The sequence below is a fragment of the Hordeum vulgare genome, chromosome 1H, assembly GCF_904849725.1.
Source record: "Hordeum vulgare subsp. vulgare chromosome 1H, MorexV3_pseudomolecules_assembly, whole genome shotgun sequence".
In the NCBI taxonomy this organism is placed as follows: Eukaryota; Viridiplantae; Streptophyta; class Magnoliopsida; order Poales; family Poaceae; genus Hordeum; species Hordeum vulgare.
Window position 1 is genome coordinate 8,268,563 of NC_058518.1, and position 72,089 is coordinate 8,340,651.

The 72,089-nt window shown below is 45.0% G+C and overlaps 1 protein-coding gene and 1 pseudogene across 1 annotated transcript; one reads left to right on the plus strand and one right to left on the minus strand.

Annotated features, from left to right (window-relative positions):
• Nucleotides 1-32,849: 32,849 nt before the first annotated feature.
• Nucleotides 32,850-37,478, minus strand: LOC123395134 (annotated as a pseudogene).
• Nucleotides 37,479-46,888: 9,410 nt separating this feature from the next.
• LOC123438363 (transcription initiation factor IIA subunit 2) lies at nt 46,889-51,601 on the plus strand. Its single transcript, XM_045115775.1, has 4 exons — nt 46,889-47,109; nt 47,757-47,895; nt 48,040-48,090; nt 51,160-51,601. Exons 2-4 carry the CDS (start codon nt 47,767-47,769, stop codon nt 51,298-51,300), a joined length of 321 nt encoding a protein of 106 aa, XP_044971710.1. The 5' UTR covers nt 46,889-47,109; nt 47,757-47,766; the 3' UTR covers nt 51,301-51,601.
• The last annotated feature ends 20,488 nt before the right edge of the window (nt 51,602-72,089 follow it).

Here is a 72,089-nt window from a genome sequence, read left to right on the forward strand (position 1 = left end):
TATGTCAAGGTGGTTATGAATTTCACTGGATTTGACGGCGAGGGGAGAGGAGAGGAGAGGATGCTTTCCATGGTTGGTCGTCGCCAGTCAGTGCTCCTCGTTGTCAATTTCTCCGTTGGCGGCGTCTTCAGTGGCCAAGACGCTCACCGCCGTGTCCGTCAAATCGACCCTCATCCGAGACTTGGAAGGTTGGTCGTTTCTTCCTCTTGACGAGGGCAAGTGCGACGGCCGCACTTTCACTATAAGTATTTGGTTTGGAAGAGATTTTCAAGGACATTGTAGGGAAGAAGTTGCAGTTTTACTCAGGATCGTTTCCAAAACTGCGGATCCTAGGGATCGGTGGCTGCCAGCTGCATGAATCGATGTATGCAGCCCTTTTATTAACTAAGAAAGTAGCCATGGTCTTAAGTTCTCCAATACAAAGCAAAAAAATATAAACCGCTCACAAGCGATGAAAAACTACAACATCCGGCGAAATTAAACAAACAGATTACAATGCCTATACACCTAGTTTATTAGTAACTCGCCATCAAAACCGGCTGAAGATAGCCCATGCGACCGTCTCTCATCGGTTGCACCAAATAGCCATAAGCTCCCTGGAATCCACATGGCTGAGTAATGACCACGTACGGATCCAAGTTGTAGCTCTGTAGATAACCTGTAAAAAAATTTTTGGATATTCTTACCATTAAAAATATGATCGTTTCGCGTATTTCAAATAGCCCAATATAACACGCTTATTCCAATCCTTATGTTATTTGCTATGGTTCCGTCTACTCCATTGAGCCGCGTCCTAAATAGTGTGTTAATGCTGATTGATTGAGTTATATTGAAAGCTATATGAACAATGCACCATAATAATCTGGCTAGTGGATAATCAAGAAAGAGGTGTTTGACTGTTTCATCGTGATCGCAAAAGCAACATTTAGAACTGCCTATCCATCATCGTCTTATCAAATTAACACAACTCCCTTGTGTATAAACCACATGTAAATCTTAATTCTAAGTGGCACCTTGACCTTCCACAATAGTAAAGATCTCGAGAGTGGTTCAGAATTTATTACGTCGATGTACATTGACTTTACCGTAAATCTGCCAGTAGTGGTTAATTTCCACTGAATAGAGTCTTCCTGGTCCGACAGTTGAATCTCCATGAAACGTCTGACCAAGTGTATCCAGGCATTCCATCTTTCTCCCACCAAAGCTCGCCTTAATTGGATATTTAGAGGTATTGATTGTAACACTGTCGCTACGTAAACTTCCTTACGTTGAGCGATATTATAAAGAATAGGATATTGCAAACCTAGCGGCTCATTCCCTAGCCACGTGTCTTCCCAGAATCTGATAAATAATTTGCGCCAGAGAAACTGGCCGGGGAATCCTAGTTGTTCTTTCTGCTCGGATGTGGAGTCTGCTAGACATTTATTCTTTGGTTGTCCTCTTGCTCGGTCGGTCTGGGGGGCTTTGGGTCTGGTTGATGGTGCTTCTAGTTGTCCACAGTCTCTATGGCAATGTTGGGCTTGGTTATATAGATTGTTCCCTAATAGTAAAAGATATTCCGTGATGATCATTGCGGCTGTTTGCTGGGGTTTTGGTGCACTAGAAACAAAGTCACCTTTGAGAGACATGTTGTCCACTCCCCTGTGGAGGTTATCTTCACTACTTGTTCTTTCATGTCATCAACTAACTTTGGTCCTATTTCCTGATCATAACTCACAGCCTGGACTGCGGTGTGTAACTTGGGTTGGCCTGCCCAAAATAGTGGTCCTATCCACTTAGAGCATCTCCAGCCGCCCCGAGGCGTGAAATAACGTCGCCTGGGGGTGCGTCGGCAAAAAAATCGTCCTTGGAGGTTCGGGTTCCTAGTCCCCCCCCCCTCCAAAGTCGTTCGAATTGTTTTTTTTAATAAACTCGGTCCAAATTTGGCTAAAACCGAGTCAAATTCAAAGGAAATTCATGGTTTGCATTAAATTTGTAAAAAAGTGAAATAAAAACATAATTAAACATAAAACTAAACTATACTAGACTACATCGCCGCCACCCGCCGCTGCTCCCGACGCCGCCACCTTCTACATGCCGAGGAGCTTGTAGAAAGTGATGTAGTCGCCGCCGCCGCCGTCCTTGCTGCACCCCTACCCTGGGTCGCCATGGCGAACGGGGTTCGAAGGCCCCGTTGCCTCCTCATCGCTCTCGTCGAGGATGATGAGGCCGCCCTCCTCGCGACCGCGGTGACAGGCGGCAATCTCCTCCAGGGCGCATCGCTGGCGCTCCATCTCCTCCCAGACGTAGTCGTCCCGCGTCCATTTCAAGGCGGCCTCATCAGCGGCGGCCATGGCCAGGTGCTCCGGCTTGACGGGGAGGAGTCCCGGCTCCGTCTTCGACTTGATGAGGCAGGAGGAAGCGTCGAGCTCGTTGATGATGATGTGGTGCTACGCGTGCGCCGCCCTAGCAGCGTCTCCTGCGGCTTCGGCTTGGCGGGGAGGAACGTCGGCTATCCGGAGGAGCGCGAGCGGCATCCGGACAACAAGGACGACGCCATCTTCATCCGCCTCGGCGTCCAGGAGCTGTCGCGGCGGCAGGAGAAGGCAGGTGGCGGTGGATACTCATACCTCGGTGAGTTTCCACCCTGGATGTGCTCGAGGACGGCCTCCAAGGTGTGGCCGCGGACGCCCCACCATTGGTGGCTCCCCTCGGAGTTGTGGCGGCCGCGGGGTTCAACCCCGCTGGTGGCGGCGAGCTGGTCGGCATGACGGTGCTCGAAGTACGCTGTCCATAGTATCGCAGCAGGTTGCACGAGATCTCCGGTGGCCCCGACAGGATGCGCGTGATCTTCGCCCGCCGGTCAGCTCCAGTGGGTGATGGTGGCACCGGCACTCTGCCGACGCTCAGCCTCCAGGACCCTGGCACCCGCATGTCCGACAGCTCCGGATAGTCTGCCTCGTAAAGAATGCGGACCTCGTCCTCGCAGAGGTGATGGCGGTCGAAGCCATTGGCGGCCGCTACATCATCGGGGTAGCGTTCGACCATCTTTTTGTGGAGAAAGAGGGGGAGAAGGCGCCAGTGACGAAAAAGGAGAGGAGAGAGCGTCGGCGGGAGAGGTGTGTGGCCACTGGCTGGGAGAAGGCGCCTTATATAGCCGCAGGCGGGGCGGACACGTGGAGCGACGCCGTGTGAACACGTGGGAGGAACTATCGGGACGTGCGTCGCCAGGACGCGCGTCGTCGCGACTTCACTGCGCCGCCGGTGAATCAATGGAAGGTTGACCGGCGGTGCAGCCTTCGCATCGATTACCGCGGGAAACGAGTCGATGAGAATGACGACCGCGCGCCCAGTCACTGGCTCGGAGGGCCCAGCGTTTTTTGCGCCAAAAATGTTTCCGCTGGCGCCCCAAGTGCGCTGGGTTCGGCCTGGCACCACCGGGACCAATTTCGATCCGAGCCGACGAAAAACACGCTCCTGGGGGCACGACTGGGCCGTTTTTTCCCGCTGGCGGAAAAAAATGGCCGGGGGGTGGGGGGACTGTTGGGGACTCAGCTCGACATGCTCTTAAACTTGAGTCTGGTTTGGGGTCAGCTTGCGTGTACGTGTGTAGTATACCGGGAGTGTGTACGTGTGTAGTATACCGGGAGTCAGTTAGCAGAGTTTAGGGTGTTAAGGACCCGTTCGGTAATCCACCGGCTCTTAGGATCTACGAAACGGCTGTTTGTTCGCTTCAAAAAATTTGAACTACACGCTGTGTTCACTTCCGGAGCGGAATGACACTAAACGGGCCTAATAGTCCATCGCTCCCTTACTAGCCCACAAAGTTTAGAGTCAGCTTGAATAATCTGTTTTTATTTTTGACTTTTCTGTTGAGATTTTTGGGCTTTGATTTTTTATGTGATGTTTAATCTTCATCTGTTGTGAGCTTTGGTTTCGTTCACAAGAGACTTACACCCAGAGTAAAATGCATAAAACCACCATTTTAGTGTCATAACTCTTGGAAAACCATCATTTTATAAAATGTGACACTTTGCACCCCATCGTAAAATTGACACTGACAAAAATACTGAACAAAAAAAGAGCATGCACTAGTAGAAAACGGGCCTTTGGCCTGGACCATTTAGTCCCAGCCTGCCTCTCGGCCGGGACTAAAGGCCCGGCCACGTCGCCCCAATTCTCAATGCCTCCCTCGAGGCTTTAGTCCCGGCCCGTAAGGAGCCTGTAGTCCCGGTTCGTGTCACAAACCGGGACTAAAGGGCTACGCGGTGGGCAGTGGTGGTGGCAACCGTTCGTATCCCCCTTTAGTCCCGGTTGGTGGCTCAACCCGGGACTAAAGGACTAACACGTGGCATGTCGTAGTGGGGCGACCGTTGGTATACCTCTTTAGTCCCGGTTGGTGGTTGAACCCGGGACTAAAAGCCTAACACGTGGCCTGCCGTAGTGGTGGCAACCGTTTGGTATACCTCTTTAGTCCCGGTTGGTGGCTCAAACCGGGATTAAAGGCCCAAACGATTTGCATCCCGCGTCGTTTCGGGCGATGAAAAGCACGAACCGAAGCGTACAGTCGCCATTTCTCTGTTCTTCTTCTCTCTCGCGTCGCCCTCTCTGTTATTCTCCTCTCTTCTTCCACCATGCCAACTACCTTTCATGAGGTGGTCGCCCATGGCACGACCAAGCTCCGTGTCGTGTACACGAACATGAGCACGGAGGTGCCGTTTTTCCTTCCACAGTTGAAGGAACGATGGTTTAACCACGCACCGGATCATGAGAAGTTCTTCGGGCTTGATCTGGAGTACACGGCCGATCAACGCGGTGTTGCCGTCATCCAAATATGCTTCGCAAGCCATGTCTTGATCTTTCAATGGGCGAGGTAAGTTTTGAGGCTTTCTTTGATCCAAGATAATGACATTGTATAAGTTTATTTTTTTCTATCATAGTTGGTTCCCTTCAAATAGTTGTAGTGAAACAATTTTGATTAGTTGAAGGGGAGCACAATCTAATTGGAATAGTGTTCCATAATCTGAAAAATCGTATTAGAATCAACTAGTGTTTAATATGTTCCATTGGAATCATAGTTGGTTCCCTTCAAATAGTTGTAGTGAAACAATTTTGATTAGTTGAAGGGGAGCACAATCTAATTGGAATAGTGTTCCATAATCTGAAAAATCATATTAGAATCAACTAGTGTTTAATATGTTCCATTGGAATCATAGTTGGTTCCCTTCAAATAGTTGTAGTGAAACAATTTTGATTACTTGAAGGGGAGCACAATCTGATTGGAATAGTCTTCCATAATCTGAAAAATTGTATTAGAATCAACTAGTGTTTAATATGTTCTATTGGAATCATAGTTGGTTCCCTTCAAATAGTTGTAGTGAAACAATTTTGATTACTTGAAGGGGAGCACAATTTGATTGGAATAGTCTTCCATAATCTGAAAAATCGTATTAGAATCAACTAGTGTTTAATATGTTCCATTGGAATCATAGTTGGTTCCCTTCAAATAGTTGTAGTGAAACAATTTTGATTAGTTGAAGGGGAACACAATCTGATTGGAATAGTGTTCCATAATCTGAAAAATCGTATTAGAATGAACTAGTGTTTAATATGTTCCATTGGAATCATAGTTGGTTCGCTTCAAATAGTTGTAGTGAAACAATTTTGATTAGTTGAAGGGAACACAATCTGATTGGAATAGTGTTCCATAATCTGAAAAATCGTATTAGAATGAACTAGTGTTTAATATGTTCCATTGGAATCATAGTTGGTTTGCTTCAAATAGTTGTAGTGATCTCTCTAGGTTCCATTGCATATGTTCTATTTGAATCCTAAAGATAAGTTTCTCTTTAGTTGTAGTGAAACATGTTTCCTTATTGCAGCAGTATGTAACATTTGTTCCGTTCTAATTTGTTTCTGTTGCAGGAGTGACAAGCATTGTCCTGGACTCATGGAGTTCCTTCGCAGCGGCGTCACTTTTGCTTCCGTTGACATAAGGAATGACAGGCTGAAGATGAGGCACAGCTTCGGTATTGAGATACCAGTTGGTTGCCTCGTTGATCTCCAAACGATATTCAGGCTTCGACATGACAGGACTTCGATGGCTCATATGGCAGTTGTCTTGATCGACGAGTCATATGGTGATATGAAGACCAGTTTCCCAAAGTATCAGCACAAACTTTGGGAGAAGGGCCCACTTGATGATATCAACATTCAGTATGCAGCAAAAGATGCATACGTTTCATACGAGTTGTACCGCAAGATTCGAGTCGTCAACTATGGCCAGCGTCACCTCGAGGAACGTGGACACTCTGATTTAGATGATTCAGACGAGTAGTGTTCTGAACGTCTAACACTTGTATATATATCTATGGTAGCTATTATTATGTACTGTTTGGGGTAGTATCATGTACTTCTTGGACCAATTTATATATGTCTAGTTTCTGTTTGTGCCATTATAGTTTCCAAATTTGAATGGTTTAGCCCTTTCTAACTTCATTTGCTACTTTTGAATGGTTTAGCCCTTTCTAACTTCATGGTATCATGCATTTCGACCACATATATATACAAAAAGTCTTCAGTTCAAATAAGTTCAAATAAGTTCAGTGCTTTTCAATTTCAGGGTCAACTAGCTCAAAAAAATAAGTAAATGCACGAAATATACCAAATAAAGTCAGAAATTGTTGAAATTTTGTGATGTGCCTTTGAATGGTGCATTTTGAACACACAAAAAGTATGGAGTTCAAATAAGTTCAAAAAAATGAAATCCCTTTGTAAGAGATGAGTTCTCGTTCGAAACCCTGCTACTTCGAGAGAGATTGTCAGTTTTGTACACGAACTGCATCCAGTTTTTGTCGTAGCCCTCTCAACTTTTTAACACATGCTATGTGGGTGAAATTATGATATCATGCCAACTTTCAACATTTTCAGAGTTCATTTGTAGTGCTTTTCAATTTCAGGGTCAACTAGCTCAAAAAAATAAGTAAATGTACGAAATATACCAAATGAAGTCAGAAATTGTTGAAATTTTGTGATGTGCCTTTGAATGGTGCATTTTGAACACACAAAAAGTATGGAGTTCAAATAAGTTTAGAAAAAATGAAATCCCTTTGTAAGAGATGAGTTCTCGTTCGAAACCCTGCTACTTCGAGAGAGATTGTCAGTTTTGTACACGAACTGCATCCAGTTTTTGTCGTAGCCCTCTCAAATTTTTAACACATGCTATGTGGGTGAAATTATGATAGCATGCCAACTTTCAACATTTTCAGAGTTCATTTGTACTGCTTTTCAATTTCAGGGTCAACTAGCTCAAAAAAATAAGTAAATGCACGAAATATACCAAATGAAGTCAGAAATTGTTGAAATTTTGTGATGTGCCTTTGAATGGTGCATTTTGAACACACAAAAAGTATCGAGTTCAAATAAGTTTAAAAAAAAGAAATCCCTTTGTAAGAGATGAGTTCTCGTTCGAAACCCTGCTACTTCGAGAGAGATTGTTAGTTTTGTACACGAACTGCATCCAGTTTTTGTCGTAGCTCTCTCAACTTTTTAACACATGCTATGTGGGTGAAATGATGATAGCATGCCAATTTTTCAACATTTTCAGAGTTCATTTGTAGTGCTTTTCAATTTCAGGGTCAACTAGCTCAAAAACAATAAGTAAATGCACGAAATATACCAAATGAAGTCAGAAATTGTTGAAATTTTGTGATGTGCCTTTGAATGGTGCATTTTGAACACACAAAAAGTATGGAGTTCAAATAAGTTTAAAAAAATGAAATCCCTTTGTAAGAGATGAGTTCTCGTTCGAAACCCTCCTACTTCGAGAGAGATTGTCAGTTTTGTACACGAACTGCATCCAGTTTTTGTCGTAGCCCTCTCAACTTTTTAACACATGCTATGTGGGTGAAATTATGATATCATGCCAACTTTCAACATTTTCAGAGTTAATTTGTAGTGCTTTTCAATTTCAGGGTCAACTAGCTCAAAAAAATAAGTAAATGCACGAAATATACCAAATGAAGTCAAAATAACAAAATAGATAATAGTTTGGATAGTTAAAATTATTAATTATGAAAATAAAAAATAGTTTTGCATTATTTATTCAATTTGAAACACTTTTCATTATCATAGTTTTGTCAAATTCTCAAATATGCAAAAAGAATTTTTAATAAACATAGTTTTTAATTGAAAATAACAAAATAAATAATAGTTTTGATAGTCAAATTATTAATTATGAAAATAAAAAATAGTTTTGCATTATTTATTCAATTTGAAACACTTTTCATTATCATAGTTTTGTCAAATTCTCAAATATGCAAAAAGAATTTTTAATAAACATAGTTTTTAATTGAAAATAACAAAATGATAATAGTTTGGATAGTCAGAATTATTAATTATGAAAATAAAAAATAGTTTTGCATTGTTTATTCAATTTGAAACACTTTTCATTATCATAGTTTTGTCAAATTCTCAAATATGCAAAAAGAATTTTTAATAAACATAGTTTTTAATTGAAAATAACAAAATAGATAATAGTTTGGATAGTCAAAATTATTAATTATGAAAATAAAAAATAGTTTTGCATTATTTATTCAATTGGAAACCCTTTTCATTATCATAGTTTTGTCAAATTCTCAAATATGCAAAAAGAATTTTTAATAAACATAGTTTTTAATTGAAATAACAAAATAGATAATAGTTTGGATAGTCAAAATTATTAATTATGAAAATAAAAAATTGTTTTGCATTATTTATTCAATTTGAAACACTTTTCATTATCATAGTTTTGTCAAATTCTCAAATATGCAAAAAGAATTTTTAATAAACATTGTTTTTAATTGAAAATAACAAAATAAGTTAATAGTTTGGATAGTCAAAATAATTAAATTTGAAAATAGAAAAAAATTGAAACTATATGAGAAATCATAGACAAAATTCGACATGAATTCACTTTGAATTCAGATTGAATTTTATCCACAATTTCGAATATAGTTTCAATTTTCAGTAAGTTTAGGCCCGTAAGCCTGCTTTAGAGAGGAGCTCGATGGACAAGCTGCGACGGGGCTTATAAACAAGTGTTAGTCCCCCTCGCTGGGCGAGGTGGGACTAAACTTATCGTACAGCCGAGGAGGGGCTTTAGTCCCGGTTGGAGCCACGCCCCGGGACTACAGACCACCTTTAGTCCCGGTTGGAGCCACGCCCCGGGACTAAAGACCCCCTGCTTCCCGCCTCTTGGTCTGCCCGAAAAGAGGCCTTTAGTCCCGGGTCGTGGCTCCACCCGGGACTAAAGGGGGTCTTTAGTCCCGGCCCGAGCCACGCACCGGGACTATAGATCCACCTATATAAGCGGGACTTCGAAAATTTCCAACCAATTCATCCATTTCTCTTCTTCTTCCTCTCGTTCTCCTGCCCGGCGCGGCACAGCGACGAACTAACCGACGCCGTCAGGCTGCCTGCCGTCCTGCTCGACGTCGGCCGTCCTCCTCGCCGCGGTGCCGTCCTCCTCGCCGTCACGCCGTCCTCCTCGCCGCCTCGCCGTCCTCCTCGCCGCCGCGCCGTGCTCCTCGCCATCGCGCCGTCCTCCGCGCCGTCTTCCTCGCCAACACTCCGGCCAGTAAGCCCCCCGCCCCCTCCTCCCCAACACTCCGGCCAGTATAGAAGAAAAGAAGAAAAAGGAGAAGAGAAGAAGAAAAAGGAGAAGAAAGGAAGAAAAAGGAGAAGAAAAGAAGAAAAAGGAGAAGAAAAGAAGAAAAAGAAAAGAAAATTAATAGTTTAATTTTGCTATTGTATATGCTTAAGTGTTAATAGTTTATTTTTAGCAAGAAAATTAATATAACTAGTTTATTTTTTTAGTTCATTTTACGATGCCTATCCCGCATCCTCGTCGTCGACTCGGCGGAGGACACCTGCTTGATCAGAGGGGCCCTGTCCGGGACTGGGCTCCGCCCGGCTGGTATTGGGACGTGCTACCTTCCGGGGGGCGTAGGTTGGTGAGGAGCTAGCCCGTCGTTGACCCGATCCTTGTTTGGTGGCGGTCGCGTGGGCCAGTGAGGGTGCCGAGGCTTCCGGACACCGCGGAGGTGGTACGTCACCGTGTCAGCGAGGAGGATGAGCACGTCCATAGCTACATGGTTGCGTTGGAGGGCAGGTTCGAGCATACCTGGCAGGTTCTTCGGGGATCTCACTGGAGCTATGATCCTGTGATGGTTCCTTCTCTTTGGGTGTCCACCGCCCGCGCCGATACCCGTCGGGCGCTACGGTTCTAGATGTATTAGTGATGCTATATGTATGATAGTATTCGAGGAGTATTAATGATAATATTCGACGATGTACGGACAAAAGTGATGATGTATTAGCTTATAATTGAATGCATGCTAATTTGAATACTACTTTATTTTACGATTTGGTTTTGCTTATTGAATGCTCAAATTGGAAAATTACTCCTACTTTGAATACTATGCAGAAATCTAGGAGTCTCAAATTGGAAAAGTACTCCTACTTTGGTTTTTGGTACAAAGGTTAAGAGAATCCGTTTTTTGCAGAACTATGGATCCACATACCAGGAACCTCGAAGAGGAAGAACTTCTGGAAGATATAATCAAAGACGGCCCCGACGTTGAACCAGCTGAATCTCCGTCGTTATATCTAAACCAGGACGTTGGAATGGAGGTCGAGCGACACGAAGATGAAGCCGATGGGGCAGGAGATAGGTCCAATGACGGAGAAGGTGATAGCCCCACTGATGGAGAAGCCGGTGAAGAGGAGAAGTCCGGCGAGGTATACATATGAAGTTCGACAATCACTTGTAATATGTGAAAATTATTGGAGATAGCTCTATATTGTATACATATACATTCATTTGACGAATGTTTCTCCCTCTTAGGCCTCCACATCGAGCAAAACTACGAAACGAGGCCCGACTAGAAAGTTGGATGCACGGACGCATTACACATTTGAGGTGATATTTCCTACGGGCGAACCCAAGCTTCCTAAGAATGCTACTGACACATTCAAGAAGCAATGCGGAGTTCTCGTTAGGGATCACGTCCCTAACGAGAACTCCGCATTGCTTCTTGAATGTGTCATCAGCGTTCGGGAGTGGAACAAGCGCAAAGGGGCAGCCGATAGTGACTATGTCGCCGAAAGGTACAAAGATAATCTTTGGAATGATCTCATGTCACATTTCAACCTGCCAGAATGTGAGAATGAAGACGCCGCAGACAAACTGAGGGCCAAAGTCAAGCAGTGGACTCTGAAGAAGATGGCCGAATTGTTCCGTAGCTGGAAGAAGAAGCTATGGAAAAACTATCTGAAGACACAGAAAGTGCCAGTATTCGAGGGGTATCTAGCCAAGCAGGCGAATCACTGGAAGGCATTTCAAGAGTACAAGGAGTCAGAAGATGCCCAGGCATTATCAGAAAAGAACAAAATAAATGCCGACAAGAAGATATATCACCACAAGCTGGGGCCAGGGGGCTATGAGACTGCCATCCCAAAGTGGGATAAGAAAGAGCGAGATCTGATAGATAAAGGCGTCGTACCTGAACCACTCCGTGATGAGTGGGAATTGAGAGCAAGAAATTGGTTCCTTGCGCATGATAGGTCGTACGACGAAACAACAGGGGACCTCATCTGCAATGACAATCTTAGGATACCCAGGGAGAATTGGAAAAGGATAGTGAAAGAAATTAAGGAGGGAAGAAGAAAGTTCACTGCAGATAGAGAGAAAGATTTGCTCACACTGGTCCTCGGCAATGACGAACATGGAGGACGAACGCGAGGCTTCGGTCCTTCTTACCCGTGGTGGCTTGGGTTTGTCAGAGACCAAGACACTTGCAAAAGCCGAGAGAGAGCAAAGAAGCGGCAGCAGGATGAGGAGAATGACAAGTTCAACCAGTTGCTTGCCAGGATTAACGAGCAACAGAAGCAGATTGATGAACTTAGAGGAGTACCGCACCAGGAAGATCCTGCAGTTGATATTACCGGCGCCCCATCTAAGCGGAAAAGCAGCGTGGCTGAATCTGAGGCCCCGCCCGACGATGAACGAAGAATGATAGAGGGCGGTCCCGGCTACCCCGTGGATGGAATCAAGGAGTCAACATCATGTGAACTCCATCAGAAATTCAAAAACATATCCATGAAGGTGGCCGTCGAACAAGCTTTACCTTCTGGCCCTGATGCACGCTGGCATGGCCGTGAGATTCCAGCTGGCTTTGCTAAAGTCGGGGTGGATGAAATCATGACGGGGTTTAATGATATGGAGCTCGACATAGTTGGACCCAAAGATGAGAGGACACTCGGAGAAGTACTGGGTGGAGTCATCCTATGGGACAAGAACTACATCAAGCTTCCAGGCTCGGCCCCAAGGACAACACTGCCTCCGAGTCGTCGCAGTTCACCTACACCTCCATTACCTCCAAGCCCTCCACATGACGTCGGCCAGCACAACACGAGTCCATCTCGATCACCGCCGCCGGACTTGGGTCGTCCGTCTCCGCCGCCGCCCGCACATGATACTAAGCGGAAGCGTGCCAGCAAGAACGCTTCGTTGATGATTTCTAAGGGATGGAGCTCCCCAAAGCGCAAACTGTCGCTCCTCCCAAAGGTACCACATGCTAATCTTCCTATCAGACCTTATGATCGTACCCCCGAGGAAAATGCCAGGATAGCAAAGGAACAACATGAGGCGCAGATGAAAAGGAAGGAACCCGAGCCCCGCCCGAAATACACCGAAAAGAACATAGCATGGGCAAAAGACTTCATAACCACTCCATCACAGTATGACTTACACTACAAGCCTGATGACTATACACGCACATTGCAGAAGGAAGTGAAAAAGAGCAGGTCACATGCAAGTGCAAGTGGGAGCAAATCAAGTTCAACTACAAGCAAGAAAAAATCAGACGTTCCTCAGCTTGGACAACAGGCCAAACAGTCGATCCCACCCCTCAAGGTGTTAACCGAGAATGTTCCCCCTCCGGTGCAAGGGCAAGCTTTTGAAAAAGCAAAGGAGTTGGCGGATGAATGTGGTATCTTGGTTGAAAATTTGCTGGCTTCCCAAGACGACAGGATACCCAAGGCTGTGGTAGCCCCTAAGCCACAGTTTGTCATGGGAGAGCCTTTGATCAGCAAAGATGATCTCCCAACAAATATGCGTTACTTGCATAAATGGTACTTAAGTGAATCAAAGAATGGGAGAACGATGATCGTGCTGAGTGTCCCACAGGACTACTACGGCCGCTCCGAAGAAATCCATATCGACTTTGATGAACTCTTCCAGGTGTACAATGGCGACGCCCTCGACAAATCGCTTATGAGTTGCTATTGTATGTAAGTTTTTCAATTCGTTGTCTACATATAACTTGTTTAGTTATTTCAATTCATTGTCTATATATAACTTGTACTCTATTATGCTGAATGAAGATTCTGGAGTGTAAAAGTAAGAGCATCATAAATATTGGGTTTATTGATCCAGATAAAATACATATAGCGACGCTAACGAATTATCCCAAGGAGACGGAGGAAAACCTTCTAAGGTTTCTAAGAGATCAAAATTTCTGTGACCACATACTGTTTCCATACAACTTCAGGTGAGGGTCTTTACTCTGTTGTGTCCATTCACTTATAAGTGTAATTGATAAGTTACTCACACACATATATATATATACATGTGCAGCTTCCATTGGATTCTGTTGGACATTCAAATTGATAAGGGAAGAGTTGATGCCTTCGACCCATTATCGAGACCCTTGGAACAGTTCCAAAGCCTGCAGGACATGCTCCAAGGGTAATTTTAATCATTCTTGCGCTCTATCGGTCTCTTTCGATGATTTTCTGATATATCAATTAATGAAAAACTTAGCAAATCATTATCCTTGTCGGGCAGGGTTTGGAATCGGTTCAAGTGCGTGACTCCCGGTAACTTTCCTGAGAAGCTGACCTTTAGAGCGGCTCAGGTAAGTAGTAGTATGATATACTTCTATTAATTTTCAATACATTTATGATGCTAGATTATTATTTTGATTATATATATTCCATTCTCGTAAAGTGCGACCAGCAGCCATGGGGAACGCATCTATGCGGATACTATGTTTGCGAGACCATTCGCACGTTTACCTCTGAGTTCAAAGAGCACAGATTCGACGTAAGCAATGAACATTCACACCTCTATTTTTACCCGTCATTCTTTGTTATCATGATTGATATTCATATTCATCTCCTCTTCTTATATAGCACACGGCCATGAGGACGAAGGTCCTACCAGAGCAACGCGCAATTGCTGTTGCAGAGGAGCTTGCGGGATTTCTGAGGACGGAAGCTATAGAAGACAAAGGACGATTTAGTGTAGCTAAGGACCATTACTGATGTTCGTCCATGTAATCGAATAGACGGGCTCTAGTCCCGATAATTCAGATCTCCATATAATTGTATATATATGATCGCTTGTAAGATAAGTTAATCTTATATATATATATATATATATGCATAATTATTTCTATTTTAAAATATATGAAAACTAATTCCCGAACACAAAACGAGGCATCACGTTAATCTTCTGAACACCCAAACCCTGAAACCCTAAAACCCAAAAATAATTTCATTCAAAAAAAACCCAAAAGCCAGCAAAATCTGAAAATCTTTAGTCCCGGACCGTGTAACGAAGCGGGACTAAAGGGCCTGCCCCTGGGGCGCTACGAGGCGCCCACGTGGAGCACCTTTAGTCCCGGCGTGTAAGAGGGTCGGGACGAAAAGGTTAGGCCTTTAGTCCCGCCCCTTTAGTCCCGGTTGGTGAACCGGGACTAAAGCCCCTTACGGGCCGGGGCTATAGGCCCTGTCCCCACTAGTGATGTTTTGACGATGCAAAGTGGCCATGTGGCTAGTGGTGGACGGCGCAGGGGATAATGGTCGTTAACGGCCCGACCGACCGAGCCGGTCAGGAGATACCCAAAAAGGAAACAGTGGCACACTCCTCTCCCGCAATCTCACTCACTCTCCCTCCCTCTCTCTCCCTTCCGCCGTCGTCTCCACGCTCAACCTTGCCCCCATTTACCGATGTAATGCCTTCTTAGGAAGACTCGGAGGAGAGCAGTGACGACGACATGGTCCGCTTCGACGACGAGGTAATGCACATTCGTTGTACTCTGTCTGATAGCCTAGTTGGGGATTTTAGATTGGGTATTTTATATTTGATATGATTTGGACTCGATTTGGACCGGATCCAGGGTATTTGACCACTCCTCCCAATTCCTTTTGAACTCAATCCAGCCCCTCCTAACCATAGATGACTCGGACTTTGAATTTGATGTGGAGATGAAAGAGAAAGGCCCTGTTGAGTGCTAGCACCGGAAAATAGCCAAGAAATTCGTAGCATTCCATGGTGGCATAACTGGAAGGAGATTTTATGAATGTGGTGAGGATGTAAGTTGCAATCCTGTCCTGCTTTTCTTATTTCAAGTCCCGTGTAAACTAGTGTATCAACAGTGTGATTGCTAGTAATGCAGTTATGTGTTGTAGCATTGTAATTGTTAATGATCACATTGGTTTGAAAAAAGAGCATAGGCAGAGATATGTGATTGTCTGAGTCTTTTCCCTTTGAGGACGTGTCCACATCAAACAATGTTTTTAAATGTTAGTGTATTTTTTAAAATGTTAATTGCTCGTATTTAAAAAAATTCATGCGTTTCAGAAAAATGTTAGTGCATATTTTAAATGATTTTTATGCAATGTTAAAAGCATGTTTGTGTCATTGTGAAAAAAATACTGCATACCGTTCAAAAAATGTAAATAACCTTTGCAAAATGTTCACACGTTCCAAACTTATTATCAAGACAGTTTGAAACATTTTTTATTGAATGTATATTTTTTGTGCAGTTTTAATATGGCTTGTACCTCTAAAAAAATATTTACATTGACAAAATATTTACGCATTTCAAAAAATATGTTGGTCACATTTTGAATAAATGTGGATACATTCACGTGTTTCAGAAAAATATTCACTTGTTTCAGAAAAATGTTAGTGTAATTTTAAAATGATTTTTATGCAATGTTTACAACATGTTCTTGTAATTGTGGAAAAAATATTGTATACCATTCAAAAAATGTAAATAATCTTTAAAAATGTTCACACGTTCCAAAATTATTTTCATGACAATTTCAAACAATGTTTTTTCAATGTGTACTTTTTGTGCAGTTTGAAAATGTCTTGTACCTCTAAAACAATATTGAAAATAACAAAATATTCAAGCATTTCAAAAAAAATGTTGGTCACATTTTGAATAAACGTTACCATATTGCTAAAACAAATGTTCATTTAATATAAGAAATCATTTGTAAAAGAAACAAAGACACCCAACATGGACAAACAAATAAATTTGTTAAAGAAACCTATTTAAAAATAAACTGCAAGAAGAGACTTGTTGCGAGATGGAGTATTGTGTTGCAAGATAATACTCCTGCGATCATCTTCTCCTCGACTGTGATAATTCAACAGTTGCAGGCGAGCAAACACAGACTGTATGATGCCTACAGCGAGGCCTATTTGGCCCAGCAAAGTCATGGTTGGGGCACTTTTCTTTTTTTAGGAACCTTCTAGCATGTTTTGCTATCATTACTTTTGTGCTTCTTATGGGCAGGAAAATATTTTTCAGAGAAGTAGTATACCATATCCTGGGGGTTACGCACACAACCAGGAGCAAGAGAAGTGAACCAGGTCTTAGCATCATCCTTTAGCAAGAAAGGAAACAGCTTGAGGATATAGTAGTGACGGATCTTTTCCTCACTAGTGAATACGGTGGCTATATCGTGCAGTTTGGTAAGATGGGCTACAACCGTTTCAGACTCATAACCGTGAAAAGGATCAGATTTGACCAGAGTGATTAACTCAGGGTCGACAAAGAATTAATAATCCTTATCGGTCACAAAGATAGGCGAAGTAGCAAACTTCGGGTCGTATTTCATCCTAGCGTTCAGAGATTTTTCATTCCACTTGCGCGGTAATTTCTCAACATCATAGCTATCCTTACACGCAAGAAAATCCTCAGCTATCTCTCCCTCCATAACATAATGCGTATCAGGCATATCAGGCAATTCATGCATAGTAGCAGGTTCTACTTCAATAGTATCAGCAGTTTTAGAAGTATCATCACATCTAGCAGCAACTCTAGCAATTTGTGCATCAAGGAATGCACCAAGTGGCAAAGCAGTATCAAGCATAGTATCAAGCATAGCATCATCAAACACAGACGACATATCAAGATTTCTAGCAGGAGGTGAAGTCGCAAACTTACTCAAAACTGAAGGTGAATCAAGTGCAGAGCTAGATGGCAGTTCCTTACCTCTCCTCGTAGTGGAAGGCAAGATTTTAGTTCTTGGATCTTTCGGATTCCTCATAGTGATCAGCAGACGTCAATCCCAAGTGACTCAGAGAATATAGCTGTGCTTCCCCGGCAACGGCGCCAGAAAAAGGTCTTGATAACCCACAAGTATAGGGGATCGCAACAGTTTTCGAGGGTAGAGTATTCAACCCATATTTGTTGGTTCACCAAAAGGGAAGCGAAAGAATATTCTCAAGTATTAGCAGCTGAGTTTGTCAGATTCAACCACACCTGAAAGATTAGTGTGTGCAAGCAAAGTATCAGTAGCAAAGTGGTATGATAGCAACGGTGCTAGAAACGATCTGTTGACGGCAGACTATTCCTAACTGTTGTATCAATGGCGCCAGTAAAAGGTACGTTGACGAGTAACTATTCTTCCCCGACAACAGTGTCGGAAAAGATCTTGCAACAAGTAACGGCGAAGTAGCAAGGAACGGCAGTAGCAGAAGTAGCAAAGTAACAGCAGTAGCAACAGTAGCAGCAAAGTGGCCCAATCCCTTTTGTAGCAAGGGACAAGCCTAGACAAAGTAACGTAGCGATAACCAGTAGTAAAAGACTCGTAGGCAGTGGATCGGTGATGGATGAGTATGACGGATGTGATTCATCATGTAACAACTATAACACGGAGAGATATGTAACTAGCTCTCGTTCGTCAATCTAATGTAGGCATGTATTCTGTATATAGTCATACGTGCTTAGGAAAAAGAACTTGCATGACATCTATTGTCCATCCCTCCCGTGGCAGCGGGGTCCTAATGGAAACTACAATATATTAAGGTTCTCCTTTTAATAAAGAACTGGACCAACGCACTAACAGCGGTGAATACATGAACTCCTCATACTATGGTCATCTCCGGGAGTGGTTGCGGCTATTGTCACTCCGGGGTTGTCGGGTCATAACACATAGTAGGTGACTACAACTTGCACGATAGGATCTAAAATACACATATATTGGCGACAACATAATAAGTTCAGATCTGAAATCATGGCACTCGGGCACTAGTGACAAACATTAAGCATAGCCAAGTAGTAGCAACATCAATCTAGAACATAGTGGATACTAGGGATCAATCCCCGTCAAAACTAACTTGATTACATGATAGATCTCATCCAACTCATCACCGTCCAGCAAGCCTACGATGAGATTACTCACGAACGATGAAGAGCATCAGGGAATTGTCGATGGAGGAAGGTTGATGATGACGATGGCGACGATCTCCCCTCTCCGGAGCCCGAAACGGACTCCAGATCTGCCCTCCAAATGAAGAACAGGATGTGGCGGCGCCTCCGTATCGTAAAACGCGATGAAACCTTCTCTCTGATTTTTTTTTCCGGGCGAGACGGAAGATATAGAGCTGAGTTTGGGGGCGGTGGTGCCACGTGGGCCCCATAAGCCCTCAAGGCGCAGCCTAGGGGGGTGGCCGCGGCCTGTGGGCTTGTAGCCCACTGGCAAGCCCCCTCCGATGGATCTTTCCGCAGGTATTTTCTTTTATTCCAGAAAAAATCTCCGTAAATTTTTAGGACATTTCGAGAACTTTTATTTCTACACAAAAACAACACCATGGCAATTCTGCTGAAAACAGCGTCAGTCCGGGTTAGTTCCATTCAAATCATGCAAATTAGAGTCCAAAACAAAGACAAAAGAGTTCGAAAAAGTAGATACGACGGAGACATATCAATCTCTTATCAACTTCAATAGGCTGATGGCCAGGAGGTAAGAAAGGGAGTGGGTCGAAGTGGAAGTTCGCAATTGCCACAGCAGCAGCAGAGCGGATGGCAACAATGTCAGAAGTTCTTGGGCGAGGTGGAGCAGGTGGTAGAGGAGTGATTTGACGGGGGCAAGGAGCGATAGTGAAGGAAGTTCAAAGTGTCGCCGAGGGGTTGACAGGTAGGCCCAACTCAAGATCGGTAGGGCGAAGTGATGTCGAGATTGACTGCTGATTGACCCTTTGCTTATTTTGTTGCCCAAAATTGACCCGAGGATTAGGCGCCTTGAATTTCTGGGCTGAAACGGGGCAAGAGGTCCCAATATGGCCCCATCCTTTGTAGGCCCAGCAACGAATGCGGTTAGTGCAAGACACTCTCACATGGCCTGTAAACAGGCATCTCACGCATGTAGGATGATTGTGGGCATTGTCTGGCCTAGAACCAGGAATAGGCCAAAGAATTTATTTAGCAATCAAATCAGAACCCTGAACTCCCAACATAGATTCCACCGGGCCACTATTCTGAATAATTGTCCCTTGAGTCGAAATTGTTGGCGATCCATCAGCGGCGGATTGCAGACGATCAAAGACTGAAATGCGAGTTTGAACTGGTTTGAATTCGGGGGGTCTGGACTGCTTGAGAATAGGATTTTGATTTTCCTTTTTTGCAAACCTGAGTCCATTCATCATCTTCCTCATGACAAAGAAGTTCAAATTCTCGGAGATAATCTGGGCCTCCTCCTCCGCGGGGCCAGAAAGAAAGGTTGAAATTCTGATTTGAGATATTACCTCCATGAAAGTTGAATAGGCCAACATCTTTAGAAGCAACAGAGAATTTGAAAGTCCAATTTTGACAGCATTGAACCTTGAAACGTGAGGCATGACTTCCAAAGCATGATTGTAGAATGGGCCCCACTGAATCCTCATTGAGCCTGATCTTTGATCTTGTAAATTTAGCAACCAAGAAGAATTCTTTGAGATTCCTAACTTCCAGGAAGTGGACTGGCACTCCAAACTTTTTCCAGACCTTCTCTTCAAACTTGAATCCTGCCTCGAGCTGGAGGTCTGAGAGAGCCATCGAAAAAAGTAATTGGCTGCCGAGGGCGATGCTGAGATACGACGAACTGGAGATCCGAGGGATGGGAAGGAATGTGCCCACCGGTGCCGGAGTGGCACCCGACAGGAGGCTGTGGGCGCCGCGGCCGGATCGGTTATCGGCGATGGGCTGGGAGGAGGCGCTCACTGGTTATTTGTGAGTTATCTTCTCTTTCTTCATTGTTTTTCAAAGTCAGAAGGTTTCATTGCAACCTTATAGTATAGATTAAGTTGTAGTCTATGCAACCCCATTTGTTTTTTGGTCTCTAGTGCTTTTTCAAATATATACTTCCCCCTCAACAAATTCATACATGCATTTCTTTTTTGTGAATGTATTGATACATATGCAAAAGTTGTAGTTTTGTCGATTGTTTTTTTCAATGAGTAGTCTTAACCAGATTGCTTGAGATGGCCAAGTTTCCCTTTTGGGGGGTTCCTAATTGTTTTTTCTTCTATCAGTGGACTTTAGTTTTAGTATAAGTTATCAGTAATTTTAAACAGGGACTGACATGATTATCATACTTCTTTTTAGCCCTGTCAGTATTTTGACTCTTTCTTCTTTTGTATCTTAATTTGTTGTCGTAGTTTTCAGTTTTTAGTGTTGGTATTATCTCTTATTTAGTCATGTAGCTATCATATATTCATGTTTCATGATCAGAGTTCCAGCTTCAAAACATGTATTTTTTTACAAAATGGCGTGCAACATCAGCTTGTCCGACGACTACGGGGACCGCCATGACAGCGCCAGATCATTTTGGATTTGGATGGCTAGAGACTACGAGCGATCAGTGGTAAACCTCTGTTTTTGTTTTTCACACTCCCCTCTGTGATTGTGTTTCTTTTTTTCTTTTTCTAAAAATATTCTCCTTCATTTTTGTGTCGCTATCATAGGTGTCACCCACGAGGTTTGATGACGTTTGGGAGTCTAGAGTGATCAACCAGTCCATGAAGCTGAACGATGTGGAGATCATAAACTCTTGTTCGACACTCTCCCATCGACAATAGCTTCTTGGGTGTGTCGCTTGTCCACCGCTTGGCCAAAAGGAACATTGAAGAGTTTTTCATGGTAAGTGTCCATCTTTTTCTTTTTAGCCTCAATCTTACTTTTAATTTTTATCCTTTGTTTATATGCCATGTGCTTCTGAGTCTAACACTGGTTAACTTCTATATATATAGAAAATACCTTTCAAGGTAATTTCTAGCCTTTTAGATTGCAGCGCCTGGTTTAGCTGGCATACCTCTACGAACAGGGAGCATGACTACTGTCGTGTAGAAGACTTCCATGTTTTTATCGTTACAGTCGTCTATCAGTTGAACTATATGTAACCCAGTCCATGTGTTTTGTTATGTATGAACGTACCGTTTTATTTTATGAATCATTTTTTCAGTGTTTTTTGTCTGGTAGGTTAGCTTTGAAGTTATGTTCTCAGTTATTTTTTCTTTCGTATATTTTGATGCCCTCATTTTCTTTTCCTGTCAATTTGCACTTAATATTACCTATGGAGTTAATTTCTAGGAGATCAATTCATTTTTTGGTGTGTGTGGGGGGGGGGGGGGGGTTGTCATCTGTTGAGGCATTTTTATCAGCAAGTACGCGGGTATCTTCTGTCTGTTTTCAATTGGGTTTTATCTTCATGGATCATAAGGTAAGAATCTCATTTTCAGTAGATAATCATTTGTCAGTGTTATTCATTCTTTCAGTACCCAAACACACACTGGATTATTATGTATAAAGGTACGTGGTCATTTATTAGTGTTATTTTAGTATGAACAACCTGCTTTTATTAGATTATTCAGTTATCAAGGACACTAGTCAGCCTTTATCTAGTCATTTGTCAGGTTTAATAGAAAAAACTGGATGGTCATTTGTGCCAATGCTCAGTCGAAAACCATGTCATGCTCCCATCATTTTTGTTAGCATCAGATTTTGCATCTGTTCTTAAATCAAGTTTTTGAGTTGTTTATATTTTTCCCTACGGGAAATCTGCGAGACTATCACTAACACTAGTTATGTACACAAGTGCTATTTTGTACAGAATTTGAAAGTCAAATTCACTTATGTTTTCTTCACTTCTCTTTTTTGACTTATTTTACGTGCCCTTCATAAAATTTGTCAATAAACTAGTTACTTCACTAAGAAATGTCCCCAGATGATGGCTCCAAGTCGTCGTGGTCTGGATCAGAAGCAGTGGGTTAATTGATCCACTAGGAGGCCCGTTAGGGACAGGTTTGACGTCTAAATCGTTGATTCGACCTAAACCCAAAATGACACTATATACTAAACATTTATACTTATTTCAACTAATTATATGATATTACAGCTTTAATGGTTGTCATATATATCAAAGAACTACCATAGTAAATAAAAATGATAAATAAACTTATATTTTTTTATATAATTGTAATTCATATTAAGTTATATGTTGCAACAACAATTATATTTAAGTTAAATAAATTTATTTGTGGTCGTATAGACTTCAATATCACTAATATTGTGGTAATGATTTGTAAAGCGAATAGTGGTTCCTATTTTATAAGTAGATAATCATATTTACAGAAACATCTAGAGTATGACAATTGTGTCTTGCAAATTATGTCTCACGGTTACCTTATTCTTTCCCATATGTTTTTCTTTGTTAGCTGGACAGTAACCTTTCTTATGCGACTAACCTTCACAAAATCCTCGTTCGATTCTTCTCCCTTCCGCGGACGGCTCTCGAAGAGTTCTTCTCCAGTATTTACCGGGCACAGGTCGTCAAGGGCCCTAAGGTGCTCGATACGGTCGGGAAGAACCTTCAATTCAGGACAACCATCAAACAACAGCGAAACAAGGCTCGCGATCGTGCCATCTTCTATATCAGCTGGCAGCCACCGATCTCTAGGATCCGCAGTTTTGGAAACGATCCTGAGTAAAACTGCAACTTCTTCCCTACAATGTCCTTGAAAATCTCTTCCAAACCAAATACTTATAGTGAAAGTGCAGCCGTCGCACTTGCCCTCGTCAAGAGGAAGAAACGACCAACCTTCCAAGTCTCGGATGAGGGTCGATTTGACGGACACGGCGGTGAGCGTCTTGGCCGCTGAAGACACCGCCGACGGAGAAATTGACAACGAGGAGCACTCACCAGCGACGACCAACCATGGAAAGCGGCCTCTCCTCTCCTCTCCCCTCGCCTTCAAATCTAGTGATAATTCATAACCACCTTGACATACTCATTTGCAGCCTCTTTGGCCCATCAAGTCAGGCATAAAAAAAGTAATCTTTTACACAATCTCAATATTTTTTCCGGTTTTAAACATTCACTTTACCGTGCCATCTGATTAGCTCGGAAAAAAGCAAAGCTGGCCACTCAAACGAAACCAAGCCATTGTAAAGCCCTAGATGGCCATGGACCCAAATCATCACTAGCAAAGATCCATTTTTACAAGTTTTCACTGCATCTGCAAGTACCAAGTGACATCTTACTCCAAGTCTCAAACAACAAAAAGACTCACTCATGGGCATGGATCCAATTGTGAAGATTATCCGCTCGATGGCAGTGGGTGGGCACATGAGAGAGATCATGTCAGATCAGATCGGAGGGCTTACCTAGTCCACCAGAGGTGTCGCGCGGGCGGGTGGAGCAGATGAGGAGCTTATGCCATCCAAACATGTTGGGGACGATGCCGTATCCGCTCTGAGGTACGGCTAGCAACAATGCTCGTGAGGACGTGCCCCTGCTAGGGTTCGCCGCTAGACATGTGCGTGCACCTGAAGTTTATATACCTTTATCTCCAAAGAACTGACAGGTTGTACACTACATAATATTGGATCAGATTTAATGGCATATGAAATTTGATACGTATTTTAATGTAATCAGATATAGAAGATGTACTCCATCTGTAAAGTAACATAGGATCTTTTAGATCACTACTTTAGTGAGCTAAAGATCTTATATTAGTATACAGAGGAAGTATGATTTAATTCAACCACATATAACCAAAACCTTTAGTTACAAAAAGAAGGAAACTTTTATTGCTTATACAAGGATAATCTCATCCAGAAATAACCATATCTGAATCGTGGGACTCAGAAGTAAGTGAGTACCATATTTTCTTTTCTTTCCTTTTATTCTTTGAGGTGGACAAAATGTGTGACATACTTGTGCCTTCGAAGAGAAAGATGTGATGATTTTCAATCAACACAAAAGACCACGGGAGAGAGCATAGGCTTACCATCAGCTGTATCAAAGTGGAAGAGGGAGAGGAGATACTGGAGGGAGCGGTTGGAGTGGAGTTGGTTGTGTCCTGCACATGTTTGCGCGAGGAACTACATCAGGGAACAGAGCCTAGCACCGTTGTCTATACATACTTCAACCTGCATAGACAAGAGAACAATGTCGTGCATGACCAAAAAAGGGCAACCCATACTCATCTGTGGATTTTCGAGTATACAATCCATGTTGGAATGAACCACGTAAACAGATGAACTGTCCTCCGAATGAGACTTCAATATAGGAGGTACTCCAGAGTGAATGATATGCATGACATAAAAATGAAGTTTTGTCCATGCATAGTAGCATTATCTCGAATTTACAAGGTTGTTCTCCTGCAAAGTCCGTGGCAAGCAATGGTTGTTCAGTCATATTTGATCATTTGCAAGGGTCAACTTAAAAAACAGTTAGATTAAATATTTTCACTTGATGATTCAATCTATTATAGAGTACAAGTATATATGGTCAAGAGCCCCTACATTTGTGGCACGCAGGCCACTAACACGCTAGATCCTACAAAGTAGGAGTGACTACAACACACGTTACAACGTTACAATGTGTACACTTTAACACCCCTCCTCAGCCGGAACTCCATTAGGAAGGACATTCAGGCTGTCCCGAAATTCATGGAACACCTGAGAGGGGAGACCTTTGGTGAAGAGGTCGGCAAACTGCGAACTGGAAGGGACATGGAGCATTCGTGCCTCGCCGAGGGCCACCCGATCACACACAAAATGGAGATCGATCTCGATGTGCTTCATGCGCTGATGCTGGACAGGGTTAGAGGCGAGGTAGGACGCGCTGACATTGTCACAATATACCACCGTAGCTCGAGCAGGTGGACAACGAAGTTCATGTAAGAGCTGACGAAGCCAGCAAGATTATGCAACAAAGTTAGCAACACCCATGCACTCTGCTTCAACACTAGAACGGGACACCGTCGGTTGGCGCTTGGAGGACCAAGAGACGATGTTGGCGCCAAGAAAGATACAGAACCCCGAGGTGGACTTGTGGGTGTCCGGACAACCCGCCCAATCAGCATCGATGTAGGCTATGAGCTCCATGGAGGAAGATTTTAGAGCTGAATCCCATAGTGAGATGTGCCTTGCAGATAGTGAAGGATGCGCTTGACGAGACGCATATGGGAGTCGCGTGGTGCATGCATGAATAGGCAAACCTGTTGGATAGCGTATGCGATGTCGGGGCGTGTGAGGGTGAGGTATTGAAGGGTGCCAGCTAAACTCCGGTAGTATGTGTGGTTAGAGAGGAGACGACCCTGAGCGGGAGACAGTTTAGAGGTAATATCGATGGGTGTGGAAACAGGTTTGCATTGGAGCATGTCTGCACGGTGGAGAATCTCAAGAGTGTATAGTTGTTGGCTGAGGAAGAGGCCGGACTGGTTAGGTGTGACATTGAGGCCGAGAAAATGGTGGAGTTCACCAAGGTCCGACATGGAGAACTCTCGCTTGAGGGAGGCAATGATGGCATGAAGAGTGTGATGGGTGTTGGCCGTGAGAATGATATCGTCGACATACACGAGGAGGTAGGCGATGGATGAGCCGTGATGAAGGATGAACAAGGAAGAGTCACTCTTGGAGGCAGAAAGGCCAAGGGACAAGAGGAATGACTTGAACCGGAGAAACCAAGTGTGCGGGGACTGTTTGAGGTCGTAAAGGGATTTGCGAAGGAAGCATACATGATCCGGATGTGAGGTGTCAACAAAACCAGTCGACTGGAAGCAGTAGACGGTCTCCTTAAGATCACCATGGAAGAAAGCGTTTTTTACGTCTAGTTGGTGGATGGGCCACGAGCGAGACATAGCAAGGGAGAGCACCACGCGAATGGTGGATGGTTTGACCACCGGACTGAACGTTTCATCGTAGTCGATGCCTTCTTGTTGTGTGAAGCCACAAACATCCCAACGTGCTTTATAGCGTGCGAGGGAGCCGTTCGCATTGAACTTGTAGCGATAGATCCACTTCCCCATGACAACATTGACACCTGCAGGCTTAGGAACCAAACACCAAGTAGGGTTATTGATTAAAGCATTGTATTCCTCTTGCGTAGCATGGCGCCAATTGGGATCCTTGAGAGCGGATTTGTATGTGGCAGGGATGGGGAGAGAGGTGTGGTAGAGGAATATGTGAGAAAAAGGCGCCGGGGCATGCAGAAACCTCATTTGGCTCGAGTGTGCATCGGGTGAGAGTTACGTGGGGGTCGGCTGGTATTGCATGGCGGGGGAGACATGGCGAGGGGGTATTGGTGGTGCATGCCTCAGAATTCGAGGTAGATGCGGCGGGCCCAGTGGATGGCGACGCGGATGAGGCAGGCGCTGGATCCGGAGAGCCGACACGCACGGAATGCGAGGTGGATGGTGAACGCGGAGTGGGCGGGGAGACAGGCACGGCAGGCGAGGCAGATTCTCTAGGGGACCCAAGGTGGTTAGTGCGCGGGAGTGGAGGCGTGGGGTCGGGCGAAGATTGGTTGCATGCGGGGGAAGGAGGGGGCGCATGTGCGCGTTGGTGGTGGGTCCAGTGCGGATGCGACGCGGGCGAGTGATCCGAGAGATCTGGGGCAGATCGGGGCGGATCCGGTGTGGCTGGGAGAGACTGTGGCGGTGATGTTGGCGGTGTACAGGGAAAGTTTGTTCGTCGAAGATAACGTGGCGAGAAACAATGACACGCCGAGATTGCAAGTCGTAGCATCTGGAGCCCTTGTGCTCAAGGGGGTACCCCAAGAAAATGCACTTAGTTGAACGAGGAGAGAGTTTGTGCTCCGTCGTGGCGGAGATGTTGGGAAAACATAGGCAGCCGAAGACACGCATGTGATCATAAGAGGGAAGGACGCCGTGTAGCATAAAATATGGTGTGGTGTCGGCGATGGCACGAGAGGGTCTCCGGTTGAGGAGGTAAGTGGTTGTATGTAGAGCCTCGACCCAGAACGGTGGAGTGAGGTTGGCTTGTAGAAGAAGAGTGCACACGATATCATTGGTGGTACGGATGAGGCGTTCCACTTTGCCGTTTTGAGGAGAAGTGTGCGGGCAGAAGAAGCGGTAGGCGATGCCATTGGAGGAGAAGAAGTTGCGGAGAGATGCGTTGATAAACTCCCCACCATTATCGCATTGCATGGCTTTGATTACAACATTGTATTGGGTGTGGACAAAGGTGAAAAGCATTGTAAAACGATGGATGTGTCGGATTTGTTTTGCATGGGGAAGGACCACGAGTAGTGAGTAAAATCGTCGAGCACAATAAGATAGTACTGATAGCCAGAAAAGCTTACAACTGGAGATGCCCACAAGTCACAATGTATTAAATCAAATGGGGCAAAAGTTTTATTAAAAGAGGAGGAGAAGGGAAGGCGCGGCTGGCGGCCTAATTGGTAGGCACTACAAGGGGAATGAGCGGCCTTATTACATGGGCTAAGGAAATCTTTGTCTAAGGTAAACAAGGAGTGTGCGCTGGGATGTCCGAGCCGGCGATGCCATAGATCTGTCGTGGAGATGGTGAAGACGGATGGTCAAGCTCGTGCATTGGGCTAACGGAGATTATGAATACCCTCCGAGTTCGAAGATCCTTCACAAGAAAACCAAAGGGGTAAAACTCAATGGAACAAGAGTTGTCTCTAGTGAAACGACGAACGGAAATGAGACTAGTGACAGACAGATCACCTTGCTTGAGGTTTCGGTACTGGCAGTTGAGGATCATGTAGCGAGCAGCGCGATTTGCAAGGAAGAAGTCCTTGATCTTGTGCCAGAGAGCAAAGGAGGTGGTGGCGCCGACGACGTGGTCACACATCGTATCGAAGAGAGTGGCGTAGATCCACAGGACGACATGGGCGTCCAGCTCGAGATAGGTAGCAGTGGCGTTTGGAGGAGGTGGATGCTCGATGAGGTAGGAGACGCCATAGCGGAGAAGAACCATGAGGATGAAAGTCTTCCATTTTTGATAGTTGTGATCTGCGGGGTTGAGGAGGAACTTAATGTGATTTGCGATGTGATCGCTGAAGATCGGGAGACGCGGTGCAGGTGCAGGGAAAACACGGGTGCCGGAGGAGAAGAGGGGGGCGAACTGGGAGCTGGAGGCGGCGGTGGAGCCGTCGGTGAGGGGGGAAGCGTTGCCGAAGACGAATGTCTTCAGGGTGGATGCAGCAGAGGAGAAGGAGGTCATGGCCGCAGCAGCCGCCGTAGGAGAGGAGGAGGAGCCCGGCGATGTGACGGAGCTCGTGGCGGCGGAGGCAAAGGACGAGGAGTCGGGTGTGACCATGGGTGAACCTAAAGTCTGATACCAAGTTAGATTAAATAGTTTCACTTGATGATTCAATCTGTTACAGAGTACAAGTATATATGATCAAGAGCCCCTACAATTATGGCATACAGGCCACTAACACTCTAGATCCTACAAGTAGGAGTGACTACAACACATGTTACAACGTTACAATGTGTACGTTTTAACAAAAACACTCGTCTAGAAAGCCACATCTTGCGGTTTGAGGATGCAATTAAACATTAGAGTAGGTATAACAGCAAACCTCTTGTGCGAAAGGGTTTCCACTCGAGATCGACACCAGGCCAGATGCATACAATCTCCCATGTAGCTTTCTCTACTTCAGTTGTTGTCCGGCTCTACACTATGTTGCCGCTGAATGCTGCCTGATGGTACCTAGCCTTCACGCTCCCTCTGGCGCAAAATCCAGTGGAGACGGGAGGATTCAGATGTCAATCCCATAAGATTAATTAAGACGGATAAACATGCACTAGTACCACTAGGTACCAGTATACACAAAACAACCAAACACGTCCATACAAAGTATGGAGAGAACCCTAGCAGTGTCCATGATGAAACTGAACCCTAACGAACAGAATAGTACTAACACATGAACAATCAGACAGAGCTGCCATTTTACCAAATCGAAACAAGAGAGAGGCATGAGGAACTGCATCCGGGAAGGGAACCGAGTCTAGCACCGTACCAAATCGAAACAACGACTTGTGTTGGTGATGGTTGATGGCGTCGGAGCAGGGTCTCGAGCGAGCTCCATGGCATGGCCCTTGACGACGGGGAAAATCCGCTCCATGCATCTGGCCGCCGTCTCCTCACCTCGTGCACGGTCATGGTCACGGCCGCTCTCGATGTTGAGTGGCGATGGAGCAGGCAGGCTTCCTTTGCAGGCGCGCCGTCGAGGCCCATGGTACCATGGTGGTGGATCTTGGAGGGAGAGGAAAGCCAAGTAAGGAGGAGAGGGTGGATCATGGCAAATACTTTAGAAATAAAACTGTGATGAATATCAAGAGTCGCTTTTCTGACTCACCTTGCTGGAAAGCTATTATGAAAGTTAAGGAAGTCTATATGGCTAGGAGGAAAATTAACATCAATAGGGGTGACCTTGCGAGAGTATGGAAAGGTCCTTGGCTAGAAAATATTGTGTTATGCGATAAATTTCCTGTATTATTTGACATATGCCAAGACCAGGATTGTACCCCTGTCTACTTTCGTATCTAAAAACTACGATTTGAGTTTTAGACGCAGACTCTTTGATGAGCTAGGTTATCAATGGGGGCAAGTTACTGCTGGAGCCAGAAATTACCACTGGAATGAAAATCCTGATGTGGTTACCTGGGCCTTTGGTCCCAACGGTAAATACACTACAAAATCTACCTACGAGTTGCTGGAGAGAAATTTATCTGGCCCAAGCTACAAATGGATCTGGAAAGCTTCGGTTCCCTTGAATAGTAAGACCTTCGTATGACAGCTTTTCCAAAATGCCATTCCCACCAGAGATAATTTGCGCTAGAGAAACAGGTCGGGGAATCCTAGTTGCTTTCTGCTCGGATGTGGAGCCTGCTAGACAATTATTCTTTGGTTGTCCTCTTGCTCAGTCGGTCTGGGGTCTTGGGTTTTTTTGGTGGTGCTTCTAGTTGTCCACGGTCTCTATGGAAATGTTGGACTTGGTTGTGTAGATTGTTCCCTAATAGTAAAAGATATTTCATGTTGATCATTACGTGCTGTTTGCTGGGGTTTTGGTGACTAGAAACAAAGTCACCTTTGAGAGACGTCATCAACTGACTTTGGTCCTATGTCATCTTTCATGTCATCAACTAACTTTGGTCCTATGTCCTGAGCATAACTCACAGCCTGGACTGCGGTGTGTAACTTGGGTTGGCCCGCCCAAAATAGCGGTCGTGTCCACTTACAGCATCTCTAGCCATTCGGTCCCAAGCATGAAATTGCGTCGTCTAGGGGCGCGCTGGTAAAAAAATCGTCTTGGAGGGCTCGGGTTCCGAGTCGCCTCCCTCAAAGGTCGTTCGAATTCTTTTTTAAAAAATAAACTCGGTCCAAATTTGGCTAAAACCGAGTCAAATTTAAAGGAAATTCATGGTTTGCATTAAATTTGTAAAAAAGTGAAATAAAAACATAATTTAACATAAAACTAAACTAAACTAGACTACGTTGCCGCCACCCGCCGCTGCTGCCGACGCCGCCGCCTTCTACATGCCGAAAAGCTTGTAGAAAGTGGTGCCGCCGCCGCTGTCGTCGTCGCTGTTGCCGCCCGCTCCGTCGCCGTCCTTGCTCCACCCCTGCCCTGGGTCGCCATGGCGAACGGGTTCGAAGGCCCCGGTGCCTCCTCGTCGCTCTCGTCGAGGATGACGAAGCCGCCCTCCTCGCGGCCGCGGCGACGGGCGGCAATCTCCTCCAGGGCGCGGCACTCGCGCGCAATCTCCTCACAGACGTAGTCGTCCCGCGCCCATTTCAGGGCGGCCTCGGCGGAGGCGGCCATGGCCAGGTGCTCCTGCTTGACTGGGAGGAGTCCCTGCTCCATCTTCGGCTTGACGAGGCGGGAGAAAGCATCGGGCTCGTTGATGACGATGCGAGTGCTATGCGTGAGCCGCCCCAGCGACGTCTCCCGCGGCTCCGGCTTGACGGGGAGGAACGCGGTGATCCGGAGGAGCGGGAGCGGGATCCGGACGACGAGGACGACGTTGTCTCCATCCGCTTCGACATCCAGGAGCTGTCGTGTCGGCGGGAGAAGGTAGGTGGCGGTGGATACTTATACCTCAGCGAGTTGCCTCCCTCGATGTGCTCGTGGACGGCCTCCAAGGTGCGGCCACGGATGCCCCACCATTGGTGGCGCCCCTCGGAGTTGTGGCGGCCGCGGGGTTCAACCCCATTGGTGGCGGCGAGCTGGTCGGCATGACAGCGCTCGAAGTATGCCGTCCACAGCCGTTGTTGTCGGTGGCGTATCGCGGCAGGTTGCACGAGCTCTCCGACGGCCCCGACAGGATGTGCGCGATCTCCGCCCGCCGGTCAGCTCCCGTGAGCGGCGGTGGCACCGGAACTCCGCCGACGCTCAGCCTCCAGGACCCCGGCTCCCGCATGTCCAACGGCGTTGGATAGTCCGCCTCGTAGAGAAGGCGGGCCTCGTCCTCGCGGAGGTGACGGCGGCCGAAGCCATTGGCGGCCGCTCCATCACTAGGGTAGCGTTTGACCATCTTTTGTGGAGAAAGAGGGGGAGAAGGCGCCAGTTACAAAGAAGGAGAGGAGAGAGCGTCGACGGGAGAGGTGTGTGCCATCGGCGGGGAGAGGGCGCCTTACATAGCCATAGGCGGGCGGACACGTGGAGCAGCGTTGTGTGAACGAGTGGTAGGAACCGACGGGGCATGCGTCGTCGGGACACGCGTTGCCGCGCCGCCCGTGAATCAATGGAAGGTTGACCGGCGGTGCAGCCTTCGCATTGATTCCTACATGAAATGAGGTGATGAGAACGACGACCGCGCGCCCAGTCGCTGGCTCGACGGGCCCAGCATTTTTTCGCGCCAAAAAAGTTTCCGTCGGCGTCCTCGGGCGCCCCTAGTGTGCTGGATTCGGTCTGGGATCGCCGGGGCCAATTTCGGCCGGAGCCGACGGAAAACAGGCTCCTGAGGGTGCGACTGGGCCATTTTTCCCTGCCGGCGAAAAAATGGTCGGGGAGCTGTTGGGAGCGCGGTTGGAGATGCTCTTAGACTTGAGTCTGATTTGGAGTCAGCTTGCGTGTACGTGTGTAGTATAGCGGGAGTCAGTTAGCAGAGTTTAGGGTACTAAGGACCAGGGGCGGACCCAGCGGAAAAAAGGACCGGGGGAATCCATGTGTAGAAAAATCACCAACATTTTTTTAAGAAAGAAAAATCACCGGCACATAACTACATGAAGCTTATAACCGTCCAAATGTGACATAGATAGCAGTTTGCTCAAAGTAATAAAACACTCCATCCAATAGCAATATGAGAAGAGTGAACAAACTTTTTTAAACAGAAGGATATATATCCAGATAGTTAATAGGTTGCAAAAATAAGAATATTGAAAATAATTGTTCTTACATGCGAGTAGAAAAGATATAATAGTATCAGCCATGTAAATACTAATGGAGGTGATAAACATAGAGAAGGTGTAAGATATTGAAGATAATTACATTTCATTTCTCCCACGACGACCTTTCATCTTATGGAAACGATCAACGATCACTTCATTAGTAGCTGTATCCAGCAATCCCTTTTCCACATAGCAAATGAGGCTATGGCTCAAATAATCATCACCAATTTTGTTACGCAAAGCGCTCTTCACAATCTTCATAGCTGAGAAACATCTCTCTACCGTGGCAGTGGCAACAGGAAGAGTTAGTGCTAACTTCAAAAGCCGATACACCAACAGATAGGACAGATGCTTTCTTGTATCAACCATGAGTTTAGCTAAATCACCAATACTGTCCAGGCTAGCAAACCTTGTATCATGGAGTATATTATCTATATAGAGGGAAAGTTCATGCTCAATAGTCACCATATCTCTATGATTGAAGTCATCGGGATAGAGCCTAGCTAGCTGCACCAACTTCTCCTTGTCAAAATGACAAAATACATCACTTGGACTCAAAGTGGACATACAACGAAGTAATTCAGAATTTACCTCGTTAAATCTATGATGAAACTCTTTCCCTAACTGATCCAAAACAACAAAAAAACAATCAACACGGTAATGGTGTTCATTGTTAATGCGCGTCTTCTGTCTTGGTTTCTTTGGGTTCACATGGTCATTTTCCATATCAAGCATTGAGATGTCGTATCTCTCGCAGAAACAAGTTACTTTCTCCATAAGAGAATTCCATCCATCATTTGTTCTAAGCTTTTCTAGTTCCCGCTTAGTGGATTCCACATCAGAAATGGCATTTGCAATGTCTTTATCCTTTCTCTATAAGGTTTTCGATAGGCCATTTGTTAAAGCTAATATCATCATCATCATATGTAAGAAGAATGCGGAATCAAAAGTTTGGAAATATTTTAGAAGACCATTAGCTTGCCTCCTCTTTCCGGAATCTACACCATCTTTCTCAACATATTCTAGTACTTTAACCGCTGACGAGAACATCTTTGACAAACCTAACAATGTTCTGTAATGGGAATTCCAACGAGTGTCGCCAGGTCTTTGAAGTGATAGTTCCTGATTTAGTCCAGTTCCTGTAGCAATCTCTCCGCACCCAATTCCTTTCCTCAATTCTTCTCGATGATGTTCTCTAAGTTGGTCTTTTCTCTTGCAAGATGCTCCCACAACATTCAACAAAACTGAGATCATATCAAAGAAATCTCCGACATCAAATATATCCTTCGCAATAGCCACAACAACCAAGTTGAGTTTATGAGCAAAACAATGTATATAGTATGAAGATTTGTTCTCACTCATTATTTTTGCTTGCAAACCATTAAACTCACCCGACATATTACTTGCACCGTCGTAACCTTGGGCTCTAACTTGCTTTAGACTCAAACCAAGTTTTGAAAATAAGAAATCTATGCAAGACTTGAGATGAGAAGCTGTTGTCTCCTCCACATGAACAACCCCGACAAACTTTTCTTGGACCAGCCCACATTTATCAACATACCGGAGAACTACTGCCATTTGTTCTTTGTCGGAAACATCTCGACACTCATCTACCAATAAGCTGAACACACCATCGCGCGCCAACAGTCCTTGAGTGCCCTGTTGTGAAAGCTATCACGATCACCAACATGAGTCACTAATCTCTCTGTCTTCTTCCAAAAGTTCCATCCTTGTAATACAAATGCATCATGCCCATGATGGTTGTCTTTAACGTTGTCCCTGAACAAATAACAACATAAGCAATAGGCTTTGTCCGTCTTCTCGCTGTACTCTATCCAATTACCGTATTGATCAAACCAATCAGGATTAAATCGCCTCCTACTCTTCCTCTTCTTCCCAATCAGCTTGTATGGAAAATTAAAACCGCGAGGCTGATGAGGTCCCCAAGTCCAATACTTTCTCCTGATCTGGTCACATTGATTGGGGTGATAATCTGCCATCCTCTTCCTTTTAGCTGGATCTCGAGGAAGCTTGTCGAGGTCAATTAGTTCAGGGACAGCAGAATTATGTCTCCGGTGCTGCAACTCTTGGTGCATTTGGGGCTGAACTCTCTATGACGGTGTTGCTTGGGTTGACATTTGCTGGTTTCTTAATCAAGTACTCCCTCCGTCCTAAAATAACTGTCTCAACTTTGTACTAGAGCTAGTACAAAGTTGTATTAAGTTTAAGACACTTATTTTGGGACGGAGGGAGTACTTATCCATTATTTTCCTTCTTCCCTGCCAATCATTGAAAACCTATGAGTATACTGTATAAATTCATATGCTGGTAGCAGCAGGCAAAGAAAAGTAAATATGCAGCATATTAGTCAGGCTAATCGGATCACAATCAGGCCCTGATTGAATTGCAAAGAAAATCCCCAAATCATAAAAATTGGGCAGCAAACTAGTATGTCAATTGTCAAACTGTGACTGCTACAATACCAAATTGAGGACCAGTTGGCAGCAAAGATTTTCTTTAATTTGATACGAAAAAGATCAAGAGAACCAGAACAATAAATATCATATCAAAAATTAAAAAGACCTAAACCTAATGTTAATCAGTTGAGACGAGTACTGAACTGGGCTGCTGGGCGCAGCGATATTTGGGATGAATACTGCAACGTCGAGTCTTGATGCGGAGGTGGCGTCGCCGCGTCGGCCGGCCAGGCACACGGCGGACGCGTAGATCTCCAGAGACGAAGCGTCAAGCTGCCGACGCCGCGTATTCTGCTTTTGTTGATCTCCAGAATCGAAGCGTCAAAGCGGTGGAGTTGATCGATCAGATAGGCATGATCTTTTTTTTTCTTCTTTTTTTTTGAGGGGTAGATAGGCATGATCTAGGCAGTAGCATGAGTCTGATACGTGAGAACTGGCCTAATAGGCTGGATGGGCTTTGTTTTTTTACAATGCTTTAAAACAACAGATGGGGCCGGATGGATTGGGCACCCTGATAATGGGCTGACTGGGGGAATTAGCTTAACTGTATCGGACATGTAGAGGTAGGACTGAAAATTGAGTGGAGGCCAATGCCCGTTCGGTAATCCACCGGCTCCTAGAGTCTATGGAGCGGCTGTTTGTTCACTTTAAAAAAATTGAACTACAGCTCTGTTCACTTCGGGAGCGGAGTGACACTGAACGGGCCTAAGAGCATCACTAGTAGTACTCTCAAACCCTCAAACCAGTTTTAAGGGTTGAGAATTTGCATTTTTTTTGGCACTTTTAAGGGTTGAAAAACAGGGGCAAAGACTATAACTCTCAAACCCAACCCTTATAACAAAAACAGGGGCAAAGACTATAACCCTCAAATCCAACCCTTATAACAAAAACAGGGGCAAAAACAGGAGAGCTCGGGGCGGCGCGGCCGCGAGGAGAGCTCGAGGAGGCCTAGGGCCGGCCTGCCTCTGGCTGCGGGAGGCGGCAGGCGGCCTGGTGCGGGAGGCGGCGGGCGGTCGGGGGGCGGAGCGCGGCGGGCGGCCTGGTGCGGGAGGCGGCGGGCGGTCGGGGGCGGAGCGCGGCGGGCGGCCTGGTGCGGGAGGCGGCGGGCGGTCGGGGGGCGGAGCGCGGCGGGCGGCCTGGTGCGGGAGGCGGCGGGCGGTCGGGGGCGGAGCGCGGCGGGCGGCCTGGTGCGGGAGGCGGCGGGCGGTCGGGGGCGGAGCGCGGCGGGCGGCCTGGTGCGGGAGGCGGCGGGCGGTCCGGGGGCGGAGCACGGCGGGCGGCCTGGTGCGGGAGGCGGCGGGCGGTCCGGGGGCGGAGCGCGGCGGGCGGCCTGGTGCGGGAGGCGGCGGGCGGTCCGGGGGCGGAGCGCGGCCGGCGGCCTGGTGCGGGAGGCTGGGGTAGGTCGAGGGGGCGGGGCGCGGCGGCGGCGACGGTCGCGCAGCTCGGCCGGAATGGTGGCGGGTGGCCGGAATGGTGGCGGCGGTTGGGGACACGGAAAAGTTCCTCCTGCGCGATGATGGAACGATTTGAGGGTTAGGGTAGTTTTCGCTCCCCAACCCTCACTTCTACAGGTTGGGAGGGAGTTTGAGGGTTGGATTCTTAATTTTTTTTGAAGGTTTGAGGGTTAAGGGGTTCTAGTCTACGCGTTTTTTTGCTTGCAAACTATAAAAAAACAGTTATTTTTTAAGGATTTGAGGGTTTGAGGATACTATTAGTGATGCTCTAACAGTCCATCACTCCCTTACTAGCCTGCAAAGTTTAGAGTCACCTTGAATAATCTGTTTTTAGGTTTGACTTTTTTGTTGAGTTTTTTGGGCTTTGATTTTTTGATGTGCTGTTTAATCTTCATCCGTTGTGAGCTTTGGTTTCGTTCACAAGAGACCTACACCCAGAGTAAAATGCATAAAACCACTATTTTAGTGTCATAATTCTTAGAAAACCATCATTTTATAAAACGTGCTACTTTGCACCCCCTGACAAAAATATTGAACAAAAAAGGAGCACGTTTTGACGAGGCAAAGCGGCCACGTGGCTAGTGGTGGACGGCACAGGGGATAACGGTCGTTAACGGCCCCGACCGACCGAGCCGGTCGGGAGATACCCAAAAAGAAAACCGTGGCACACTCCTCTCCCTCACTCTCTCCCTCTCTCTCCCTTCTGCGCCGCCGTCTCCACTGCTCAACCTTGCCCCCATCGCCGATGTAATGCCTTCTTGGGCAGACTCGAAGGAGAGCAGTGACGACGACATGGTCCACTTCGACGACGAGGTAAGGCCCATTCATTGTACTCTGTCTGATAGCCTAGTTGGGGATTTCAGATTGGGTATTTTATATTTGGTATGATTTGGATCCGATTTGGACCGGATCCAGGGTATTTGACCACTCCTCCCAATTCCTTTTGAACTCAATCCAGCCCCTCTTAACCATATACGACTCGGACTTTGAATTTGATGTGGAGATAACAGAGAAAGGCCCTATTGAGTGCTACCACCAGAAAATAGCCAAGAAATTCGTAGCATTCCATGGTGGCATAACTGGAAGGAGATTTTATGAATGTGGTGAAGATGTAAGTTGCAATCATGTCCTGCTTTTCTTATTTCAAGTCCCATGTAAACTAGTGTATCAACAGTGTGATTGCTAGTAATGCAGTTATCTGTTGGAGCATTGTAATTGTTAATGATCACATTGGTTTGAAAAAAGAGCTTAGGCAGAGATATGTGATTGTGTGAGTCTTTTCCCTTTCAGGAAGTGTCCACATCAAACCATTTTTTTTAAATCTTAGTGTATTTTTTAAAATGTTAATTGCTCGCATTTAAAAAAATTCACGCGTTTCAGAAAAACATGTTTGTGTCATTCTGAAAAAATATTTTATACCATCCAAAAAATGTAAATAACCTTTAGAAAATGTTCACACGTTCCAAAATTATTATTAGGACAATTTGAAACAATGTTTATTGAATTTTTTTTGTGCAATTTTAATATGACTTGTACCTCTAAACAAATATTGACATTAACAAAATATTCACGCATTTCAAAAAATATGTTGGTAACATTTTGAATAAATGTGAATACATTCACATGATTCATAAAAATATTCTCGTGTTTCAAAAAAATGTTAGTGTAATTTTAAAATGATTTGTATGCAATGTTTACAACATGTTCGTGTAATTGTGGAAAAAATATTGTAACCATTGAAAAAATGTAAATAACCTTTAAAAAATGGTCACACGTTCCAAAATTATTTTCATGACACTTTCAAACAATGTTTGTTCAATGTGTATTTTTTGTGCAGTTTTAAAATGTCTTGTACCTCTAAAAAAATATTGAAAATAACAAAATATTCAAGCATTTTAAAAAAATGTTGGTCACATTTTGAATAAACGTTACCATATTGCTAAAACAAATGTTCATTTAATATAAGAAATCATTTGTAAAAGAAACACAGACACCCAACATGGACAAATAAATAAATTTGTTAAAGAAACCTATTTAAAAATAAACTGCAAGAAGAGACTTGTTGCGAGATGGAGTATTGTGTTGCAAGATAATACTCCTGCGATCATCTTCTCCTCGACTGTGATAATTCACCAGTTGCAGGCGATCAAACACGCACTGAGTGATGCCTACAGCGAGGCCTATTGGCCCAGTAGAGTCATGGTTGGGGCACTTATATTTTTTTTAGGAACCTTCTAGCGTGTTTTGCTATCATTACTTTTGTGCTCTCATTTTTTCTTTCTCGGCTCACTGTTTTGTCAAACAATAAAAAAACAGTTTTCCATTTTATTTTCAGTTTTAAATTAACTTGAAAAGCATGGTGAACATATTCGTACTACACACCGGACTTATTTTGATTATGCATTGCATATATTTCTAATGTAAGGCAAATATTTTCACACATGTAGGATTTTTTAATACACACTGGACATATTTTAAACACGTGATGCGCATGGTTAAATATACGATGAATATTTTTATTGTCTATGTTTCATTAATATTTTTTAAGTATTCAAATTTGTAAAAGTAGATCGAAATAACATTTTTTGGGGGAAAACAGGCTAGAAACTCAAGTTTGCTTGGCAGGAGGGCGCTACGTGAGCGTCTGCATTTGTACCATGTTCTTAAAACAATTCAAAATGATTTTTCTTTGAAGTTTATTTCACTGCTGATTTTCTGTTTGGCCCATGTGACTCCGCCCCACGGTCAAATTACATATTAACCCGGCACCGCCTGGCCCAGCCCAGCCCACGACAGGTGGTCACCGTGGCCTAGGGACAGAACCTCAACCGGTGCCAACCAGCCACAGCCAAGAGCCGGAGGCAGAGAGTAGAGAGCGATAAAGCAGAGCTCCTCTCCTCACCCGGCTACTCCCTCCCTATATATAATCCCCAATTTCATCTCCTAACATATAGAGCCTCCCGATTTCGAACCTCCCATCCCATTCCTCTCCCCGGATCCTAACCCACTCCTACCTCCTCCGCTCCTCATCGCGCCCTGCGACCTCCCGTTTTTGGGGGGATCTGCTGAGGTCGTTTTTTGGCTTGTCCCATATAACAGCCAAAAAAGCGTAGTTCGCTGAGCTTATACGGGATCTGCTGGGGACTCTCTCCAGAGTTGGTCGCCACCTGCACAATTCTTGAACAAGCTATTTTTAAATTATTCCTTAAATTTATAATAAATGAACTATTTATTAGACTTGCGAATTAGATTTTAAAATTTTCAGAGCCTGCTTTAAAAAATCACCAACATTTTTTCAAACATTGTGAATGTTTTGGATTCAGTGAATATTTTTCCTAAAATTTATTAATAATTTTAAAAAATGCTAGCATCTTGTGAAATACCATGAATGTTTTAATAAAACTCATGAACAAGTTTCAAAATTTGTGAACCTAAAACAATATGTTTATAAATTTAGGATATATTCATGTAAAATTTGTTTGCAAATTCAAAAAATATTAAGGAATTTTCATAAATGTTTGGGCTTTGAAACAAATGTGCATCATTTCAAAAAAAATATACAATTTCAAAAGAAAACAGGTTATTCAAAAAATGTTTCTATTTTGAATTTTTTTTTGAGTGAACAATTGTTCGGGGGATTTCTTAAATTTGCTTAAAATGTATTTTTTAAATTCTTATCTTCAATTTTGTTCCTTCTTTTGCAAAACATGTTCATGTTTTGAGCTAATATTTGAGCTTAAATACATTTTAATAAAAATCTGAAATGTTTGTTATTCAAAAACAGGGACCTCCTCCGCTCCTCCGCTCCTCATCGCGCCCTGCGACCTCCCGTTTTTGGGGGATCTGCTGAGGTCGTTTTTTGGCTTGTCCCATATAACAGCCAAAAAAGCGTAGTTCGCTGAGCTTATACGGGATCTGCTGGGGACTCTCTCCAGAGTTGGTCGCCACCTGCACAATTCTTGAACAAGCTATTTTTAAATTATTCCTTAAATTTATAATAAATGAACTATTTATTAGACTTGCGAATTAGATTTTAAAATTTTCAGAGCCTGCTTTAAAAAATCACCAACATTTTTTCAAACATTGTGAATGTTTTGGATTCAGTGAATATTTTTCCTAAAATTTATTAATAATTTTAAAAAATGCTAGCATCTTGTGAAATACCATGAATGTTTTAATAAAACTCATGAACAAGTTTCAAAATTTGTGAACCTAAAACAATATGTTTATAAATTTAGGATATATTCATGTAAAATTTGTTTGCAAATTCAAAAAATATTAAGGAATTTTCATAAATGTTTGGGCTTTGAAACAAATGTGCATCATTTCAAAAAAAATATACAATTTCAAAAGAAAACAGGTTATTCAAAAAATGTTTCTATTTTGAATTTTTTTTGAGTGAACAATTGTTCGGGGGATTTCTTAAATTTGCTTAAAATGTATTTTTTAAATTCTTATCTTCAATTTTGTTCCTTCTTTTGCAAAACATGTTCATGTTTTGAGCTAATATTTGAGCTTAAATACATTTTAATAAAAATCTGAAATGTTTGTTATTCAAAAACAGGGACCTCCTCCGCTCCTCCGCTCCTCATCGCGCCCTGCGACCTCCCGTTTTTGGGGGATCTGCTGAGGTCGTTTTTTGGCTTGTCCCATATAACAGCCAAAAAAGCGTAGTTCGCTGAGCTTATACGGGATCTGCTGGGGACTCTCTCCAGAGTTGGTCGCCACCTGCACAATTCTTGAACAAGCTATTTTTAAATTATTCCTTAAATTTATAATAAATGAACTATTTATTAGACTTGCGAATTAGATTTTAAAATTTTCAGAGCCTGCTTTAAAAAATCACCAACATTTTTTCAAACATTGTGAATGTTTTGGATTCAGTGAATATTTTTCCTAAAATTTATTAATAATTTTAAAAAATGCTAGCATCTTGTGAAATACCATGAATGTTTTAATAAAACTCATGAACAAGTTTCAAAATTTGTGAACCTAAAACAATATGTTTATAAATTTAGGATATATTCATGTAAAATTTGTTTGCAAATTCAAAAAATATTAAGGAATTTTCATAAATGTTTGGGCTTTGAAACAAATGTGCATCATTTCAAAAAAATTATACAATTTCAAAAGAAAACAGGTTATTCAAAAAATGTTTCTATTTTGAATTTTTTTTGAGTGAACAATTGTTCGGGGGATTTCTTAAATTTGCTTAAAATGTATTTTTTAAATTCTTATCTTCAATTTTGTTCCTTCTTTTGCAAAACATGTTCATGTTTTGAGCTAATATTTGAGCTTAAATACATTTTAATAAAAATCTGAAATGTTTGTTATTCAAAAACAGGGACCTCCTCCGCTCCTCCGCTCCTCATCGCGCCCTGCGACCTCCCGTTTTTGGGGGATCTGCTGAGGTCGTTTTTTGGCTTGTCCCATATAACAGCCAAAAAAGCGTAGTTCGCTGAGCTTATACGGGATCTTCTGGGGACTCTCTCCAGAGTTGGTCGCCACCTGCACAATTCTTGAACAAGCTATTTTTAAATTATTCCTTAAATTTATAATAAATGAACTATTTATTAGACTTGCGAATTAGATTTTAAAATTTTCAGAGCCTGCTTTAAAAAATCACCAACATTTTTTCAAACATTGTGAATGTTTTGGATTCAGTGAATATTTTTCCTAAAATTTATTAATAATTTTAAAAAATGCTAGCATCTTGTGAAATACCATGAATGTTTTAATAAAACTCATGAACAAGTTTCAAAATTTGTGAACCTAAAACAATATGTTTATAAATTTAGGATATATTCATGTAAAATTTGTTTGCAAATTCAAAAAATATTAAGGAATTTTCATAAATGTTTGGGCTTTGAAACAAATGTGCATCATTTCAAAAAAATTATACAATTTCAAAAGAAAACAGGTTATTCAAAAAATGTTTCTATTTTGAATTTTTTTTGAGTGAACAATTGTTCGGGGGATTTCTTAAATTTGCTTAAAATGTATTTTTTAAATTCTTATCTTCAATTTTGTTCCTTCTTTTGCAAAACATGTTCATGTTTTGAGCTAATATTTGAGCTTAAATACATTTTAATAAAAATCTGAAATGTTTGTTATTCAAAAACAGGGACCTCCTCCGCTCCTCATCGCGCCCTGCGACCTCCCGTTTTTGGGGGGATCTGCTGAGGTCGTTTTTTGGCTTGTCCCATATAACAGCCAAAAAAGCGTAGTTCGCTGAGCTTATACGGGATCTGCTGGGGACTCTCTCCAGAGTTGGTCGCCACCTGCACAATTCTTGAACAAGCTATTTTTAAATTATTCCTTAAATTTATAATAAATGAACTATTTATTAGACTTGCGAATTAGATTTTAAAATTTTCAGAGCCTGCTTTAAAAAATCACCAACATTTTTTCAAACATTGTGAATGTTTTGGATTCAGTGAATATTTTTCTAAAATTTATTAATAATTTTAAAAAATGCTAGCATCTTGTGAAATACCATGAATGTTTTAATAAAACTCATGAACAAGTTTCAAAATTTGTGAACCTAAAACAATATGTTTATAAATTTAGGATATATTCATGTAAAATTTGTTTGCAAATTCAAAAAATATTAAGGAATTTTCATAAATGTTTGGGCTTTGAAACAAATGTGCATCATTTCAAAAAAATTATACAATTTCAAAAGAAAACAGGTTATTCAAAAAATGTTTCTATTTTGAATTTTTTTTGAGTGAACAATTGTTCGGGGGATTTCTTAAATTTGCTTAAAATGTATTTTTTAAATTCTTATCTTCAATTTTGTTCCTTCTTTTGCAAAACATGTTCATGTTTTGAGCTAATATTTGAGCTTAAATACATTTTAATAAAAATCTGAAATGTTTGTTATTCAAAAACAGGGACCTCCTCCGCTCCTCCGCTCCTCATCGCGCCCTGCGACCTCCCGTTTTTGGGGGGATCTGCTGAGGTCGTTTTTTGGCTTGTCCCATATAACAGCCAAAAAAGCGTAGTTCGCTGAGCTTATACGGGATCTTCTGGGGACTCTCTCCAGAGTTGGTCGCCACCTGCACAATTCTTGAACAAGCTATTTTTAAATTATTCCTTAAATTTATAATAAATGAACTATTTATTAGACTTGCGAATTAGATTTTAAAATTTTCAGAGCCTGCTTTAAAAAATCACCAACATTTTTTCAAACATTGTGAATGTTTTGGATTCAGTGAATATTTTTCCTAAAATTTATTAATAATTTTAAAAAATGCTAGCATCTTGTGAAATACCATGAATGTTTTAATAAAACTCATGAACAAGTTTCAAAATTTGTGAACCTAAAACAATATGTTTATAAATTTAGGATATATTCATGTAAAATTTGTTTGCAAATTCAAAAAATATTAAGGAATTTTCATAAATGTTTGGGCTTTGAAACAAATGTGCATCATTTCAAAAAAAATTATACAATTTCAAAAGAAAACAGGTTATTCAAAAAATGTTTCTATTTTGAATTTTTTTTGAGTGAACAATTGTTCGGGGGATTTCTTAAATTTGCTTAAAATGTATTTTTTAAATTCTTATCTTCAATTTTGTTCCTTCTTTTGCAAAACATGTTCATGTTTTGAGCTAATATTTGAGCTTAAATACATTTTAATAAAAATCTGAAATGTTTGTTATTCAAAAACAGGGACCTCCTCCGCTCCTCCGCTCCTCATCGCGCCCTGCGACCTCCCGTTTTTGGGGGGATCTGCTGAGGTCGTTTTTTGGCTTGTCCCATATAACAGCCAAAAAAGCGTAGTTCGCTGAGCTTATACGGGATCTTCTGGGGACTCTCTCCAGAGTTGGTCGCCACCTGCACAATTCTTGAACAAGCTATTTTTAAATTATTCCTTAAATTTATAATAAATGAACTATTTATTAGACTTGCGAATTAGATTTTAAAATTTTCAGAGCCTGCTTTAAAAAATCACCAACATTTTTTCAAACATTGTGAATGTTTTGGATTCAGTGAATATTTTTCCTAAAATTTATTAATAATTTTAAAAAATGCTAGCATCTTGTGAAATACCATGAATGTTTTAATAAAACTCATGAACAAGTTTCAAAATTTGTGAACCTAAAACAATATGTTTATAAATTTAGGATATATTCATGTAAAATTTGTTTGCAAATTCAAAAAATATTAAGGAATTTTCATAAATGTTTGGGCTTTGAAACAAATGTGCATCATTTCAAAAAAAATTATACAATTTCAAAAGAAAACAGGTTATTCAAAAAATGTTTCTATTTTGAATTTTTTTTGAGTGAACAATTGTTCGGGGGATTTCTTAAATTTGCTTAAAATGTATTTTTTAAATTCTTATCTTCAATTTTGTTCCTTCTTTTGCAAAACATGTTCATGTTTTGAGCTAATATTTGAGCTTAAATACATTTTAATAAAAATCTGAAATGTTTGTTATTCAAAAAACATTTACATTTTTATAAATAAAATCACGTTGAAATTTTAGAAAATAAAATTCACATACTATAATTATTTAAACTAGATTGTTATTTTTGAGAACAAATCACAGAGAATACAATGGCAAGCGAAGTGGTTCAATTGCTGGAGGTCGGGTGTTTGATCCCTCCACTTCACATAATTTTGGGGGACTTAGATGTGCATTTTAGAACTTTATAAGGATCTAGGTGACACACCTTGGATACTTTTAGGACCAACAATGTATTTTACTCTTTCTTGTTTAGTAATATATCAAATATCAAATATCAAAATAATGTAAACATCAGATAGAGGAAAAATTAATGGTTAAAATTTTATGTGCACGTTTCTATAAGGTTGGATCCAGTAGTGACATTACAAAATTTGTACGAAGTTTGTATACTTATTTGAATTAGTTGCATCATACTACAAACTTAATGGTTTAATTTCTATTAGTTCGCTATCATAGCAAAGTACAATTGTTAAATAAAGTGAGACACTATTCTTTGCTATATTGTAATGTATATTAAATTATATGATGTAAAAAAGTTATGCTTTGAATTAGTTTGGAAAGTTGCATGAAATTAATTTATTTATGCGCATATATGTGTGTGTTCTCTTATAAGTATGTATTTTGAATATCATGGTATCCATTTGTAAAGTGAATGGTGGTTTCTGGTGTATTATTAGCTAAGCATGTTTATAGAAAAATCTAAAGTAGTATGGCAATTGTGTTTTTCAAGTTGGGTTGAATAATAAGTTGTGCATGAATTGTACTTTTAAACAAAATATAATACTCGTTATTGTAGTGATCAAAGAACACAAAAGACCGCTAATTCTACTTTTGCATACTTATGGTTTGGTTATTTGAAATTTGATTCAACATATTCAGTATTTCCTGCTCGTTTCTCAACTAATTTTATTCATATAAGAAAGTAAGCATAAAGATTTAGTTAACATATATTTTCATTAGGGAATGACTAATTAAACTCAACTTTTTCAGTTATATTCTTCCCCCCCGTATGATATACACTATTGATATGTGGCGTGAACTTGCGCTCCTGAAATTGAGTTTTTTTTTTATATATTCAATAATCTTTCAGGGAAATGTGTAACGGTATCGTACTCTCTTGTACTCTATGTACCTAAATACTTGAAGTTGGAGAGAATTAGTACCTAAATACTTGTACTTGAAGAGAACTAATACCTAAATACTTGTAGTTAGAGAGAACTAGTCTTCTCTCCAACTACAAGTATTTAGGAACACAGGGATATAATTTAGTATTTGAGGTCGTCGTCCTCTCGAGGCATGGGGTAATTGCCCTATTTTTACCCGACCTATATGGGTTGTCCTTGACGACAAGAGTTTGCCACTCCTCCGCGCGCCCTCGTGGGGGAGAATCCCGAAGTTGCACGCCCGCGTTAGCACGCTTGGGCCAGGCCGAGACCAACCAGAAGAGGTCGTCCAACGAAGGGACGGAGGGGAGTAGGAGAAAGTGGTCCACCAAGCGATAATAATCCGTAGATATAGCAAGACCCGCTTACAACCTCATGGACGGTAGACCCGAACACAAACAACAACACAAGTAAAAAAAAAAAGTTGCTCGGATCCTTCAAGACCACCGATTCTGTGTTTGGGTCATGTGGCTCCGGCCCGCCCTAGCCCGGCCCGGCCCACGGTGGCCCAGGGGCAGAAGCGTCAACCGGCGCCGACCAGCCACAGCCAGGAGCCGGAGGCAGAGACGAGAGAGAGAGAGAGAGCGATAAAGCAGAGCAGAGCTGCTCATCCGGCTGCTATATATAATCCCCCAATTTCGTCTCCAAACATATAAAGCCTCCCGATTTCGAACCCCCCCATCCCACTCCTCGGCCTCTTCTCCCCCGATCCGAACCCATTCCCACCTCCTCCGCTCCCCGCCGGATCTCGCCGCCAGGACCGTCCGTCCGTCGACCCGCAGGTGATTGATTCCCCTCTCCGTCGCCCCCCCCTTCGATTCCGTCGCGCGGATCAAGCCGCTGCCTGCCGTGTTGCCCTGCCTCCCGGTTCCGGTCCGTCCGGGATCGGCCCTGTCCGCCGGAATGGGCTTCCGCTTTGCTTTTTCTAGGGTTCGTCCGTCCGTCGAGCGGTGGGATGGGGGGGGGGGGGGGGGATTCGTGGGGGGAGTGGTCCGCCTTGGGCTTGCCGTTCCATGGCGGATTCGTCCGTCCATGGATTCGGTGGGAGAGAGACGGCGACGAAATGGAACCGCGCCGGAAAAGGAAAAAAGAACCATCTTTTATCCTTCGTTCCTTGTAGGGTGGGGGAACGGCCGACCTGCATCTATACCGGAGGAACCGGCCGGCCAGATGACGCACGGGAGGGAGGGAGGGGCCGTTGATTCCGGTTGATTTGATTCATGCCTAGTACTAGCACGCACGCACTACCAGCTTAATTAGTCTACTCGTTCGTATCGGATCATCAAATGGGGGATCTTTTCTTCATACGGAGTATATATGCGGTTGACAGTTCCACATGGCATGAACGAATCGGCTCTGGTTGTTGGTGTTGATACCACTAGCCTTAGCCTTATGCAACATCTGACGAAACCGTGCTTGTTTGCGGCAGGCGAGGCGATATGGCCACCTTCGAGCTCTACAGGCGGTCCACCATCGGCATGTGCCTCACCGAGACGCTCGACGAGATGGTCTCCAGCGGCACCCTCAGCCCCGAGCTCGCCATCCAAGTGCTCGTCCAGTTCGACAAGGTGCTCTACCCGCTCTGCTGCCACATTCTCTCTTCGGTTACCGTCCAGTTGGCCTTCTTCCCCTTCAGGTTGGGGAACATCATAATTTGCCTTATCTTGCGGATGATTTGATTTATGGCTTGCCTGTGTTTATCGTGTGTGCAGTCTATGACCGAGGCGCTGGAAAACCAAGTGAAGAGCAAGGTTACTGTCAAGGTACGTGCTTTGGAAGAAAAAAAACTTGTCATCTTTTCGCGCCATTTCGGCGTATGCCTGCTCGGTGGTCCCATTATTTTTTTTGTATGCCGCTGTGAATTAATTTGTCTGTCTGGTTCTAAAAAAGTTATGACCTTTTGGGGCATGATAAATATGTTTGCTTTTCTAGAGAGCGGTCGATCAATATCCACACGACACGTGGTACCGGTGCTAAGTTGCACTGCAGTTCAGCTTGCGCAGAACTCTGTAAATGAAACAAGCCTTAACTTTTTTTTTGTCTTGCTACGTATATTGCTTACTAAAGATGTGGTTCACTGTTTCCAAGGCCGTAAGGGCAAAGGTCCTGGGAAATATGTCTTGCCTGGGTTCTGTTGCCTGGGATGTCGGTCAATTTGGGGAAACTCTGGAATTGTGTAAAAATCCTGTTTTACTAAACAAAACCTGTTGACATAGTATGTGTTCATATCTAGAAAGATCTTCTGAAGCTACCACTTACTCATTGTGGCCATAGTTTCAGTCACCTGAATTTACATGATGTCAAATAGTACTGTTTTTTTCTCAATATCCAAAGCATTAACATGGAATTTGGAAGAAAATACCCATTTGTAGCACAAATGATTTGTGTTGGGATTTTTTGCTTGCCTGATTGATCTTGAACAAAATGAATGAAGTTATCAACATAGTGTCAAATAACTTCTCATATCCGATTGTGGTTCATGGTTCACCGTAAAAAAAAAAAGGATTAGCCCTTGGTGGCATCTTTTGCTAGGAAGAAAGGTGAGCACCAAACCTTGCGGAGGCTGAGCCTCGAACACGGGTTGCCAGGCTGCGAGCACTTCAGCCTGCTCTAGCTAGCCACCCAAGCAGACGCTCGGTCTTGTCCATGGTTCACTATAGCCTGCCATCATTCACCATACCAGGCACCATTAAGGATTTCATTGATTACTAAAGATACAGCTAATTTTTTCCAAGGCCATAAAAGCAAAGGTCCCGAGGAATCTGTTTGCATATGTTGTTCTGAGTTCTAGGGATGTCGCACAATTTGGGGAACTCTGGCATTGTGTAAAAAAAATACATAACAAAACCTGTTCACATAATGTATGCTTACACCTAAAAATGGACCTTCTGAAGCTGCCACTTATTTCTTATTTTTCTTTTATTTGCAACTTCTTCTGAAGTTTGCATGATTTCAAGTTCTACTGGGTTTTCTCAATACCCAAAACGTTAACATGGAGTGTGAAAAAAAATCCATTTATGGCACAAATTTGGAGTGGCATGTGTTGGATTTTTTTTAGAATTTTTCGCTTGCCTGAAATTGTCGCAATAGCATTAAACGAATTCTGATATCAGATATGACGGCTAATGATTCACCATAAAAAAACTCGATCAACCAGGACTAGCCTTTTGTGGCATTCTTTTTAAAAAGAAAGGTGGGCACTAACCCTTCGGAGGCTGAGCCTCGAACACGGGTCGGCGGGCTGCGAGCACTTCAGCCTGCTCTAGCTAGCCACCCCAGAAGACGCTCTGCCTCGTTCATGTTTCAGTTGCCAAAGGATTTCACTGAATCCTGGTGTCCACATTGTATTTTAACGTGATAGAGAACTGATTAACTTAAATCGGGGATGATCAAAATCATATGGATTGACCAATTATTTTGTTTTCTTTCAATTATGTGTAACACATTTACTTTGTTTTTTCTGTAAAAGGAGTCCCCTGTCCTTTTGTAGAAACTAAAGGTAATTTTCCTGCAACACCTTGTGAACAAATACCACTTGTGGCATGAAATAAAAACGTAGCTGTAACTCCGCTAACGGCATTCTTTATCTCAAGGCGGTCAGACCTGAATATCACCTTTTGGGCAGTTTTTGCAGTACATAGTATATTACTATTATCTTGAAATTGCAAAACAGGGAGCAGGCTAGGTGGTATCCGGGCGTGTTGCTGGTCCCCAGTGAGCTGACTAAACCCTATTCTCTCCTATCAACTCTGTTACCTCCCTCTGTGCGCCGCCCGGGTGTCATGGGTCAACCAAGCCAAGGCTTGCCGGAGGCCCAAACCTCTCCCTATCATCAGCCACAACTACAACCTCCGCCACGTTCCACCCTCCAATATCCCACCACATAAGACCCAGCCATACAAAATCCTGTTGGTCTTAGTTTTGCAAATGTCGGTAAGAGACCGTAAGATTGTGAGTAACAGATATGGAGAACCAGATCAATGAAATCTTCAAGTAACAACACATAGAACAGTCTCTGTTCCATTTTAAAATTGACCAGCATACTAGTGCTACAACAAATATTGTGAATTCACATTTGATCCACAAGCAACAGTTTGCTGCCTGTATCCTGTTTTTTGTACTCGAAAACATCTAAAGCGTAATAATTACCATTTTTTTTATACGTTGCTGGGCCTAGTTGATAAGAGCACAGAGGGCGCGAGCATGAACTGGTTCCTGGCTTCCTGTTGCTGTTTGAGTGGAGTTCTTCTAGAGGGTTGACGGTGTGCGTATAATCTGGCGTTGACCTGGATTCTTGGTTGCAAATTTAGGGATGGAACCTGGCATCGATCAATCTCCCGTCAATTTGCTGAAACTGTTCCCACAAAAACAAGTTAATTTTTTGTTGAAAAATATGTAGAGCCGTCAATTGGTTCAGTAAACCAAGATACTCTTTGCCATTCTAGGAAACCTCCTTTGTTTAATGGATCTCTTTTAGTTTATGTATGCATTGACGCGGGAGGAGAGTGGATATTTCCAGCATTTTAATACTGTCACTAAGAAATTCAGCTCTAGTTCAGACTTGTGGATGCTTCTCATTGTCTGTCCATTTCTGGGCACGAGGCCATCTGCACAGCCTATTCTCTGTTTTAGCTGTAGTTCAGACTCTAGTTATCTGTGATTCGATCTGTTCTGCACTGATAATTCACCAGGTTAATGCTGTCGCTACGAATTCAGCTCTAGTTCAGACCTTTTTCTTCTCGTTGCCATGGTTCTCACTGCATCTAGCTTAGAGTGATAATCTTGGTCAGGATAATACTCATTTCCTGTTCCTTCCTTTTCTATGTATACAGGGCCATCTGCACACCTACAGGTTCTGCGACAACGTCTGGACGTTCATTCTAACTGACGCGCAGTTCAAGAACGAGGAGATCACCGAACAGGTGAGCAAGGTGAAGATCGTGGCCTGCGACTCCAAGCTGCTCAGTCAATAAGCAGCTCGGCGCGAGCTGACTCCCGGAGGCGGGGCTCGAACTCGTTCGATCCCTACCTCGGCTAGAGAAGAACGCCACCACCGACATCGCCGCCTTCGCCTTCCATGGGCACCTGTAGAATCTCATGCCATGCAACGCTAGAGCGTGGCATCGCATCCGCAGAACCTTCTCCCATCCTTGTTTCGCTGTAATGTTGTTTCCCTGAACTTTTGATACTACATAACTGGTGATGACTGGATGAGTAAGTAGCAGCCAGCAACCGGACCTGAACTTTGCTGGGAAATGTATGTGAGATTTAGCAGAGGTTGCGTCTTTTTGCGTCCACATTGATATGTAGCTTGGATTTGTTTGGCTGGATTTTTTTTCTCCTTTTGCTGCCAAGAAAAAGAAGCAGAGAGCAGGAAGCAGAGCATGTTTCTTCCTGGCAAACCTTATGGTGGAAAAGTCAAGATGTATGGTGGCAGAGAAGACAGAAGAGAATGGAATCAAAGCAGAGGAGTGAGCAGAGCTGCTCTGCTTTTTTGTGTAGGGCCAGAGCAGGAGCTGGAGCTAGAGATAGAGAGAGAAGGAATAATAACTGCATGCATGGCATGCATGCATGAGGTGGCTTCCACTGGGGAGATGGCCATCTTTCAGGTCAGGCCAGGTGTCTGATTGGTACAGCAGTAGTGACCATGAAAGATGCTGCAACAAACAGGCTCACTTGCTACAGTCTCCTCACCACAGAAGGCCACCACTGTTCCCCTTGACAAAAAAGACAGGGGAGAAGAAAAAAAAAAATCAAACACCACAGTTTACACAGTGCAAGAACCTTACCTGCCTGTGCCTGTGGTGTGTGCTCCAACCAGCAGCCTACACATGTCCATTTTCCTTCACACTAAGCTATCATCATCATTGCAGAAAAAAAAGGGGGCCAAAGTGGCACACATGCAGAAAGAAAGCTCAACCTTGATGTTCATCAACAGCACCAGGGGAGCCAAAGCTCTTTTCAATGGTGAGAATGGGCAAAATCTGACCCTTTTTTTCTGAAACTTTAACGCGAAATGGACCCAATCTAAAATCATTTCACAAAATGAGCCACGTTTGCGTGATGCCTATCTAGCATGGTGCCCTAGCCCCGGACGCCATGCAATAGGGTCCCTTTGTGTTTATTTTTTCTGGACTGAGTTCATTTTTGTGTTAAAGTTTTAGAAAGGTTCAGTTTTGCGGTAATCCATCTGTGAGCCCGGCCTCATATGAGCCCGGTGAACACTATGACGGTTTGGACTACAAAAAATGTTCAATAAAATTCAAAAAACTTCATGGTGCAAGATGCTCCAATGTGTGAACTCCCTGTAAAATTTTATGAAGTTTGAACATCCGAGGAGCTCGTGGCAAAGAAGACAAAATCAGGCATAAATAGTGCGATTTTCAAAAGTTTTTCACAGATCCGAATTTTGTCTTTTTGCCACATGCTTTGGAGTGGACATACAGTCCAAAATACCACAAGCAGAAACACGTACCACTTCTATTAACCCATCATTAATCTTACAAGAAAAGTGAGCCTTTTACTTTTAAGTGTGGCAAGTGGCATGCAGAAAGGTGTGTGACCTTAATGGCTAAGCACTCACGTTAAGGGTGTGTTTGGTTGGAGTCATTAGGTGGAACGTATCGGGACCGTCCCACACCCGGAGGCTCTTCTCGTGTTCGGTTGGGTCGAGGTACGAGAACCACTCGTTTTGAAAAACGGTGTATTCCCTCTATATTCGGAACCTGCTGGTACCTCCGATTTAGCGAAACAATGCGGAACCGCTCGTCGATCTCTCCCCTCCCCATGACTCACTCACCCCAAAAGCCAAAACCCCATTCTCATCTTAGCATCGCCGCCCCTCTCACTCTTCCACCTGCGCGACCCAGCGACTCCGGTGGCTCTTCCTCTCTAGCGCCGCCTCTCCCTCTCCAACGACGGACTAGGAGTGGGGTGAAGGGCGAGCAGGTACGGTGACTTGGTACCAACGAGGTGGGCGGCGAGATGATGGCCGACGGTGGCAGTGGCGACTGCCAAGGAAGTCATGGCGTGGACTACCTCCGCTCGGAGTTCTTCATCACGCTTGAAAAGAGGAGCAGTAATTGCTAATTTAACTGGGAATTAGAGCAACGGCCCTGGCAGTAGGGAAGAGGGGTATCGGCTACAACAGGGAGCTCTCGGTCTGAACGATCTGAATTGGTTTCTAGGGATTAATGCGTGCAATTGTTGTTCACTGAGGAGAACCTTCACCTCCACTAGTAGTTCTAAAATCGTTTAATTTATTTTGTTTCTAACCTTTTCATTGGATGGAAGAAACGGTAATTCACCATGGTTTTGATTTTCTTCGGTTTTCCATCTTTTCAAGAGAATTGTGAGGTAAATTCTGGACATGTTTGTTCAAATTTAGTATTGGTAGTTGACTTCTTGATATATTGCAACAAATAATTCTTGATATATTAGGCAAGTATTAAATTACCATGAGTATATAAAAATGGACATCCTTATTCTAATTGTATGTCAAATGTATATGACAGTTTCACCATTCTTACAAGAGAGGTGCGCTGAATCAAATTCGTTTTCGTTGTATCCCTTCAACCAAACAGTGAAATGTAACCGTTCCATTTTATCATTTGACCACAACCAACCACAGGCATGAAACCAACCCATTCAAATGAAATGAAACCATAACATTCCATTCTATTTGGTTCTTCAACTCCTTCGAGCCTCCTCCGCCTCCCGGGTCGCTCGCGCGAGCGACTCCGAAGGCCCCAACCCTAGATCGAGCGGGCGGCCAATCTCCTCCCTCCCTCGGCCGGTGCCGCCGACGGTGGCGGCCATGCCCATCTGCCAAAGGCGGGGGAGAGGGCGGCGCGCCCCGACGGCTCCCCTTCGCGCGGTGGGGGGTTGTCCCATGGGGGGTGCAAGTGGCGGTGCGGGCAGCGGCGCGTCGTCGCGGGCGCACCTCTGGGCCGTGGTGAGCGGAACACTCCTGGTGGCCGGCGTGCCTCGTGAGGCCGGCCGTGGGACAACCCTCTTGTGGTCAGCCGTCGCGTGGCTACTGTGGCGACCGGCGGCGCCAGATCTGTTCGCTGTCCTCCGGCCCTGATCTGTGGGCCTCTCTCCTGCGGATTCTGGGCGGTGCCGGCATGGTTGTCGGGGCCCTACCGACGGGTGAATCTGGTGGAGGAGATTCGGATTGGGGGAAACCCCTTGGTTGGCCCAAGCCGGCCGCGCCGCCGACGACGCTAAGGGCGCCGTTTTTCTTTTTGGAGACGTCGGTATACATCTGCTCCTCTGCTCCCCTTCCTTGCCTCTCGGGTGAAAACCCTAACTCCGGTGGGCGGCGGCGGCGTCCTTGACATTGTGATCTTCCTGAAGGCGTCGCCTTGAGGGCTAAGTGGTGGTGGGCACTGTGTGGGTCGTGAACGGTTGCTGGTGGTGGGCACTGCTTCGGGGGAAACCCTAGGATCTGGTCTTCCAGATCGGACGATGGCGGTACTGCGGTGCCGTTTGTCTCTTGGGAGCATCGTTTGGGGAGCAGCGCTGGCAGACTGAGGCAGGAGGTGGAGCGGCTTCGTCTTGCACATAATTTCGGTGGAGCTGTCAAGTCATGCCTGGCGGACAGGTGCTACGCTGAGTCATGCCTGGTTGGCAGGTGCTACGCACGACAGATCTCCCGGAGTCTTCGCATCTGGACGGATGAGCGCAGGACGGTGGCGTCGTTGGGCGTCGTGGTGGCGTCGACGGAAGTTTGGACCGGCAAGGATGATGCGGATTTCTTTCCTGAAGATGGGTCAGTGGTTCGATGATGATGGCGGCTTGTAAAACATGTGCGTTAGGTGTGCGTTGTAGGTGTGCTGCACCGGCTGTTGTTCCCGATACGTTATGTGGATGAATTGGCGACAACACCGATCTTAGATATGTGGAATGAGAGCACTCCACATTATCGAGTTTGTAGGTGTGAGTGATAACTTTAGGGGGATTGATGTATACTCTTGTTAGACCTTTATGGAATAATTAATAAACATGGCTGCATGCATCGATTGATGCAGAGGCCGGGGGTTTAACCTCCTTTTCAAAAAAAAAAATCGGTTCTTCAACCAAACACATCCTTAGGTCCTAAAACAAACATCGCATGTGTGCATACCATTGTCTTCTTCTTCTTCTTGGGGCCGCTTTCCAGTTTGGCTTGGCTCCCAAGTTCCCTCAAAAAGGCCCATCTATCACCTCACATATTCATTTAGATACTCTCTCCATTCCATAATGTAACGCGCCGATGTCTTTTAAGATTTAAGTTTGACAATGAAAGACCGCGGCACGAGCAATATATTTTTTACTTACATTGCAATCGATCACATTGGTTAAATTTAAATCTCAAGAAACACGGACACAGAAACTGAGGGAGTAATACTCGCTCCGTAACTTGTTATAAAACGTATTTAGAGTCTGTGACAATGTGAAAGAAATGAACATCCAAAGAAACAAAAATGCTACACGTACGGGAATTTTTTACAGGAGTTTTACGGACTGCTCTTTCTCCTCACTAATCTCCTCCCTTGATTCTTGGGTGGGGCCCGCTTCATCTTGATCATCAATTAATACATTCTATCTTAGCTCAGCGCGTAAAACTCATGTAAAATTCCTGTACGTGTAGCATTGCTCCCAAAGAAATGAACTCGTATTGCGCAAGTTGCATCATACATTTGTTTATCTCGCATGCTCCCAGTGTATAGTACTATAATCCTTTTTGTGCCAGAGTTCCGTACAAGGCATCGTGGCAGTAGCTGACAAAGGTCTGCTCAATCCAAATAGCGGTCACATTTTGGATGGGAGCAAGGTGGATGATGAGCCCAATGCTGCATTGTTTATAGTTCACCACCCCGTTTCATAATGTAGCCCATTTCAGTTTCCAAGCTTAGCTTAACGTTTGATCATAAATTTGATCAATAAAACCGATTGCATTGCGGCGGAAGTAAAAATTATATCACCGAATTTGTATCAAAAGTTATACCGAATAATTAACTTTGCAAAATTACAGAGTGCAAGAACATGGTGGTTCTTGTCTTGACTGCTCCAACCAACCAGTAGCCTACACGTGTCTATTCATCAAATATCCTCATCATCATTGGAGGAACTTGGAAGCCAAGCCAATCACCATTGTTGCAAAGAACCTTTTTTGCTGGGTGTTTGCAAGTGGCATGCAGGAAGAAAGCTCAACCTTAATGGCTAAGCACTCACACTCAGGTCGTAGACACGGCATGCACACATTGTTTCGTTCCTTTGCTGTCTCTTTCCAACTTGGCTTGCCTCCCACGTCCCCTCATAAAAGTGAATAACAATTAGATATAAAGAGAATCCAAAGGCCATGAAGACAGACACTTAGAGCAACTCCAACTGACCGACTCAAACAGACACACGCTTTGTTCGTCTTTTGTCCGTTTGGATCGGCTCGTTCGCCCTCTTTTACAAATGGGTAGGTCGTGTATCCAACGGAGTGACCCATTTTCATCCGTGCACAAAACGTTTTAATGTAAAAAAAGATCCGCGACCACGGATCATGCTAGCGTCAAGAGTTCACGTCGGCGTCATGCGAGCGGCCGACATACACATGCCACAAAAAAGGTATGCAGTTCATGCTCGGCGTACTTGCCAGCGACCGACACACATGACAACACAAAAAATGAGACTATAGTTTGACCACGCCATCTTGATCATGGTCATGCTCGCACACTTGCGGCATATAAAAAAGTGTGGCGCTCTCGGCCATGGATCACTCGTCATCGAGGTCGCGAGCGGGAAGGAAAATGAACGGGCGGTTGGTGGTTCCGCGGGTGGCCGCGGTTTTACATCAAATGTATCTCGTGATGCAAATTTGCATCACGAAGTGTTGTATTTTACGTCTATGGGAGGCGGTGGCCTAATTTTTTTTTTTACACATGGACCAGCTATTAGAGCAGCGTTTTTTGTTCTTGAAGATCCAAAAGTTAGGTATTTTTACATATGGACGAGATGTTCTTAGTGTGGTGTATTGACCATGTATTTTCATATACTGGGACCGTATTGAAGCAATACGTAAGTTTGAAGACCAAGTTGAACGTCGTGAGAGACTTAGAAGATATAGATGCAATTATTTTTTAAAGTTAGCATGAGAGCTGCTAAGATTTCATTGCAGAAGAAGCCGATGGGTGAAAGTGCTCGGTTAATTAAAGAATAACCTGGCCAAAACATGTACAAGGACACATCACACCTAGCTAAATTAGGTCTAAAACACTACAAGGCATAGAAGCGCGCCAAGGAACACAAGCCTGTGAAGAGCTTCATCAACATCTGAGAGAGAAGACATATCCGATAAAGGAGCGGACATGTGCCACTCTGATGGCGAGAGGATAGCCAACATGGCTTGTTTGACGTTGTGCGCCTGTCAAGAGTGCCCCAATGTCCAAACACCACCGTCCAACAACCAGCCCTCGACGGACACGCCATCGCTGACCCTATCATCACCCCGCCATCTCCAACTCCGGACTGGACACCTCACCGCAAATTGTGTGCTCCCATCAAGAGTTCAAATCTCCATAATGACAGTTCCAACAAAAAAATGACGTTAAGGACGCCGTCAACGCCGATCCAACAAGCCAGCTCTTGGTTTTCACCCGGAGATCGAACTCGAGGACAAGAGAGGTGTAAGTCTACTTGGTGAGGCATTCAACAATGAAACAACACCCACGTATGTTGTCATCACCGGCAAAGAGTACGACTTTCATCCGGAGAATTTGCAAACCTACGTCGGGGACAACACCCCGGACGCACCCACGAGTAGATTTGGAGATGCCCCTCCACATACCCCTCCTCTAATCAGATCATATAAGAGCGGGCGAGATCAGATCAGCACTCCGCAATCTGCTCCACCACCCGTAGCAGCCACAGGCCAGGAAGGGCTCAGATCTGGTCGGCCCCGCCCACAGCCATCGTCGCGGTCCGCTCCACCACTCGCACCAGCCATGGCCAGGAAAGGCCCAGATCTCGCCGGCCCCACCTACAGCCGCCGTCGTCGTCCCCTCCACCACTCGCACTAGCCACGGACAGAAAGGGCCCAGGTCTGACCGGCCCCGCCCGCAGCCACCGTCGTCGTCCACTCCACCACTCCCACCAGCCACGACTAGGAAGGGCCCAGATCTGGCCGCCCGACGCCGCACACCCGCTAGAGGCACAACACAGGGGGCGTCACCTCCAACCTCCACCATAACGCGCTGCATCCCGCATGTCATCCTCTGGCCCGTACGAGCTTGGATCTGACCGGCCTGCAGCAGCAACCAGCGCAACCTTGCATCGTCGCATCACCATCTCGAGCAAATCGTTGCACCAGCCCTCCCTAGGCGTACCACATGTCGGCTACTCGCGTCCCCGTCCCCACGTCGGTCTTGACTGAAGCCAGCCCGAGACCCCTCCGCCAACCGCCGCACGAGGACAAACCTCTGGAAGCCGTATCATAGGTAGAAGAATGCCTCGTCGTCGCCATCCCCGGAGCCGGCCGGGCTTCGAGGACGAGCCCCTTAGGGGCGGCAATGGGAGGGAGTAAGCGGAAGGGAGGCGGCCGGAGGGAGATGCGGGGGTGGGAGGGGTATGATGTTACAAGTTTGAGGATCGTTAGATGCAATTATCACTTGTTTGCGTTGAAGTTTGATATGATCCACTGGAAAATTTAAGATGTTTGGTGGCAGAGAAGAGAAGAGAATCAAACCTGGACGCATGCACAACAAAGGCGAGTGACCGGTGACCCGCAGAGAAGAGAATTAAAGCTGCTCTCCTCTCTGCTCTGCCTTTTTGTGTATAGCTAGAGCAGAGGCCGCATGAGCAAGAGACAGACATAGACCTTGTTTGGATACTCTAAGTCGGTTAGAGGTTAGAGTTAGATTCTAACCCTGAACTAACCCTAAACTTGTTGGAATTATGCCCTAGAGGCAATAATAAATATAGTTATTATTATAATTCCTCTATCAAGATAATCGTTTATTATCCATGCCATAATTGTATTGAATGAAGACTTATATACATGTGTGGATACATAGACAAAACACTGTCCCTAGCAAGCCTCTAGTTGGCTAGCCAGTTGATCAAAGATAGTCAGGGTCTTCTGATTATATACAAGATGTTGTTGTTTGATAACTGGATCACGTCATTAGGAGAATCACGTGATGGACTAGACCCAAACTAATAGATGTAGCATGTTGATCGTGTCATTTTGTTGCTACTGTTTTCTATGTGTCAAGTATTTGTTCCTATGACCATGAGATCATATAACTCACTGACACTGGAGGAGTGCTTTGTGTGTATCAAACGTCGCAACGTAACTGGGTGACTATAAAGATGCTCTACAGGTATCTCCGAAGGTGTTCGTTGAGTTAGTATGGATCAAGACTGGGATTTGTCACTCCGTGTGACTGAGAGGTATCTCGGGGCCCACTCGGTTGTGACGCCCTCAGCTTAATCGTACGCTAATCATACACACAAATGCGTACGATCAAACCCAAGGACTCACGAGAAGATATCACAACACAACTCTAGACACAAATAAAATAACATCAGCTTCATATTACAAGCCAGGGGCCTCGAGGGCTAGAATACGAAAGCTCGATAAACACACGAGTCAGCGGAAGCAACAATATCTGAGTACAGACATAAAACATGGGGTGCCTTAGAGAAGGCTAGCACAAAAGATACAACGATCGAACGAGGCGAGGCCTCCTGCCTGGGAACCTCCTAACTACTCCTGATCATCAGCGGCCTCCACGTAGTAGTAGGCACCGTCGGGGTAGCAGTCGTCGGCGGCGGGGACCTCCATCTCCTGGGCTTCATCATCTGGTCGCAACAAACGGATCAAGGGGACAAGGGGGAAGCAAAGCAGCGGTGAGTACTCATCCAAAGTACTCGCAAGTCTTACATCAGAACTATTCTAATTATGCATCAGTATCAAAGAAGGGGGTTAAATGTGGACTGACTGCAGCAATGCGAGAATAGGGAGAGAAGACCTAGTCCTATCGAAGACTAGCATCTTCGGGGTCTTGCAGCAATAGACGAGAGTAGAACAGGGGTAACACATTAATAGTCATATTTTTGCAGCAATATTAAAATGAGGTCACGCCTAAAGATCCTCCCTCGACTCCCTGCGAGGAAGCAATCCCGAGGCAAACTAATTCCAGTTAAGTAACAATTGTAGTTGTATAAGATCGGGGCACAACTCCAAGTCGTCCTGTAACCGTGGACACGGCTATCCGAATAGTTAATTTTCATCCCTGCAGGGGTGCACCACATGTCCCGTCACGCTCGATAACACTCTGGCCGGACATACTTTTCTGGGTCCTGCCCGGCCTCGGAATATCGACACGTCGCAGCCCCACCTAAGACTGATCAGAGAGGCCAGCCCGCCGGTCTAAATCCTAAGCACAAAGGGTTCATGGGCCCAGTTCCCCTTCACGCTCCTGCACGTGGCGTGGGCGGCCGACGTCAGTCCTAGCATCCCTTAATCACAAGCGCGATGCATCTCGGGACCACTCGGGCGCGCGCCGCTACACTGCTGGCATCTAAAAAGCTTCGGCTGATACCGCGACGCCGAGTACCCATAATTCTTCCCGCGTAGCCGGTTAGTGCGAAAAGGTCTCCGACCAACCCAGATCAAATACCCAAATCCATTAGCATTTTAATTAGGCCAGCAACACAGTCTCACGGGAATCCACCCGGCTTACAACTAATCACCAATGAACCCAGTAACATGGTCGAGTAACTGTGTGGTTGTAACATCGGGGGGAATCCGAGGAATCACCCTCGTTGGATCCCGAACGATGTACCCGTCAAGGTGGGCTTAGAGGAATCACCCTCGGGGGTCCCACACTCGCGGGGTGGCACGACAGAGACGTCATCGGGAATGGTGAAAGAGGAATCACCCTCGATAACCACGACCGACTAGCTATACTACAGAGATATCATCAGGAGTACTTAGCGAGGTGTCACCCTCGGTACCCGATAGTATCCCTGTAGCGTCGTACAACGAAGGGGGGTGAACGTGCTGTGTCGGGTCTGGCTCGTCGATCAGAGATCGAGAATTGAAAACAAGCGGGGCAACTGAGCTACGGGGTCAGAGGGGATGACTGCTCCACCTATACTAAGCAGGTTAAAGGTACATGACTGAAAGTAGCAGTTCATCAAAAACAGGCTGTGCATCAGATATAGGAGCTAACTACAACAGTAACAAAATACTAATGCAAGCAGTAGGAAGAAAGACATAGGCGATATAGGAATGATCAAGGGGAATTTGCTTGCCTTGCTGCTCTGCGGCAAAGGACTGATCGGCAGGGTCGTAGATGTACCCGGCAGCAGCATCAGTCTCGGGGTCTACCGGTAAGAAGAGGGGGAAGAAACAATAAATAATAGCACCGATGCAACACAAAGCATGACATGGAAATATGCAGGCTAGACATGAGCTAACGCAGCAACATCCGTCATAGACGGGTCGGAAGAATATCTGACGATATTTTCCGGGTCTCGGGCTACTACCGGTTACACTGGAAACGATGGGATAGTTCCATGTTTGCTATGCTAGGGACGCGTGACAGACGAACGGGCCGTGTATCCGGGTTCGTCTCGCTTTGCTGATCAATTTTCATGTTGAAATTATTTCGATCTGACTTACGGATTATTTAATATTAATTTTTAAAGTTTTATTAATTATTTAGGAATTAAAAATAGATTTAAATGATTTAATAAAATCCTATTATGACATCATCGCGATGTCATGCTGACATCAACATCTGACCGGTCAACTGACCTGCGGGTCCCGAACGTCATAGACACAAGTTTTTATTAAGATTAATTATTTATTAATCAGATTAATTCAACAAGGGACCCACGTGTCATACTCTAATTATGTTAATTAATTAATTTAACTAATATATCTAATTATTTATTTATTTAATAAAAACATTATTTTTATAATTTATATTTCAACTAACGCGTGGGGCCTCCCTGTCATAGACAGCGGGTGCATTGGCCCCACCGGTAAGTGACCTAAGGCCAAATACACATTCCAAATCATAAATAAATAAACATACAAGTGTCGTATCTCTCCACATGCCTATATACGCAAATACATACATAATACGGGTATCGAATACATGCATACATACATACGGAATACAACATTTGATTTTATTCATTTTTTCTTTTCTCTCAACACTCATCTCTCTCTCTCTGTTAACAGAGACAAAGAACTCTCTCTAACTCCATAGAAGAACCGAAAGTTCAAATCCTCCTACCGGAGTCCACCGTCGACGGATCGAGGCCCCGTTTGCCGGAACGGAACCGGGACGGCGAGGAGATCGACACGGTGGGAGGAGCCCGAGGAGGGGCTCACCGACGGTGACGTGACGGCCCGGTGAAGCCGGAGTTCGCACGAAGATGACGGTGGAGACGGTGTGGAGGCGGTGACGGTGACGGTGACGATGGTGGTGACGCACCGGCGAGGGGGGAACCGGACGGATCCGGCGAGGTGATGACGTAGGGGAGGCCCGGTGGGGGAGGGGCTCGCCGGCGTGGTGAGGGGGCCGAGGGAGGCCGGCCGAGGTGGAGGCCGAGGGAGCCGGGGCCCCCTGCCGGCGGGGTGGAGGCCGAGGGGCGGGCGGCTCGCCGGCGGAAGGAGGAGGGGCCGCCGGCCGAGGTGGGGCTCGCCGGCCAGGGAGGAGGCTCGCCGCGGGAGGAGGTGGCGCGCCGGCCAGGGAGGGGGGCCTCGCCGCGGGAGGAAGACCGGTGGAGGGAAGGGCTGCCGGCGGGGAGGGGAGGCGCGCCGGCCACGGAGGGAGAGGGGCGAGGTGGAGGCGATCTGGGAGGGAGAGGCGAGAGGGGCAGAGGGGGGCGACGGGATCTCGGGGGGTGGGGGGCTCTCGTGAGGTGGGGGGCCGAGAGAGGGGGAGGAGATGGCGCGTGGGGTGGGGCCCCCCACGAGGGGGGGGGGTGGCTGGCGGCGGCGTGGGAAAGGGAGGGAGTAGCGAGGGGGGGGGGGGGTGGCGCCCAGGAGGGCGTTAGGGTTTGGCCGGCTGGGCCCCTTTTGGCCCAGCTGGGCCGGTGGGGGGGGGTTGTTCCTTTTTTTTTTTGATTTGTTTTGTTTTGTTTTACCTTTTTCCTTTTTTATTATTTCTTTCTTTCAGTTTTCTTTCTTTCTTTTATCATTATTATTTCTTTAATACTTTCCTTTTATATATATATCCTTTTAATACTTGTAATGAACCGATAAAGTGCTTCCCCTTGCTTTCAAATCATCGATCCGGACAGACGCGAATCCATGCGGGTCTGAGATGGGAATTCGATGACGTGGCATCATTAGCGGTTGATCACTGTAGCTTAATTACAATCACTACTGTAGCAAAAGTCGAGGATGTCACAATTCTCCCCTACTAACAAGAATTCTCGTCCCGAGAATTAAGAGGTAGAGGGAAAGAGTCCGGGGTATTCTTTACGAAGATGATCCTCGCGTTCCCAAGTGGCTTCATCTTCAGAGTGATTTGACCACTGCACCTTAAGGAACTTAGTGACCTTGCGACGAGTCTTACATTCAGCTTGGTCGAGAATGCGGACCGGATGCTCTTTATAAGAGAGGTCTTGTTGTAGCTCTAGCATATCGTGATCCACTGTTCGAATAGGGTCCTTGAAGCAGCGACGGAGCTGAGAAACATGGAAGACATCGTGAACCTGAGAAAGGTTCGCCGGCAGTTCCAATTGATAAGCCACTCTTCCACGCCTTTCGAGAACAGTGAAAGGACCAATATAACGAGGAGCTAACTTGCCCTTGATTCCGAAACGGTGTGCGCCTCTCATTGGTGTGACACGGAGATAAGCCTTTTCGCCAGGTTGATAGATCATATCTTGATGATGACGGTCATACTGACTCTTCTGACGAGACTGAGCAGCCTTCAGATTCTCATGAATAATGCGGACTTGATCTTCGGCATGTTGAATAATATCCGGACCGAAGAGTGATCGTTCCCCAGTTTCTGACCAATTCAGAGGAGTTCGACACCTTCGCCCATACAATACTTCGAAAGGGGCCATCTTCAGACTAGCTTGATAGCTATTGTTGTAAGAGAACTCGGCATACGGGAGAGATTCCTCCCATTTCTTACCGAAATAAATGACACAAGCTCGAAGCATGTCCTCGAGAATTTGGTTGACTCGTTCAACTTGTCCCTGGGATTGAGGATGAAATGCAGTGCTGAAGGACAGATGAGTCCCCATAGCCTTCTGAAAACTTTCCCAGAATTTTGAAGTGAACAAGCTGCCACGGTCCGAACTGATTACCAACGGAATACCGTGAAGTGAAACAACTCTTGACATATAAAGATCTGCCAGCTGACTAGCATTAATCGTTTCTTTGACGGCCAGGAAATGTGCAACTTTGGACAGTCGATCAATGACGACAAGAATAGCATCATTACCTTTCTGAGACCTAGAAAAACCAGTGATGAAGTCCATTTCAACGTGATCCCATTTCCACTCGGGAATAGAGATAGGCTGCAGAGTTCCAGCAGGCTTTTGGTGTTCTGCTTTGATACGCCGGCATATATCACATTCTGCCACATAGCGTGCAATGTCTTGTTTCATATTGGGCCACCAGAATCTTTGCCGGATGTCTTGGTACATCTTGGTACTACCCGGGTGAATAGACAATGGTGTGTCATGAGCTTCTTCCATCACCTTCCCAGTCATCCTGAGATTTTCCTTCTTATTTGGGACGAATAGGCGACCCTTGAAATACAAGGCGCCACCTTCATCAACAGTGAAAAAGGAGGGTTTACCCTTAGCAATATAGCTCTTAATCCTGTCGACATCATCGTCAAAGTTTTGTATATTCTTTATGGAGCTCACAAGATCTGGTTCAACCACTAGGTTACTGAGGGAACCCTGATTAACAACACGGAGGTTCATCTTTTGATACTCTTCAGGAGGGGGAACAAGGTAACCCTGAGGAACAATGTGGAGGTTCAGCTTACGGAATTCCTCTTGCAAACGATCGTGAACCTGATGAACCTGGAAGTGGTTGCAGTATGACTTGCGACTTAAGGCATCAGCCATTACATTAGCCTTGCCAGGGGTATATGATATACTACAGTCAAAATCTGCTATACGCTCCATCCATCTTTGTTGACGCAGGTTCAGCTCCGGTTGAGTGAACAAGTACTTCAGACTTTGATGGTCGGTGTAGATTTCACAGCGATTACCGACAAGGTATTGTCGCCATTCCTTCAATGCATGAATGACTGCGGCAAGCTCGAGATCATGAACTGGGTAGTTCTCTTCATGAGCACGCAGTTGACGTGAAGCATAAGCGATCACCTTGCGATCCTGCATTAGGACACAACCTATTCCTTGACGAGAAGCATCACAGTATATGACGAAATCCCTTTTCGTATCTGGAGGAGCAAGTACTGGAGCGGACGTCAGTTTGTCCTTGAGCGCCTGGAAACTTTCCTGACATTTATCAGTCCATTCATACTTAACACCTTTGTGAAGCAGGTTGGTTAAGGGCTTCGCAATCTTGGAGAAGTTCTCGACGAATCGACGGCAATAGCTGGCGAGTCCGAGAAAACTTCGGACTTGTTTGACATTCTTCGGGGGAGTCCAGTCAAGAATAGCTTGAATTCGTTCGGGGTTGACCGCAATACCATCCTTGGAAATCACATGACCAAGGTAAGTCACTTCGTCTAGCCAGAACTCACATTTGGAATACTTCGCATAGAGTTTATGCTCCCAAAGCTTATCCAGTACAAGACGAAGATGTTCAGCATGCTCTTCTTTGTTCTTCGAAAACACCAGAATATCATCCAGATATACCACGACAAATTTGTTGAGGTAGTCCATGAATATATAATTCATCAGTCGAGAGAAGGTTGCCGGTGCATTGGTTAAGCCGAAGGACATGACGGTGTACTCGTATGATCCATATCGAGTAACAAAGGCGGTCTTTGGAATATCCTCCTTGCGAACACGGATCTGGTGGTATCCCAATCTCAAGTCGAGCTTAGAGAAAACGGTGGAACCAGCAAGTTGATCATACAAATCATTTATCCGAGGGAGAGGATATTTGTTTTGAATAGTGGCCTGGTTGATAGGACGATAGTCTTGAACCAATCGATTTGTCCCATCCTTCTTCTTAACAAAGAGAGAAGGTGCTCCCCAAGCAGAGGAACTCGGACGGATGAAACCCAGACGGAGCGAGTTGTCAATTTCTTGCTTAAGTTCAAGGAGTTCATGTGGTGGCATTTTATAAGGACGCTTGGCAATAGGAGTGGTATCGGGTACCAAGTCAATGACAAACTCGACAGCTCGAGCAGGGGGAATCCCCGGAAGTTCTTCTGGAAAGACATCTTGGAATTCTCGGACCACTGGTATGTTTTCAATCCCTTCAAGAGGCGATGCATTTAATGCATTCAAAGCATACAGTCGTGCCTCAGCATTACGGACGAGATGAGCATGGTAGCTTACTAGTTCATCTGAAGGGTGTAGGAGGTGGACGGTTTTGGTGGCACAAACGATCGACGCCGTATGAGCTTTCAACCAGTCCATCCCCAATATGATATCAATGTTGGATGACTTTAGTAGGATGGGGTTGGCAAGGAATTCTAATCCTTCAATTTCAACTGGAACATGGGGGCAAACCACAGAGGTTCGGCATTCGCCCCCAGGTGTGTTTACCACTATCGGGATGTTCATCTCTTCGCTCCTAATGTCATGCATGTATGCAAAATTTTCCGACATAAAGGAATGCGATGCTCCTGTATCAAACAATACAGAAGCAGATACTGAGTTAACGAGAAGTGTACCCATCACGGTAGCAGGCTGGTCTTGAGCTTGACCCATATCAATGTTGTTGGCCTGACCACGAACATAGGCAGGCTTAGTGTTGAAGTTGCGGTTCTGGTTGTTGCCACGGCCAGTTGCGGGAAGTGCCAGCTGATTCTGATTCTGCGTGCAGTCTCTAGCACGGTGACCTGGACGGCCACACTTGAAGCACAGCCCGTCCTCAGGACGGGATGGAGGAACTCGAGGTGGTGGAGCTGGAAGCCTCGGCTGCCTAGGTGGTGGAGGAGGCAGGCGAGGTGCAGCATAGGACGGCCTCGGAGTAGGAGCAGGTGCATGATACATGTTGTTGGGGATCCAGATCTTCCGCTTCTGTGCAGATGAGCCCGAAGATGAGCCCATGTCACGGTTGCGCTTGCTGCTATCTTTGTATTCCTGCAGACCAGTCTCAACCTGAATAGCCTTGTTCACGAGGGTGGCGAAATCAGCATAGTCCTGAACGAGGAGTGTCAGCTTGATATCAGGGTGGAGGCCTTCACGGAACTTCTCCTGCCTGCGTGCATCGGTCGCAATGTCTTCTTCAGCATAGCGAGATAATTCCAGAAATTCCCGCTGATAAGCATCCACAGTCTTGTTGCCCTGGACCAAGTTGCGGAACTCACGCTTCTTCCGGTCCATGATTCCCTGGGGAATGTATCGAGCACGGAAAGCAGCCTTGAACTCTGCCCAAGTGATGATAGTTCCATCGGGCTGAGAGCGCCTGTGGCTGTCCCACCATTGGGCAGCGGGACCCTTCAGAAAGTAGGCGGCAAAGTTGACATAGCTCGCCAGGGGCACATTGGCAGACTCTAGCTCATAAGAAATGTCACGGAGCCAGTCATCAGCATCAAGAGGCTCAGTTGAGCTGCGGTAGATCGCAGGGTTGAGACGGCAGAAGTCTTGCAGTGTCACGCCTTGTGGTTGGTTCATGTTCGGCCTTTGGAACTGATCCATGAGCCCTTGCATAAACTGGCGGTTCAGCTCAAACTGTTGGATCATCCCCGCCATATACTCAGGAGGTGGGGGTGGTGCATCGTTGGCAGGGCCACGCGGGCGGCCAACTGGTCTAACCATCCTGTTAAATATTTAGCAGGGGTAGTTTAGCTTAAAGTAATTGAAAGGCATCGCACGCATTCATGACGTAATCAAGCATAATGAAAGGGAAATGCGATAGATACTCCATAGTAGTTGAGTTCGACATACAGACCCATACATAAGTTCGATTACAGACTAACGATTAAAAACTCGAAATTTGGCGATAGCCCGGACGCATTTGACGATACCCTGGACTCACTAGGCGGCGCGCAGGCACGCGGTGGAAGAGTACCACAACGAGATGTAGCGATAAGGCTACATCAACGTCGGAGAGGACGATCGAATCCTGGTAGCTAGCGGTGATAGAAGGTAGGGACAGGACCCTGTGTCCCGTTGTGACTCTGGTGAGGGTACCGCATCCAGTCGAGCAGCTGAGGTCCAAGTGCAGGGGTTCTACCCCCAACATCAGTCCACTCGAGAGCTGATGGTAGCTCTGTCCTGCTCGGCTCGCGGATGCGCATAGGTGGAACCCTCGGACAGTGTGATGGCTGTAACTCTGTCAACGCGTCGTAAAGACGAGCGCGCGTAGCATACAACTCCACAGTCAGAGCTCGGAAAGCACGATCCATTGCCTCAGTGTACTGCACCAGAATCCGCGCGTCGTAGCGACGCGTCACGTAGGGGGCGCAGACAGCGACGTAGGAACGGTCGCTGCGCTCCCGAACGTCAGAAGCGTAGGCAGTGAGATCAGACCCAGTCTCATCTCCAGCAGGAGCATGCGGGATGTATCTAAAAGGGCTCTCCTCCAGGTGAGGGTACGCTCCACGGAGACGGGTGATGGCGATGTAGGCTGCATCATGGACGGCCATCTCGACCGACACTCCAATACCACAGAACACGTGGCGCTCGAGGGTCTCGCCGCCCCTCTGGTCGAAGATGCGAACCTCAGCCTGGTACTGGTACTGGTTGTACTCGCGGAAATCCTCGAACACAGTGTACTCGGGGTACCAGCGATATCCCAGCCTGGTCAGGAGATCGACCAAAATGGCCGGGAACCCAGTCGTCTCAGTGGCCTGTGTCAGGCGCACGTGCTGTCTTGCGGGACGCATCTGAAAATAAGATTGACGGATGTCAATGACAGTGTGTCTAATACATATTTAGGAGAAAAAGAGTAGATAGTCCAGCGCTCCGGATTGATGTGATTCGAGAACCTAATGTTAGAGTTAGTAAAATCTTTGACCCGAAAGAGAAGAGAAAGTAGAGCCCAGAGTATAGGAAAGGAGTAAAAGATACTAATACCACCCAATTGAGATGTGGGCCCGTAAGCCACAACATCAGTGTTAGTAAAGTTTTTCAAACACTAGACTCAACTTCGGCCAAGGAGTTGGAAAGGGGGCTACCTACAGGTAGTTGGCTCTGATACCAACTTGTGACGCCCTCGGCTTAATCGTACGCTAATCATACACGCAAATGCGTACGATCAAACCCAAGGACTCACGGGAAGATATCACAACACAACTCTAGACACAAATAAAATAACATCAGCTTCATATTACAAGCCAGGGGCCTCGAGGGCTAGAATACGAAAGCTCGATAAACACACGAGTCAGCGGAAGCAACAATATCTGAGTACAGACATAAAACATGGGGTGCCTTAGAGAAGGCTAGCACAAAAGATACAACGATCGAACGAGGCGAGGCCTCCTGCCTGGGAACCTCCTAACTACTCCTGATCATCAGCGGCCTCCACGTAGTAGTAGGCACCGTCGGGGTAGCAGTCGTCGGCGGCGGGGACCTCCATCTCCTGGGCTTCATCATCTGGTCGCAACAAACGGATCAAGGGGACAAGGGGGAAGCAAAGCAGCGGTGAGTACTCATCCAAAGTACTCGCAAGTCTTACATCAGAACTATTCTAATTATGCATCAGTATCAAAGAAGGGGGTTAAATGTGGACTGACTGCAGCAATGCGAGAATAGGGAGAGAAGACCTAGTCCTATCGAAGACTAGCATCTTCGGGGTCTTGCAGCAATAGACGAGAGTAGAACAGGGGTAACACATTAATAGTCATATTTTTGCAGCAATATTAAAATGAGGTCACGCCTAAAGATCCTCCCTCGACTCCCTGCGAGGAAGCAATCCCTAGGCAAACTAATTCCAGTTAAGTAACAATTGTAGTTGTATAAGATCGGGGCACAACTCCAAGTCGTCCTGTAACCGTGGACACGGCTATCCGAATAGTTAATTTTCATCCCTGCAGGGGTGCACCACATGTCCCGTCACGCTCGATAACACTCTGGCCGGACATACTTTTCTGGGTCCTGCCCGGCCTCGGAATATCGACACGTCGCAGCCCCACCTAAGACTGATCAGAGAGGCCAGCCCGCCGGTCTAAATCCTAAGCACAAAGGGTTCATGGGCCCAGTTCCCCTTCACGCTCCTGCACGTGGCGTGGGCGGCCGACGTCAGTCCTAGCATCCCTTAATCACAAGCGCGATGCATCTCGGGACCACTCGGGCGCGCGCCGCTACACTGCTGGCATCTAAAAAGCTTCGGCTGATACCGCGACGCCGAGTACCCATAATTCTTCCCGCGTAGCCGGTTAGTGCGAAAAGGTCTCCGACCAACCCAGATCAAATACCCAAATCCATTAGCATTTTAATTAGGCCAGCAACACAGTCTCACGGGAATCCACCCGGCTTACAACTAATCACCAATGAACCCAGTAACATGGTCGAGTAACTGTGTGGTTGTAACATCGGGGGGAATCCGAGGAATCACCCTCGTTGGATCCCGAACGATGTACCCGTCAAGGTGGGCTTAGAGGAATCACCCTCGGGGGTCCCACACTCGCGGGGTGGCACGACAGAGACGTCATCGGGAATGGTGAAAGAGGAATCACCCTCGATAACCACGACCGACTAGCTATACTACAGAGATATCATCAGGAGTACTTAGCGAGGTGTCACCCTCGGTACCCGATAGTATCCCTGTAGCGTCGTACAACGAAGGGGGGTGAACGTGCTGTGTCGGGTATGGCTCGTCGATCAGAGATCGAGAATTGAAAACAAGCGGGGCAACTGAGCTACGGGGTCAGAGGGGATGACTGCTCCACCTATACTAAGCAGGTTAAAGGTACATGACTGAAAGTAGCAGTTCATCAAAAACAGGCTGTGCATCAGATATAGGAGCTAACTACAACAGTAACAAAATACTAATGCAAGCAGTAGGAAGAAAGACATAGGCGATATAGGAATGATCAAGGGGAATTTGCTTGCCTTGCTGCTCTGCGGCAAAGGACTGATCGGCAGGGTCGTAGATGTACCCGGCAGCAGCATCAGTCTCGGGGTCTACCGGTAAGAAGAGGGGGAAGAAACAATAAATAATAGCACCGATGCAACACAAAGCATGACATGGAAATATGCAGGCTAGACATGAGCTAACGCAGCAACAACTGTCATAGACGGGTCGGAAGAATATCTGACGATATTTTTCGGGTCTCGGGCTACTACCCGTTACGCTCGAAACGATGAGTTCCATGTTTGCTATGCTAGGGACGCGTGACAGACGAACGGGCCGTGTATCCGGGTTCGTCTCGCTTTGCTGATCAACTTTCATGTTGAAATTATTTCGATCTGACTTACGGATTATTTAATATTAATTTTTAAAGTTTTATTAATTATTTAGGAATTAAAAATAGATTTAAATGATTTAATAAAATCCTATTATGACATCATCGCGATGTCATGCTGACATCAACATCTGACCGGTCAACTGACCTGCGGGTCCCGAACGTCATAGACACAAGTTTTTATTAAGATTAATTATTTATTAATCAGATTAATTCAACGAGGGACCCACGTGTCATAC

Excerpts from the sequence above, each read along its gene's own strand:
- LOC123438363 (XM_045115775.1), top strand. The coding sequence starts at position 47,767 with ATGGCCACCTTCGAGCTCTACAGGCGGTCCACCATCGGCATGTGCCTC. Across the intron at positions 47,896-48,039 it reads TGCTCGTCCAGTTCGACAAG|TCTATGACCGAGGCGCTGGA; the intron begins GTGCTCTACCCG and ends TCGTGTGTGCAG. Across the intron at positions 48,091-51,159 it reads AGAGCAAGGTTACTGTCAAG|GGCCATCTGCACACCTACAG; the intron begins GTACGTGCTTTG and ends CTATGTATACAG.